The sequence below is a fragment of the Protopterus annectens genome, chromosome 1.part1 (assembly GCF_019279795.1).
Source record: "Protopterus annectens isolate FY-2018-M chromosome 1.part1, PAN1.0, whole genome shotgun sequence".
NCBI lineage: Eukaryota > Metazoa > Chordata > Ceratodontiformes > Protopteridae > Protopterus > Protopterus annectens.
Window position 1 is genome coordinate 1,628,817,767 of NC_056726.1, and position 72,089 is coordinate 1,628,889,855.

The window sequence follows — 72,089 nt, forward strand, 5'->3', positions numbered from 1 at the left end:
TGGACAGGCACCAATAACTCCAATGAATCCCCATATCATACTGTCTATGTAGGTGCAATCACTACCTCATTTGCATAACCAGGTCTCAACAAATGAGGTCAGGAATGTTACTTCTGAAGTACCAATCTGTCCATGCAACATGGCCCAGAGATCTCAAGCACACTTCCACACTTCAAAGAACATGCATGTGGGCCATGTGCACAACCCAGACACTATCCATGTTATAGAATATAAATCCCATACGTGTGCAGCAGTGCACATCACTAGCCACCCACAATAAAAATCTGGATAAGTGGATGGGGAATGCAAACCGCACCCCTGGGGACCGCTCCAGTGACTATACTCCTGAGCTACTCTAAGGATCTAAGGATTATTTTAATGTGGCCTGATGCCAGGGTATTCCTTGGGGCTAGCCTTGTACAGCCTTCAGACCCATTCACCAACTACACACCTATGATGCAATAAACGTATGGATCTCAGTACTGAGAAGTGTGTGTGTGTGTGTGTGTGTGTGTGTGTGTGTGTGTGTGTGTGTGTGTGTGTGTGTGTGTGTGTGTGTGTGTGTGTGTGTGAATAGTAATCCCAGTGTGTTTTTGTGATGAATATCCCCTGTGGCTGGGGTTATTAGCAATTGGAGGTGTGTCCAAACCACAAAACATACCGTTCTCCATTCTACAACAGATGCAAATCAACATATACCTATGTTCAACCCTCAGCCCTATAATCTGTAAGTCATATGCAATGACTGTGTTACAGACCGAGGATTTCTGTGCACATACTGTACTCTGCCTGTGACATGGTGGATGTGTCACTATACTGCCATACTCCATGGACATGCTGCAGGGCTACATGCTGGTGACACACAGACACCTAGAATGGAAATGGGATACAGCATGTGAGAACACATTCACTCAGCACTTCACCTGTGGGGGGAGAGAGGGGGGTAAAGTTGGCACTAAATGTGTTGCCAAGACTGTAGCCAATATCTGCCTCAGGATAGGTATTAGCATTGTGCAGTAACTCGTAGCACTTGTGTTTAATGCTGTGGAAGTTGTTGATGTAACTATCAAAGGCTGTTGTGACTTATGTCATCGTCTGCTGCGTCTCTGCCGTCATAGATGCCCATAGGGGATTCCATGTGGGATCCAAAGTTGTATTTGAGGCTAATAAGGGAGTTCAACACTCATGGGACACCACCTTTCTCTGCAACAGTGTTCTTCTAATGTACACTTTAGTAATGGCAGGGGGCCATCACATTGTCTCCCAGTGTTTGGAGGACAGTGTCTGTGTTTGGTTGGCTCTGGCTAGTACCATGCATTCATGTATCTGTTTGTAAAGTGCATATGTGTATGATTCCACAGTCATGCAGCCATTTCCTGTTGCCATGGGTGCATTGAATACATCCACCCCTGTTTTCATGGCTGCAAAGCCAGCTTTGGAGAGGTTTAGCGAGATGGTTACCTTTGTGGGGGATGTGGCTGACATGTTGAATTCCATGTTGATTACAGCCTGCATGAATCTCACCATGCAGGGATTGACATCTGTGGATGAGCAACAGTCCCATATCTAAGTAGGCAACAATGGTCAAGGTTGTTACATCCTCTACCAGGGGTAAGTATGAGCTGGTCCAGGGCAATGGAAATGATGACTCCCAGAAGTGTTGAGCCACTGTTCTGGTGCTTGGCCACTTTCCCCAGGTGATGGAGGGGTAGTTAAAGACTCATACTATGTCAGTGTTGTGCTGGACCATCATAGATGGCAGGGTGTTGAGGAATGTGTATTGAGAGTCTAGGGACCTAGATGTGGACCCATACCAGGCTATGGTCTGGATTGCACTATTACTCCAAGGCAGTTTTATCAGAAGTATCTCCAATGCATTATGATGGGATACTAGTCTGGAGGTGTTCCTACCCATAATGAATATGGAGACAACACCACCTGTGGAGGTGTGGTGTGGTCCATATTTGGGGCCTAACAGATGTGGAATGTGTCATAGCCTGATACTGCAGGTCTGCTGCTGTGAACACCTCTCCATTACAGCAGACGTGTCCTCCACTTCAGCGACTGCTCTGAGTGACTGCATCCTGACAGTTAGATGCCTACTGTAGAGCAGCATGACCCTCAGATTGCATACATGTGTTATGATGGTAATAACCTCAGGAACACTGCCTAATGAGGCATCATAGCAGTGGCAAGACACTTGTCCAGTACCTGGAAATCCAGCGGTGACAGATGTAAAACATCTGTGGCAGGTCATTGGGTTTTGTCAATCATGTCATCCCAAGCAGAGAGGTACTGGATCCCCTGAGAATGACACATAACACATAAGCCAATGTTGCAGTCAATCTGTTGATAGTACCACAGCATCATTCTGGGTGACAGCGGTACACTACCCAGGGCTACTGTTACACCTGCCTGGACCACATAATCAGAGAGTTCAACCATGTATCTTGTCAAGTCATTCACACCCACATGGATACAGAGTGATACTCATAGTTGTTGTGGAGTGCCATGACTGGCTGTGTCATGTGTCGGATGCTGGCATGTGATAGATATTTGGCTGCTACCTGCTCAATATTCAACTTAGTGAGTGGGATATGTGTGTGCCTCAGTAATGAGTTGCCTATGATCACTGTATTGTGCAAGTTGGTTAGCCTTAGGAGCATAGGTTGAGGGGTACACTGTGTAGGTTCAGTATGTGTCCCTTGGCATGTGCCATGTCATGGTGTCTGAGTGGGTGTCTATCTTGCTGGTCTGTGCTGCTTGGGTAAATGTCCATTAAGTGCCTCTGGGAAGGTGGGTGTGTGGGTGTGTGGCTTTTCACTGTATGTCATGGCTGTCGGAGTGAGTGTCATGGTGAGCTACATGTTCCACATAGTGTAGTGCAGGTGTTGATCACATCCTCATGATATGCTAGCCCAGTCTTTGCTGGAAAGTGCATATGTCCACATTGGGTGATATATGGGTAAGCCTCACAGGTCTGGTGTATGGAGTTTAGAGGGGAGGGTTCTCTGTTTACATGAGGCAGTTGCAACAGTGACTCAGAATGAACAAGTACTCCAGGTTAATCGGTGAAAGCACAGATAACCACCCTACAGACATGCCAAGAGGGGTGGACATGACTACCAAGTATTGGGGCTACTTCTGTGATGAATGAGTACTGCTGATGGCTTCCAGGTGTGCCACACTTCTTGATACAATAACCTGGTGAAGTGCCAAGCCATAATGCTAGTTGAAGTGCAAGACAGGAAGAACTAGCATGATGTACAGGTGGAACAGAAGGCAGACTGTCGGCCACCTATAACAGTTTACCACAGCTGTGCAGTTACCAGTGGCTTTGGCCATGTGAAAGTTCCATAAGTTCTGTAGTGCATACAGTAAATGTGTAGCTCTATAGTAGACATACCTAGATAGGCAGGAGTTCTATTACTTATGCTGGCAACTGTGTGTGCGTGAGGATCATATCTTCCGTGGCTTATACCATTTTGATGTGTATACCATACATGGCTGGTGACTACCTACGGCTGCCATTACTTTATATAGTGTGGTAACAGCATCTGCCTCACATGCACTAGGTTAAACCATTGTACAGTCCTCTGTACGGATGTGTCTGGCATATCCATATGTTTGCAACCTATACGTGGTCGGAAGTGGTCTGTGTGCCTTAACAATGCCCATGGATGTGATATTATAGACAAATAGGCCACAGTGAGTGCATTGACACATATGGCAGCATGAGGTATCATACCTGACTGAAACATCATGCTTATACAATGTCTGCCACCCTGCAAGGGAAATGGTGGTGTGTGATGTTTTTTTCATGTGTGTCTGTGTACTGCAACCTTGGAGTTAGAATATTTAAGTAGGGGGGTGAGGGGGGTGCAGCTCCCCTGCTTGTCTGTAGTGCAGGTTTATTTGTGTTCTGGGGAAGATGTGTGAATGTTTATGTGTGTGCTGTATGTTTGATATACTTTATGCAATTTTGAATTACGTGGTTTTGGTTTTTCAGTGTTTTGGTGTTTCAGGTCTTTGGTCTCTGTATTTTGGGCGTCGGGAATGTGCGCGTTCAGGATTTCTTAGGGGATCCATATATATATATATATATATATATATATATATATATATATATATATATATATATATATATATATATATATCTATATATACATATGCACATGTATATCATACTAGTACTCACAATTAACATGTGGATATATGTGACATACCATTAGCTGGCCTAGGAGTGTCACAGTCAGTATTGTTCAAACCACACTCCAGTAGTAATATATGACTGACTCAGGGGCAGAGCTGTGTTCTATGTCACAACAGACAGACACAGATGCTATGGCCATAGGTTCTTATCAGCAGTAAATCAGTACAGCAAGTGTTGTTGGGAAATATTTGTTGAACTTCCTATTTACCTCTTTTGCATACACCCTACTACATTCCATTACATGATTACTTGTTTCACATACCTTTTTAATTTGCCTGTTTCAGTTGCTGTATTTCACAGGTAGACAGATGTGTTCATAGGTAAGTACTAGGCTATTGGCCCTAGGGTCTATATAAGCCTAGCCAAATGGTACCCTGGCTTTTGCCACCCAAGAAAATTATTTTCCTCTGCCCCTGTCGAGCAGAGCCACAGAAGTGATACCCAGGGTGAATTTCCTATCTGCCATCCAATCATCAAGATTTTTCTTGAAGAGTGCTAATGAGGAGCTTTGTTTGATATAGATAGGTAGTTTGTTACAGAGTATGGGAAGTCTCTGGGACAGGAATCTATCCCTCCAGCATGTTCTGTTTATTGTGATGACAAGGTTTAGATTCCTAGAGCATGAAGCTCAGAGGGATTGGGATTTCTTTAAGTGGACAACAGCTCTGGGTTTGACATAGCTTTGTATGTTAGGCAGAGATCGCCTCTGAGTAGGCAATATGCGACGGAGTAAAGCTGGAGTTTTTTGAGACGGTCTGCATAGGGCATCTGTTTGAGGCCAGTAATCATCTTTGTGAGGTATTTCTGTGGCCTTTCCAGTTTTGTAGATGTCTTGTGAGGTGCATACCAAAAGGGGCGTTGTACTCTATAATGGGTCTAATGAGTGACGAGTAGAGGGGAACAATGACCTCTTTTTTCCTGGATGAGAAACCTTTTGTGATGAGGTGTGCCACATAGAAGGATTTTCTGACTACTGTAGTGATGTGATTATTAAAGCAGAGACTACTGTCCACCTATGTCCCAAGGTCTCTTATCACACTTTCAGTGTTAAGTAGACTACTGCCTATGTGGTAGTTCATGGGTACTGCGTTTTTACCAAAAAGGATGACAATGCACTTTATGGCATTGAGCTTGAGGCCATGGCTTTGACACCAGGCATCTGTCTCAGTGAGGCCCTTTTGTAGGATGTCTACATTGTTAGGAGTTTTGATTATGGCTCCTAGTTCGCAGTCATCTGCAAACTTTGTTAGCCAAAGACCTTCTGTGTTAGCCTGTACTTCAGAGAAGTAGATACCAAACAGGAGAGGACCCAGGACTGAACCCTGTGGTGCTCCACTTGTCACTGGTCTGAAGTTGGATTCAGAGTCTGCTACTTTCACAGTGTAGGTTCTATCAGTGAGCCAGTTGGCAACCCATCTTGTGACATAGGGATTTATACCTAGTTTAGTGAGTTTATCTATAATTCCAGAGTGGAGGATGTTGTCAAAAGCCTTGGCGAGATCTAGATAGACTGTGTGAACCATCTTACCCTCATCTACTGCTTTGGTGACCGCTTCAAAGAAGTCTATCAGGTTTAGGAGACATGGTCTGTCTTTTACAAACATGAACTGGGTAGGGTACAGAGTTTGGAGATTACCAATGTCATTGTTTATAAGTTCCATGATGATACGTTCCATAGCCTTGCAGACCAGGCTCATCAGGCTAATGGGTCGGTAGTTCCCGGGGTCTGTGGTGGCTCCCCCTTTGTGGAGGAGGATAACCGTTGCTGTGCTCCATTCAGTGGGCACAAAGCCTGTGGTAAGGCTATGATTGAACATGGTACTAAGGTGGGGTGCCAGTTCGTTCTGTAGTTCATGTAGAACGCAGCCTGGGATGTTGTCAGGTCCCATGGATGCTGTGTTCTTGGCTTTGGAGAGTGTGTTTTTACCTGTGCAGCCGTGATTACAGGAACTTTGCATTCTTCCGGTATAGAGATGGGCCCTTTAGGGGGTGAGAGAGGGGTAAAGTTAGCACTGAACCTATCTGCCAGGATGTCAGCAATATCAGTTGGTTCTGTATATTTAGTGCCATTGTGCTGTATCTCAGAGGGGATCTGAGTGTTGTCATTGAGATTCTTGACATAGCTATAGAATGCTTTGTGGTTGTCTTTAGAATCAGTGGCAATTTTGTTTTCATAACTAGCTTTGGAGGATTTTATGAGGGATCTCAGCTTCCTACTGAGGCTGACCAGGGAGTTCCTCCAATCATGGGGTTTTACTCTTTTTTGCAACAGTTTCTTTCTTTTGTTGTAGATTTTGTTTATGGCAGGGGACAACCAGATTGGCTTCCTTTTTTGGAGGATAGCATCTTGGTTCTGTTAGGGATTGCATGATCCATGCACTTGTGTAAGTGCTTATACAGTGCCTTTGTATAGAATTCAGCAGTTGTACCTCTATTGTCCGTCAACATCGGTGTCATAAAATTTGCCACTTCTGTCTTAAGAAGCGTGAAGTTGGCTTTGGAGAAATTTTTTAGGTGGTTTCCCTAATGGGGGGGGTGGGGTGGGATGTGGATGTCTAGGGTGATTAGCTTGTGTTCAGATCTGACCAACAAGGAATTGACCTCTGGTGTGAAACACCAGTTGCCCATGTTGGTAATGACCAGGTCTAGGATATTGCTACCCCTGGTGGGGGTGTGGATAAGTTGATCCAAGGTGCTGGAATGTATGAATTCCAGAAAACGTTGAGCACTAGAGTTGGTACATGAGTAGTTTTCTCAGTTAATGGTGGGGTAGTTGAAATCGACCATTATTAGGGTGTTAGGTTGTACCCTAATATTTTCCAATGTATCAAGAAATGAGGAGTGGGAATCATGGGGCATGGTGGGGGATCTGTAGCAAGCTTCAATGTGGATTGCGGTCTTGCCCATAGTTAGTTGCACTTGGATAATCTCAGATGCATTATGCTCAGCAACTAGCCTGGAGGTGTGGATATCCTTAATGAATATGGACATGCCTCCTCCTTTAGTGTTTCATTCTAGGTTAGGTGGCCGAAAGGTGTGGTATGAATTATAGCCTGGTAATGCAGGGGTGCTCTATGGAGCCTTGAACCAGGTCTCTGTCACTGCACAGATGTCGATGTTCTCCATTTTAAGGAGTGCCTCGAGTGAGTGCATTTTGAGGTTTGGACTTCTAGCACTAAGTAGCATTACCCTCAGATTTTACTTGCTTGTACCTGTTATGGTGGTGAATTTGTCATTTGAACCTTGACTAAAAAAGGCACTATAGGGGTGGCAAGAGCCTTAGCCAGTATCCTGAATCCCAAGGGTGACAGGTGCAGGCCATCTCTGGCAAAGCATCTCGGTTTGTCGATCATGTCATCCCAGGCAGAAAGATACTGGATCCCCTTAGAATGACACCAGAAGCTTAGCCAATTGTTGAAGTCAATCATTTTGTCCTTGTACTGTGGTGACCCCTAACCGGGAAAAGCTGAAAGACACAACAACTGTGGTATCATTCTGGGTGATGGCAGGATGCTACTCAGGGCTAGGGTCATACATGCCTGGGCTACAAGATTAGACAGCTCCTCCATGTCTCTTTTCATGTAGTCCAGGGAGGCATGTCTCAGGTCATTCACACCAACATGGGCAATGACAGAGTCATATTAGTACTTGTTGTGGAGTGACCTGAGTGCATGTGTTATGTGGCGGATCCTGGCACCCGACAGGCAGCTCACACTAACTTTCTCCTTGTTTAGCCTGGTGAGTGGAATATCAGTGTGCCTGACTATAGAGTCACCTATGACTAGAGTGTTGGGTATGTTGTTATGCCTTATGGGCTGTGGTTGAGTGGCACACTGAGTTCATGGGCTGTGTGTCATTTGGGTTGTGTTGGGGGGTAGAGGTTGCTTGCATTTCTGCTTTGGAGGTCCCTGTTGCTTGGGTAGATTTTTATTGAGAGCCTCCGCAAATGTAGGTGTGTGTTTTGTGTTTCTATGTGTGTGTTTTGGTGATGTAGGTTTTGAGGGACTATGTGATGAGTGTGGTGTGGTGCAAGTGTTTCCCTTCTCCTCTTGACTGTCTAGTCCAGTCTTGGGTAAAGAGAGCTTTGCTTCCAGTTTGGTTATATAAGTGCATCTCTCACAGGTTGTAGTGTTGGGTGGTAGGAGGAGATGGTTGTCTGTGTACATGAGGCAAATGCTGCATTGCCCCAAGATGCCCAGATTCATCAGGTAGACAGGAGAAAACACCAGGAGCTGATCCTTAGACATGCCTGGATAGGTGTTTATTTATTAAGTACTAAAACTGTTTTCCTCTAGACAGGTGAGGAAAGTTGAATGCTGCAGTAATTTGCAGCTTATTTAGTATTTACAATGAGTTCTGAACAAGTGCTGGTCTCAAAGAAACAGATTTGAGTGCTGAAACTAAAAAACTGGCTAGTTCCAAGAAACAAAATTAGGCTAGACTTCCCTCCAACACAGAAAGGCTTGGGGGTTCAGAAGCTTACAAACAGTCCTGGATACAGCAAATCTGTATCTGGACTAGACGACTTACAGGAAAGGCAAGAAACAAGCTTAGAAATGTTTTTTATTTTTTATTTATTTTTTTTTTTTGTAAAGTGGAAAGGGGAAAAGAGGAGCAGAAACTAAGTGGGTTGGCCTTCTCAAATGTTCTCCCTGGATTAGGTAGAATGAGGTAATGACACTAGATGTCTTTTAGTAGACTGGTTGTAATAGTCTTTCTTTCTTTCTTTCTTTCTTTCTTTCTTTCTTTCTTTCTTTCTCTCTGTCTTTCTCTCTCTCTCTCTCTCTCTGGTAGATGTAGAGAAATATATCTGGTTTGCATAGGCAGCAGCTTGACTTTTGTAGGTAATGCTCATTATCAGCTGATGGCCTGGGCACGAGTTGGAGTCCCCCACTTGCTAATTGCATGTGAAACAGCTGTGGTATCATTCCTATAGCCAATTGCATGAAAACACACTCCTATAACTAAGCACTTCATGTGGACGTTGGCCCTTTTCCTTCACTGTGAGCAGGACTTCATGTTGGTGTCTGACAAACAGCATCACAGAGGGTAGTTGGAAATACCTCTTACAACAAACACTGTGGAGACAGGCCAACAAACTGGAGGGGGATGTACCAGACATGGGGACAGAATGTAAGTATTGCTATTCTACATTTGAAGTAATGTTAGTTTAACATGGTTTGTGCGAATATAGCTGTTCTGCATGATTTAAAGTCTGACATGACAGTGTTATGTGGTTGAGAAAACTCTCACCTGTAGGGCTATCTGCAGACTGGCCAGAGTTTGGAGTCCTAGATTTGGTGTGTTACTCACACATTTTCTGTCTGTTTAAATGCAGTAGCATACTCTGATGATTGCAGTCAGTAAATGGTAACATCCATGTGTGTTACTGACTTCATATCCCTCAGAAGAGATATGTTACAACAAACCCTGTTACACCAGCAATTTTCCTCTGTTTATAACAGCAATATGTCAATAATGGCCCTGTGTTTTTGCCTCTGTCCCCCAAGTCTGTCACCCTTTGTCCATATGTCATGCAGTAAGAGGTGGATAGGTACAGTATATTATTAAACAGTTGATTTGCTGTGGCGACCCCTAACGGGAGCAGCCGAAAGAACAAGAAGATTCCTGATATCAAGCCAGTGATATATCAGACTGCCAGACATGTTATGTATAGTAGGCCTTATATTTGAGGACAAAACCTGGACATTCTGTTGTAGTCTCTACAGTAGTGATGTCTGTGTACATATGGTGATAGTTGACAGAGTGTCAGTATTGTGTAGCAGTGAATTGTGAAAATGTTATTTGGCCTGTGTACAGACTGGGGTAGATGTCAGTGTTCTTGGTCCTGTTCTATCTGATGTTGCATGCTGCTCCAGTTTCTGATACCCTATCAGCTTATATGTTTGTAGGGCCAGACTGAGACATGTCTCATACCACAGTCAGGCATCAGACTACACTGTGAATTGGGCCAGTATATGTAGGATTAGTGTGTGAGTGGCAAACATGATGATGGGTTTTGTTCACACAGTCCATATACTGTACTATTAATTAGGCTTACTATTATGTGACTGTGTTGAGAGTGGTTGTGGCTATGCACTTTCTCAGTGGTGTCTGTTACTCCATGTTGTTACATGCCTGTAGTGCCTGCTATATTTAAAATTACATGTGTATTCCCCATAGGAAAATTGAGTTTGTATTGTGGCAGTCTGCCTTTAATTTAGACAGTGCTTGGTTACATGCCTAGCAGCTCATTGTATTTACCCTATTGTGATGTTATGTCCAGATATTTGTCAGATGTACTGTTGCCTGGCCACCATACGTGTTGTGTATTTCTGACAAAGCAGTGGGATGCTATGAAGATGTATGTCACTAGCTAGTAGGAAGTATGTGGTCTTGGGACCTCTGCTCCTCCAGTTAATATATGTTAGGACAGACAGGAGGATGTGAATGCATCAGCTGTGTGAGCTTATCTACTGCAGTATTTGTGATATATCCCCATTTTTATGTCTTTAAACATCCCCTTTGTCAGGCTTGGTCCACATTTCTTGTACTAAGGAGTTTTGTGTATATCTCTCAACTGACCAGATTGTTTCAGACTGTCCACACTCATATTTCTGCTGTATTCCACAAAATCATTACTGTGATTTGTGTGGTACTTTACTATGATGATTTTATGATGTGTCAGTAACTGATGGCGTACACTTTAGTTTCAGAAGAGCCTTCCTTCAGAACATGTATGTTGACACAATCCCTGTTACTGTAGCAACATTCTACATTTATAACTGCAATACTTGCATTCGGGTCCCTTGCACTAAGAGGTTGAGAGTTATGGTGCTGAGGTATGACTCCACTACATGTTATGGGCATATTTTATATATAAATATATATGTGTGTATGTATATGTATATATATCTACATATGTATGTATATATATATATATATATATATATATATATATATATATATATATATATATATATTTTTTATTTTTATTTTATTTTTATTTAACATTTGTTGACCGGGAAAGTCCGACTAGGTTCCACAGATCCTGTTTTCAGCGGAGGCCCGGGGAGAAATGCTCCAGAAGCATGTCTTTAGAATGTGGGAGGAAACCGAGTACCGGAGGAAACCCATGCAGGGAGAACATGCAAACTCCTCACAGAAGGCACCCCAGCCGAGAATCGAACCAGAGAACCTCTTGCTGTGAGGCGACAGCATTAACCGCTGCACCACTGCGCCGCCCATATATATATATATCCTTTTATATGTAAACGAGTGTTGTATATTCCTTCTCAGATGTATCTCACCATATTTATCTGATATGTGTATAATTCGATATAGAAACATGACTGATTCCACACTGTTTTCACTAACAAGTAGTAAACAATTGTAGTACTCAAAGCAGTTGTTCACTACTATTCAGAACATGTACTGAATGATATATTTGAAAAAGCAACAGACATTCGTACAATTCACAGGCCTTAGTGGTTAAATGCTGTGAGTATAGTGTTTAGGGTCCTGGGTTCAAGCCCTACATGAGCTATTTATTTTGTTGCTGGGCAGAATAAGAGCTGATGGAGACAGGGTGATTAAGGCACTTTAAACAGGTTTTCATGGGTGTGCACGATGCTAAGCACAGCTAAAACATGGTTAAATGTATAGGCACTTACACTGTGTATGCTTTGCTTAGTGAAGCTTACCAATGCACAAACACACTTAGCATCTATATTTAAGCAAGTCATACACCAGATAACCACAGCTGTGGATTGTAACAATTACTCACATTTCCTTTTTAGTAGAGATCACACTAATGATAACCTTAGTTTCTACAGCTCAGGTGGCGTATTGGTAATTTGCTGTACTCTGGTGTACAGGGTCCTGAATTCAAGACTTGACAGAGCTGATTATTTTGTTGCTGGGAAGAACAAGGGCTGTAGGATATATATATATATATATATATATATATATATATATATATATACATTTATATATATATATATATATATATATATATATATATATTTATATATATATATATATATATATATATATATATATATATATATATATATATACATTTATATATATATATATATATATATATACACACACACACACACACACACACACACACACACACACACACACACACACACACACACACACACACACACACATTTTCCCTACTGTTTAATGACTGTGCTGCATGATATGTTTGAATACAGCTCAGATGGCTTAATGATAACTTGCTGTGGCTATGGCATGCAGGGTCCTGGGTTCAAGACTTGCTAGGATTGATTATTTTGTTGCTGTGCAAAACAAGGGCTGTTGGATATGGTGTAATTAAGGCACTTTTAAGTAGTTGTAAGTGGGTTTGTGTGGGTTTGCGTGGCTCTCAGCAATACTAACTTCCGTTTAACTATTTCTACACACAGTCTTAAAAAGTGCTTAATCTGTGTAGGCATCGCTTAGCACCACGCAAACAGGTTTAGTCCTGCTTTCTACTGCTTACTCCCGCTTGCCCCCGTGCTAATTTCTTTAAAAGAAAAGAAAAAAGGGGTGATAGTAAAGTGGTGGAAAAGGGGGCACAAAGAGGGTAAAACAATATGAAAGACAGCTAGGGATGTGCATGATGGATGTAGGGAAGGTTCATAGCTGTCCATTTCTTCTACAGCAACAGCTGTGCATATATACCTAATTTGGAGGTATACTTGGACACTCAAACCCCTGAGAGAGAGAGGTCAGGACAACAGTAATGTGTTGTGAAGCCAATTAGACAAGATTACATGTGTAAAGTGGGCACGTGTGCAAAATGGGCAGCTATGTATGGGGTGACATTTTTTTTTGAGAACAGATTGCCCTTTTTTTCTCTTAAGGTGAGAGTGGGATGTTGGGAAAGGATAGTAGGTAATTTGGGTAGGAAGACAGACAAGACAGCATACATGGGTGGTATATGACACACGTGGGGGGGTAAACACCTTGGATGGGGAGGGGTGTTTGGTAATCAGAAACTCATGAGCCCCCAAATGGATGCAGTGGGATTGAGGTCCCCACCCATGGGCAGTCACCACTGCACCTTCACGGCCCCAAAGGTGGCTGTGCTGGGGGCTGAGCAGGAGGGGCAGGCCCTCAAGCTGGTGTAGCAGATCTCCCAATTCCTTCCAGATCTCGCTATGCACCAGACCCCAGACCTGGCTTCAGGTAACAGGATCCTGTCCATGCCCATGCCCAAGGGGGCGAGCCCCATACCCTGAGGCAATTCCACCTGAAGGTGGTGCAGGACCAGCAGACAAGGAGGTCCTGGGGTGGGTCTCAGACATGCTGGGGCTTGGTGCCATGGCCAAATGAGGCAGGAGAGGCAGATCCGCTGAGATTGGCCTTCCTTGACGTGCTATGGTGTTTCAGTTTTAGAACATATGTTGGTTAGTAATGGTAAATACATTCCAGTATTAGTTATAACAGCATGCATGAGGATTCCCATTAACCCAAAATAAGAGATTTGGAACATTTATATATGGAACCACAGTAGGCATTACATCGTCATGCAGGTTACATTGATACCAACAGCCCACCAATGATAGTATTTGAACAGGAAACATTAATTGGAATAAATTTCAACATTTGTAGAACAACAGGACACATGTCCCAGCAGTAGGTTTGGTGGAAAATATACTCATTCATTTATGTGTTTAGATTATTGGTGAAGATAAGGTGGGGGAGAGAGATAGATGTCAGTTAACAAATGTAGATTCTTGCAGTGGTCACAGCTTTAATGATCATTGCTCTACTCCTTAACTCTACAGGTATTATTACAACAACTATGGCATTGGGTTGGGCAGTGGTATGTTTGCACACAGTATAATTACAGCCTTCTTATAGCAACTTTATACTCTCTCTTAACTAGAAGACCTGTGGAGGGAATGTTTGTTAATACTACATGACTGTTTCTATACATTTTCACAAAATTCTAGTTGAAATTATGCATACAGCTTACTAACACTCCCGGGATTCGAACCGTGGCTGTATCTGCTAAAAATATAACAAATGTGTATTTCTTCAGAGGGAGCTATTGAGAAACTACTGTATTGTTCTTGAATGATTTCTTTCTCATTCTCTCTTTGGTGTATGCTCTGACCTTGTAATTACAACATTCTTATGCATACATTCCTATACATACCTTTTCACATAGAACAGTGTGGAAAGCAGTGGTTAACACAACATTACTATTCAAATATCAGATCTTGGTGCATGACATTTGTGATATCAGTTAATCTCGTGTGTTATAGAGGCACTAACTTTGCCAGATGGAACTTGATTGTTTAATGCTTTCAGAGCTATAGTTGCTATGCATAACCTGTACACATTTCAAATCATACCATACCAGAGTAAACACAACCAGTCCATGATTTTGACTTTTATTGACAGGCACTTACATTTTTATTAATATATGACCTATATGAGACTATTACTGTAGTATTGTCTGCTTTATTCAGTACAAATCATACCCATTTGTAATAATGCCAGGTGATATTCTACTCCTTTATATTTATTTGGTATTAATACTACAAGCTAGATTGTTACTCACCAGCCTCTTGATGCAGCCTTTCCAACCTGCTGGCATAGGCTTCCTGGTTCACAACCCACTCAGCTGGAGCTGTAATGAAGACAGAGAAACATTTATGCATACCTATCCATCACATACACAGGCTGGACTTTGGTAAACAGTTATTGCTATGAATACTTACACACTGCTGGGACATCACCCCTCTGTCATGCTTCTTGGACCCACTGTTCCAAAAGCTCCTTCCTTCTCCACTTCAAGTTGGCATAGTGGTGCTGGACCTGTTCACCAGTCCGAGGGATACCAGTGGCACTGGTGAGATCATGGGTGAGACTTTCCCAGGCTTCTGCTTTGTATTGGGAGCCCTGGTACTGGTCCTGCAGCAGTCTCATGTCATTTTTTTTTGCAAGGAGTCTTACCATGCCTTGGACTCCTGTATTTATTTATTTAATTATTTATTTTATATTTGTTGACCGGGTTTGTCCGACTGGGCCAAAATTGCCCATTTTCAGCAGAGGCCCGAGGAGAAAAGCTCCAACAGAAAAATAGAAATTTTACATATTGAATACATATAGAATACATTCATCAGTACCACACATTACTGCATTACAGTGTCATACATTACACTGTGGCAAGTGAAATTCATATAGAAATGCATTCATCAGAGGGATACATTCATAATTACATATTATATACATAATATTGCAATAGTTACATAGCTGAAATATTTTACTAGTTATGTTTGTACAGTGTTGTAGCAAGAGGAGAAATAAAGTAGTATGTTTGTTTATTGAAGGGAAGGAAGAGAGAAGGGAAGTAGAAGGTTATAGGGGAGTGTTTACAAGGGATAATTACATTGGCCGGTCCATTTTTCATGAAGGTATTTTTTTGTAGTGGTTTTGAATTGATTGGGATGTTTAAGGGATCTTATATCTAGTGGTAGGCTATTCCAGGCCTTGGAAGGGTTAAAGCTATAGACTAGGTGACCCATTTTGGTCCTTGGTTTGTAGATTTTTAGTAGGCCTTGTTGAGAACTGTGGAGTAATTTAGTGGGTAGGTAATGAGAGATTAGAGATGAGATAGTTGGACAGAAAGAGGGTTTCTAGAGAATGTAATGAATAATCTAAAACTGATTATACTGAAGCAAGTTAGGTAATTCTAGACAATTTAGTCACCCAAAAGCACATGCCTTCTCCTTTCACCAAAAATACAAAGAAAATCCACAGTAGTCGACACAGGAACACCAGGTAGATGAACAAATAGTTAAACAGATTTATTGAAGCGCTTTTCGGCTCTCACTACGACAGCGTTCCTCAGAATAAAAAACATTGTACAACACTTCTCTTTTTATACAAGAAAAGGCGCAAAAATTAAACAATAATTCAATTAATTAAGATCAATAAAACTAAAACCTTCAACATCTTCTTAAAGACATACAAACCAAAAGGGTATACCTATCAACTAAAAAATACAGAAACTACAAAAACTGATGCACTATAACCTAAACCCAGTTGTATGATAAAATCTGTCAAAGAACTTCAACCTATATTTAAAACTCAATAATATCAATACAATATTATATATATGAATACAAATATAAAGGCTACTTTTTTTATATATATTTTAAAACCTAAATGCTGTAAGTTATGAATATTAAACTTCAATGTAATAGCTAAATGTATAAACACCTATCATGTATAATTAATTGTTTGCCAATCAAACTTCCTTTAACATGTATATATACTTAACCAAATTCAAGAGTTAAATATTAATGCCCAATGAGACTCAATAAATGTTGTATATGTATGTGAATAAAATAGATTCCAATAACTTCCAAAAGTTCAAAAATCAGAAAGCTCTGAATTTTAATATTGATTTATTCACCAATTCATTTATAATATAAATTCAAAAATGTTAATTTAAATTAAGTATTAAATCAGCCCTTATTATCTCACCAAATTCTTTAATTTTAATAAGACTCCTATTGATGAAGCTTCATTTAAGCCTGGGTAATTACCTGCGTTCAATTTAATTTGCCATTTTAATTCCAGTTCAAGCAACTTTAATGAATAAGGTCCTCCTCTAGGATTAATTTTTAATGCATCAATAATCATGAATTTAAAATGATAGTCGGGGAAGCTCAAGATATGTTTTGCTAGTGCATTCTCAGTCTTTTGGTGGTTAACAGCATAGATGTGTTCATATATCCTGTCTCTGAGCCTACTCGGTTTTACCGACGTAGAAGGCAGTGCATAGTACACATTTAGCCAAATAAATAATCCCCTTAGAGTTACAATTAAATTTGCCATTTAATTTGTATAAAACATTATCCAAAGTGAATGTGCTACTAGTCATTACGTGTTTGCACATATTACATGCCTCACACTTGAACATCCCTATTGATTTTCTCAGTGAATCTGGCTGAAATTTCAAAGAGTCTTTTAAGTTCAATCCACGCTTAAAGGTGACATTCGGTTTGTGGCCGAGTTTTTTTATTAGAGAAGTATTATTTTTCAGTAAATTCCAATTTTTATTCAAAATATTAATACATTCTGAACTCAGTTTAGTATAAACAGTGGTGAATGACACAACACTGTTTAAAAATTGAGTTGAAGTATTAGGTTGAATTTCGGGGAGAGAGCACATATTTAAACCTCTATTTGACAGGTCACTTAGTTCAATGGCCTCAACAGTAGCAAACCTTGACTCCAAAAGAGAATTGTCAATTCCTCCACTCTCCAAGTTGTCTGAGTCTTCTATAGGACCAGTACGATGAATAGCCAATAAAGGCCTAAAATAGTTGATTTCTCTTTTTAAGTTGACCTCGGCTATGATCTCATCAATGAGCTCAACCGGGTAATCTCTCTTCAAAAAGGCTGATTTTAAATATAGACATTCATTGTCGAATTCATTTTTGAGAGTTACAATCCGGGCCGCTCTAACCAGTTGTCCTTTTAAAACAGCTTTCTTCTGATGGAATGGGTGACAACTTGAAAAGTGGAGGAAGGAGTTGGAGTATGTTTTCTTATGATAGATACTAGAAACATAACAATTTAAATCAAAATTTTTAGATAACATAATATCCAAATAAGGAATAGCTAAATGGTCATATATGTGTGTAAACTCAAGGAAATCAGTTGACTCATTGAAAAAACTCACCAAGTTAGATGCAGTTTGGTCGTCACCTTTGATTAACAAAAAAATGTCATCAAGGAACCGAGTATAAAAAATAACTGATTGCTGGTACAAGTCAGATTTAAATACTAAATCAGATTCCCAAAAGGCCATGACCAAATTGGCTACACTACCTCCACACGGTGATCCCATGGCTATTCCTCTTTTTTGTTTGTAGAATAAAGATTCAAACATAAAGAAATTGTAAGAGAGGACAAGATCTAACAATTCAGAAACTATATAAATTTCTTTTTTTGGGAGTTTATATTTGTACATCATCAAAGTAACCCATTCGATGGCAACATCGTGGGGTATACAGGTGTACAAATCCTTGACGTCCACAGTTAAAAAGTTATTATCACTGTCAAAATTCAATTTATTAATCTCACTCAGGAAGGCCCAGGAATCTTTGCAAATTTGCTTTTCTTGGATGACTATTTTCTGTAATAAAACATCTATTACTTTTGCACATACATATAATGGTGAGCCTCTACCATCCACCAGTGGTCTCATAGGTGGTTCATATAAGTCTTTGTGAATCTTCGGGATTCCAAAAAGACTAGGGTAAACAGGAAATGAAGTAGTTAGATAATTTAAGAGTTCACTGTCTATGTATCCCTCAATAAATAAATCATTAATGCAAGATTTTATTAAACCATAGGCGGAGTTTACCTCTGACCTGGAACTTATGCATAAGCATCACCTTCAAGTAAAGCTTGTATCTGTGATTATAGTCATCGATGTCAAAGATGACCATCCCACCCCCCTTATCAGGTTTACACAGTCTAATTTTTTGTGAGTGGACAAATTTAATCAACTCTAGTTCATCTTGATTGTTAAATAACTGTTTCTTTGTTTTAACTAGGAATCTCAAATCCAATTCACATACATTCTCAAAAGTCTGTATGATAGGGTGAAGTGGTGGGTTAAATGTACTAGGTAGTCTGTACTTATTAGTAGGACCTATGTTGTTGATATTGCCCATTAAATATTGAAAATTCAACTTTCTAGTGAATTTTTTTAAATCCATAATCACAGAAGTAACATTAAGTTTAGTATATGGGACATATGTAGTCCCCTTAGACAATAAATCAACAAGATTATTAGGCAATATACAAGAAGAAAAATTATAAACTTTAAAATCATTTTTATCATTGAGCATTATAATAGGTTTTATTTCCTCTTCCAAAGTCTCTAAATCAACCCTTAACAATTCAGGTTCAGCAACTACCACCGAGTCTATACTAACATCAAAAGTGTCTATAATCAAAAGTGTCTATAATGTCAGAGGAGGGGAAAACTGGGTGACTTGATAGTTCACTAAAACCAGTTGCCTCCTCTAATGAAAATTTTTATATCTAGTGTTAAATTTATGTGTGTTCCTTTGTTGTTTCGGTCTTGCCCCATTAAACCCAGAGTTAGAGGACGTACTAGAAGCCGCCCCAAAATTACAATTATGACCCTGATTAGTGTAATGGTTGTTGTTCCCAGTGTTTTGAAGTCTTTCACTTCTTTATTTTATATTTGTTGACTGGGTTTGTCCGACTGGGCCAAAATTGCCCATTTTCAGCAGAGGCCCGAGGAGAAAAGCTCCAACAGAAAAATAGAAATTTTACATATTGAATACATATAGAATACATTCATCAGTACCACACATTACTGCATTACAGTGTCATACATTACACTGTGGCAAGTGAAATTCATATAGAAATGCATTCATCAGAGGGATACATTCATAATTACATATTATATACATAATATTGCAATAGTTACATAGCTGAAATATTTTACTAGTTATGTTTGTACAGTGTTGTAGCAAGAGGAGAAATAAAGTAGTATGTTTGTTTATTGAAGGGAAGGAAGAGAGAAGGGAAGTAGAAGGTTATAGGGGAGTGTTTACAAGGGATAATTACATTGGCCGGTCCATTTTTCATGAAGGTATTTTTTTGTAGTGGTTTTGAATTGATTGGGATGTTTAAGGGATCTTATATCTAGTGGTAGGCTATTCCAGGCCTTGGATGGGTTAAAGCTATAGACTAGGTGACCCATTTTGGTCCTTGGTTTGTAGATTTTTAGTAGGCCTTGTTCAGAACTGTGGAGTAATTTAGTGGGTAGGTAATGACAGATTAGAGATGAGATAGTTGGACAGAAAGAGGGTTTCTAGAGAATGTAATGAATAATCTGAAACTGATTATACTGAAGCAAGTTAGGTAATTCTAGACAATTTAGTCACCCAAAAGCACATGCCTTCTCCTTTCACCAGCCATACTGCCTACAGTGGGGAGCTACAACTGATTATGGGGTGTATTCCCACCTGCGAGGTTTAAATATGGCTGATTTCCCACACTTTGCCATGATTGGGCAGTTTTGAATATGCTGAGCTAAACTAAGCTACAGGAAAACCTGCTTAGCTAAGGTTGGCAGTGCTTAAAGGGGCAGGTTCAGCACTGCTTTCCAATGGGCAAATCCACTTAGCTGGGCCACTCATTGTTTAGCATTCATATTTACACAATGCTTACACCCGGTCAGCATAGCTGTGCAATGCTTTGCATTGCTTATGTTTTATTTTATGGACTACTACCTGTATGTGATTGATTCATCATTCCTGACATATTATACATTTGTTTACCTTCCCTGACATCCCCCAATGTGCTTTCATTACCTGTATTCTTGTGTGACTATACTGTATGGGGCACTTGTGTTTATATAGCGGTTTCATAACTTTATTACACTGACACCTCACATCTGGGCCTAATACACTACTCTGGTTGAGAAATATAAGTTACTTCCTACATAAATATACAAATAAATTTAAATTGTAATGATTTCACATACAAAATGGAAATGGCTTTGGTGAGGCTTGAACTGTGAATGACTACATACAAGGCATATGCTCTAACCACCACACTACTGCACTACTAATTATGTTGGGGATCTATTGCTATTTAACTTCTCATGCCATTTAAGCTGGGCTAAGCATAGCTAAGCAATGGGCACACCCGTGCAGCTATGCTTAAACTTTATTGTAGATGTGAAAATAAAAAAGATTTATTTGTTGAGGGCTGTGCTTTGCAAACATTGATGACATATAACTTTTCACAGTATGTCCAGATTTTGCCTTAGGTTCATAGGTTCATATGTAGGTACTAGGCTATTGGCCCTAGGGCCTATATAAGCCTAGCCAAAAGTACCCTGGCTTTCGCCACCCAAGAAAATTATTTTCCTGTGCCACTGTCGAGCAGAGCCACAGAAGTGATCCCCAGGGTGAATTTCCTATCTCCCATCCAATCATCAAGATTTTTCTTGAACAGTGCTAATGAGCAGCTTTGTTTGCTATAGATAGGTAGTTTGTTCCAGAGTATGGGAAGTCTCTGGGACAGGAATCTATCCCTCCAGCATGTTCTGTTTATTGTGGTGATGAGGTTTAGGTCCCTAGAGCATGTAGCTCATAGGGATTGGGATTTCTTTAAGTGGAGCATGTCTAAAAGCTCTGGGTTTGACATAGCTTTGTGTGTTAGGCAGAGATCGCCACTGAGTAGGCGATATGCAACAGAGTAAAGCTGCAGTTTTTTGAGACGGTCTGCATAGGGCATCTCTTTGAGGCCGGTAATCCTCTTTGTGAGGTATTTCTGTGGTCTTTCCAGTTGTTGTAGATGTCTTGTGAGGTACATACCAAAAGGGGCATTGTACTCTATAATGGGTCTAATGAGTGACGAGTAGAGGGAAACAATGACCTCTTTTTTCCTGGATGAGAAACCTTTTGTGATGAGGTGTGCCACATAGAAGGATTTCCTGACTACTATGGTGATGTGATCAAAGGAGAGACTACTGTCCACCTGTGTCCCAAGGTCTCTTATCACACTTTCGGTGTTAAGTAGACTACCACCTATGTGGTAGTTCATAGGTACTGAGTTTTTACCAAAAGGAATGACAATACACTTTTTGGCATTGAGCTTGAGGCCATGGCTTTGACATCAGGCATCTGTCTCAGCAAGGCCCTTTTGTAGGATGTCCACATCTTTTGGAGTTTTGATTATGGCTCCTAGTTTGCAGTCATCTGCGAACTTCATTAGCCAAAGACCTTCTGTGTTGGCCTGTACTTCAGAGAAGTAGATACCAAACAGGAGAGGACCCAGGACTGAACTCTGTGGTACTCCACTTGTCACTGATCTGAAGCTGGATTTGGAGTCTACTACTTTCACAGTGTGGGTTCTGTCAGTGAGCCAGTTGGCAACCCATCTTGTGACATAGGGATTTATACCTAGTTTAGTGAGTTTATCTATAATTCCAGAGTGGGGGGATGGTGTCAAAATCCTTGGCAAGATCTAGATAGGCTATGTGAACCACCTTACCCTCATCTATGGCTTTAGTGACTGCTTCAAAGAAGTCTATCAGGTTTAGGAGACATGATCTGCCTATTACAAACCCGAACTGGGTGGGGTCCTGAGTCTGGAGATTACCAATGTCATTTTTTATAAGTTCCATGATGATACGCTCCATAGCCTTGTAGACTAGGCTCGTTAGGCTAATTGGGTGGTAGTTTCCGGGGTCTGTGGTGGCTCCCCCTTTGTGGAGTGGGTAACTGTCACTGTGCACCATTCAGTGGGCACATAGTCTGAGGTGAGGCTATGATTGAACATGGTACTTAGGTGGGGTGCCAGTTAATTCTGTAGTTCATGTAGAACACAGCCTGGGATGTCATCAGGTCCCATGGATGCTGTGTTCTTGGCTTTGGATAGTGTGTTTTTTACCTGTGCAGCTGTGATTACAGGAACTTTGCATTCTTCTGGTATAGAGATGGGCCCTTTATGGGATGACAGAGGGGTAAAGTTAGCACTGAACCTATCTGCCAGAATGTTGGCAATATCCGTTGGTTCTGTATATTTAGTGCCTTTGTGCTGTAACTCAGAGCAGATCTGAGTGTTGTCATTGAGATTCTTGACATAGCTATAGAATGCTATATTCTTGGTCCACTTTTCATAGACTTGTGGCTCTCTGGTACATCATTACAGATTGAAGTTTGACAATAATGACAGACCTTTGCGTTTTGTACTTCATACCCTTCAGAAAATTCATGCTAATGCAAAACCTGTTATTCTGTCAACTTTCTATAAGTTTGTAATAGCAATATTTCGCAGTTGTCCCTTATGGCTTTGTCCAGATTTCTTACTCTAACGGGTTGAGAGATGTGCATTTTAGACTTCATAACCTTCACAATATTCATGCTAATGCAAAACCTGTTATTCTATCAACTTTCTAAGTTTGCAATAGCAATGTTTAGCAGTTATCCCTTATGGCTTTGTCCAGATTTCTTACACTAACGGGTTGGGAGGTATAACGAGTGATCTCACTCTTTTTAATTTTCAGTACGGCAATTATGGTGTGCAGAGGGCATGTGTATTGTGAGTGCACTACTCTCAAACACACCCTCTGCACTCGTACACATCCCCATGTACGTATTACAGCACAGCAGCGCGCCTTCATACATATGCATGGCACGCTGCCATGCTGCACGGGAACAGTCCCTACCATGCAGGAACTGAATACGGCAAATTGTGTTTTCATGTTAACTAAAGTCAAAAATTATATTTTGCTCCTTGTCAATTTCTTTTTAATACCTTTACTAAATTCACAGCACATAAACAATGACATGGGTAAGCATTCAGTTATCAAAAAAAAAAAACACTGTACACATTTTTCATAAGTTTCATGCATTATACATATATGTTTTCTTTTTTTTAACAATTATCTTTCACTTCATCATTATATAATTTTTTTAAATATTGCCTTCCCTTAAATTTCACTCTTCCTTCTAAACATTGTTCTGTGTGTATTATTCCCACAAATTTTGTTTACTTCTATGCAATTTGTTCCTTCCCTTTTCTTAAGATACCACCTTCAGTTCTTTTATCTCCTTTACAATATCCAATACTGTGATTACTGTTGATTTAGATTTTGATTTCCATTTTCTAGCAATTACTTTTTTGCCTGCCATTAGCATTAAGCTTAGCATGGCCTTAGTAAGTTTAGGTAATTCAGATCTTGTATCCGAGCTCAAAATAATTATTTCCTTAATTATGATCATTTGCACTACGAGACAATAACTAATAAAAGAAAGATAATCAAATGAGATGAGTCCAAGCAAAAGTTTGGACTGCAGGTTAGAAACTATCTTCTTAACATGGGAATGATAACACAACATAGGCAAAGAAAAAGGAATAGGGGAATGTTAAGTGAAGAACCAGTTCTGGATGAGTTTTAAGTGAGTGTAAAACAGAAGCTACTGTTAAAAAATGAATAATTACTAGGGCATATAAAATATTGCATGATAGCTACAAAAATCAAACAGAAGATATTAGAAAAGATTGGGAAGAAGAAGAAAAAGACAATATACAAAGGAACACTGGGAGAGCATTGTGTGTTTCTCAAGTATACAACAAAGTACACAAGATATATCATTTTTGCATGGAAGTGTTTGCAGGGGCATTTTAATACCCTAAGCAGACCTTAGTGAATTTTTGTTTTTAAGTAGATAACAATTGCTGGAGCTGTGAGGGGAAAGAGAAGTAATTGGGAACGGGCTTTTGGGAATGTAACAAGTTGACAATTACACTACCAAATGTAGCATGCAAAAGCATATTTACTGTAGCTGGCAGGAGTTTGCAGATCATATTGCTGGATCCAGCACAAGGTGACATAGGCAGCTGTCTAGGACCCACTGGCCAAGGGACTGCAACAAAAACTTACAGTTCTTCTTTAAGAACACACTCTGCATGCATTGCATTTTTCTTTAAGGATGCATGCACATTTAAACTGAAATAGAGTGCACAATTTACAAGTGTGAATGTTGTTGCCATTCCATGCTCCTGACAAACGTCATTCCTGAAAGTATGTGTGAGCCAGTTAGGAATGACAAGTTAGTTAACTCATTCAGGCTCAAACCCTGTACCTTCAATACAGGACCCCAGAGTCTGAATCCTCTACACCAACTGCCAAGCTGTCATCAGCAAGAACTGTTGAGTTTTAGTGCATTTTCAAACACTGTTGAGCTTCTTTATATTTTCAAGGAATTTTCAGTTTCTGCACATTTTTTAAGGAATGCTGACTTTCTGAGAAATGGTTAGTTTTTCAAGGAATGTTGACTTTCTGAGAAATGGTGAGTTTGAAGGAAAGAGAACTTTATTGTTGCACATGCTAAGTCTGGTTTTAATGTGTAACTGTTTTGTTTAACAAATGTCCATCATCAGTGTTTGTGCTATAAGTTTTAGAAGCAGTGTTAGTAGCACAACAGGTAGCATACTTTCCTTTGGCACAGAAGGCTGTGACTTCTATCATGTACATGGAGTGTTGATATTTCAGTGCCTCTTTTAAAGGGGGATAGGGGTGCTGCACTCCTGAGTGAGTCCTCCTTTGGATGAGATGTCTGATAACTATGAACATGTTGCCAGTTTGGCAGCCATTTCCTATTGCAATATGACCAGCTTACCAATTTCTTTTTAATGTAACATGGACAGTTTGTTCTACAAGGGCAACAGGTACTGAATTTGTACAGGAAAAGCTGAAATGTAAAGTTGTTTGTTAGCAGCAACCTCTTCATTAGCTATACATCTCTTTAATGTGGAATTATTCAAATGGTTTTTACTTCTGCAGAGACTGTGTACATTGATTGATGTTGGTGGATTTTAATGACAGAAGTTTGTGGCCTTTTGTAGTTGAAATGCTTTGTAATGGGTAGTTTTGTCCTTATTGACTGATATGTTTTTTTTCGTTCCTTACTGGAAAAATGTTCAAACCTACAAATTTAAAACATACTCTAACAAGTGGTGCTGTATTATACAAGGGATATGATTTAATACAATCAGGATGGTGCATCAAAGAACACAAGCATGTATTCATAGCCCTAAAAGTGTGTGCAAGGGGTTTATGGTTTGAAAACAGTCCAAAAGTAAACAATCTGCCATCAGCCAGATGGCATTTCTTTAAATGTGGTTTTCAATGCCTTTTCAATGAATGTGAGTTTCAGGAGCTAGAGAAGCTTACTGTTCATGCTAAGCCTGTTTTCACTGTAAGACTGTATTGTTTTGTTTAGCAAATGACTATTGGTATTTATACTATAAAATTCAAAATAAAAGTTTTAAATATCTCTAATAATTGTAGAAGTAAAAAAGAAAATAGTATGCCCACTGTCAGGTCTGAACAGTGTTTATGGTAACTGAGGAGAAATAGCTAAGAATGTAACATTGGAATGGCTGGTGGGCTGCTGGGATGGATCTGCTGTGAAGGGGCCTGATCCATTACCCTGCTAGGGCCCCACTTGACCATAATCCAGCTCTGTCTCTGCCCTTAGAGTAACACAGTGAATTAACAAATAATGATCATAACCACTTTGGTAAGGACCAAAAAATCATACACAATCAGAAGAGGGATTTCATGTATCTTCCTCAAGCATGGATGAATTTGTCATAGATTCAGACAGCATTGTTATGTGCAAAATCAGGTTATAGGAGTTTATCAGGAACCAGCTGACTGACAACATAAAGGGCTATAAAGTTAATGGCAAATTGTATAAAATTGAATGAGCTTTTATTGTATGCAGTGTTGAATGAATGTTTATCCACAAACCTTTTTAACATTAATTTAGATAACTGTCCAAAAGACAGGGCATTTGGTTTCAACTTGTGATACATCTCCAGTGTTGAATATTTTTAATATTACACGATTGATTAGATTTTGGTACTCACAGACTCTAATGTCCAAGCATGCTTGATCTGCATTCTGGTGACAATTTTACTCTTTTCACATAGATGGATACAGACCAAATAGCAGTTTATATTTTTCATCAGGATCCCCACTCATTAAACAAAATGTATTCTTATTTTAACACTAGTTTAATTTTAATATCCGTACCATTCAGAATCATTTTTATCTAAGAAAAACAAGTCAGCATGAGTTGCCACAACAGTTCTTCACATTGAATATTGGATGTAAAAGTTGTATGCTTCTTAAAAATATTCATTGGGCTACTGGGTACTGCTTATTTTATTTATTTTTTGTTGACTAGGATAGTTCCACTAGACTAGTAGCCTCTTTTCAGGAAAGACCCAAGGATGTATTCATACTACTAGGGAATATATGGTCGAGGCATCAGGGAACTTCCCTTACTCTTGGTAGTCAGGAGAAGGATTTGTGTGTTACACATCCTGACTTCCTGTTTCCTGTCAAGGCACAGAGGCAGTCATGAGGAACAGGAAAATATGGCTGATTCACCTTTGGCTGAAAATGAAGTGAAGGTTGATGAAAATGTTGTTGAAATGGTAGAATCGCTACCAGAACTTTTTTTTTCTGATGCTGTGGGTGCAGAAAAAACAGTGATATTGGAGGAAAAGATATTGTAGCTGTAAGAGAGATGGATTCATAGGAAAACTTTCAAAGGAGATTGAAGGAGAAATAGTTACCTACCTCTGAGAAATGCATAATTACAACCCTCCAATTGGGAGGGTTGTGGGATGATTATTTGGAAAAAATGGTAAACCAAAGTGAATGAGAAAGTGGAGCAGCAATTTTATGGAGTGACATCATAGAGAAAATAGAAGAAAAGGGAAAAAAGAGACTGTGCCAGAAAAAGTTCAAGAGACAAAAACTTATGCACAAACTGTGGGAGAAAAAGCAAAGAAGAAACAAAAAAGAAGCATATAGTACATGTGAGCTGTAAAACGAAAGAAAGTCTGGACAGGTATAAGGTCTGGGACTCTGTCATAGCACCTCTGGGTGTCACAGCAAAAGAGGTAAGAGTATTCATTTTAATTAATAAAGATAATTTTGTGATTTGATATTTGAGACTGGGCAGGCCATGGAAATTTCTTTGGATATATATGAACAAAATAAAAATATTTATCCATGGTCAGAATATGCCATGCAAGCTTTTTACAGACAAACAAAAAAAAAGAAAAATGATCCAGTTTAGAACTGAAGTTGAAGCAAAATAACTGAAAGAACTGGCTCTGTTAGAAATGCTACATCTAAAGCAATCCCAATCTCTCCACACCACACACTCCAGAGACCTCAACCTCATTACCACAATTAACAGAACATGCTGGAGGGACAGGTTCTTAACCCTGAGACAGCCCATGCTATGTAATAGACTTCCCATACATGTCAAGCAGAGCACCTCGATGACCCTCTTCAAGAGAAATCTTGATGAGTGGATGGGAAATAGAAAATTCACCCTGGGGATAACTCTAGTGGCTCTACTCGACAGAGGCACTGGGAACTAAGGTCGGGTGGCACTATGCCAGGGTAATCCTATGGCTAGGTTTGTAAAGACCCCAGGGCCATTAGCCGAGTATACACATATGAACCAATGGGGTCTATATTATAACACTGAAGTTCGTAAACATCGAATGTTATAATTATCGAACCCTAAACACCGAAATCTGAAAACATCGAATAGTCAGAATAGCAAATTTTTTCCCAGGGGAAAAAAAAATCGCTATTCTGAGAAACATACACACAACACAAACACTCACAAAAAAACAGCAATCCACACACATATACTTAAAATCCTACACCCAAACCTAAACTAAACTTTACATACACTACTAGATATCCACTTACCTTAACCCAGCCCTAACCCTAAGGTACATCACTATCGCACACTCACCTCACCCACACCCTAAGCCTAACTCACCTAACTCGCCCCCAACCCTAACCTACGCACAACCGCACACTTACTTGACCTGTGCCCTAACTCTAACTCACCTAACTCGCCCCTAACCCTAACCTGCACACAATCATTCACTTACCTGACCCGCACCTAACCCTAACTCACCTAACCCGCCCCCAACCGTAACCTACACACAATCGCACACTTACCTGAACCAAACCCGTAACGTTCCAACATATCGAATGCTGAAAACAGAGAGGCCACAACAACGGCCCACCGAATTCCTTCCCTGGGAAAGAATTCAGTGTCCTGCGCCTTCGCTGTTTTCAGCATTTGACATTACGGGTTCGATATTATAACAGAACTTTATAAAATTTTATGGTATAATATAGACCTGAACCTATGAACCTATATGTAAAGAAGTAATGGACACTATAAAAATATATGATTTAAGAGGACTATGGACTGAGGGATGGGAATGTGGAGCAATACTGAAAATGGAAAATGATAATGTTATGCATGTACCGAGTATTATTGATGTTCATGGTAATAGGGGTTTTGTGAAATACAGGGGTCAACCAAAAACTTATTAGTGTGTAAAATGATCATTTAATCAATGGATATAATACAATGAATAATGACAATGATAACAATGAATAAATGTGATTTAAAGTGCAAAAAATGTGGCAATACTGGCCATATATGGCTAGAATGTGAAAGAAAATATAAATGAAAATAAAAATGAAGTTATACAGGATAGAAAGATAGTAGAATATGTTATACAAGACAATGTACAAAAAGATGTAACTGATAAAGAGGTTTTATATGAAATTAAAGAAATTAACAGTGAAAAAGAAACAGAGGAGACAAGTGAGGAAGAAGCTGATTGGTGCACAGTAAGAAATAAAAAGAATTTGATAGGGAAGAGAGTTAAATAAAGGAAAAGGAAATTCAAAAACATAATGCTTAAAGAAAATAAGAAAGGAAAGGGATAATTTTTTTTATACTAACTGTTCTTCAAAGCTGAAAATATTAGCTTTAAATGTGAACAGTATGAAAAATGTTAAGAGGAAAATAGGTATATTACAATGGTGTGCTGCAGTAGAGAATAGGTATATTACAACGGTGTGCTGCAGTAGAGAATAGGTATATTACAATGGTGTGCTGCAGTAGAGAATAGGTATATTACAATGGTGTGCTGCAGTAGAGAATAGGTATATTATAACGGTGTGCTGCAGTAGAGAATAGGTATATTACAATGGTGTGCTGCTGTAGAGAATAGGTATATTACAATGGTGTGCTGCAGTAGAGAATAGGTATATTACAATGGTGTGCTGCAGTAGAGAATAGGTATATTACAACGGTGTGCTGCAGTAGAGAATAGGTATATTACAACAGTGTGCTGCAGTAGAGAATAGGTATATTACAACGGTGTGCTGCAGTAGAGAATAGGTATATTACAATGGTGTGCTGCAATAGAGATTAGGTATATTACAATGGTGTGTTGCAGTAGAGAATAGGTATATTACAATGGTGTGCTGCAGTAGAGAATAGGTATATTATAACGGTGTGCTGCAGTAGAGAATAGGTATATTACAATGGTGTGCTGCAGTAGAGAATAGGCATATCACAATGGTGTGCTGCAGTAGAGAATAGGTATATTACAATGGTGTGCTGCAGTAGAGAATAGGTATATTACAATGGTGTGCTGCAGTAGAGAATAGGTATATTACAATGGTGTGCTGCAGTAGAGAATAGGTATATTACAATGGTATGCTGCTGTAGAGAATAGGTATATTACAATGGTGTGCTGCAGTAGAGAATAGGTATATTACAATGGTGTGCTGCAGTAGAGAATAGGTATATTACAATGGTGTACTGCAGTAGAGAATAGGCATATTATAACGATGTGCTGCAGTAGAGAATAGGTATATTACAATGGTGTGCTGCAGTAGAGAATAGGTATATTACAATGATATGCTGCTGTAGAGAATAGGTATATTACAATGGTTTGCTGCAATAGAGAATAGGTATATTATAACGGTGTGCTGCAGTAGAGAATAGGTATATTACAAAGGTGTGCTGCAGTAGAGAATAGGTATATTACAACGGTGTGCTGCAGTAGAGAATAGGTATATTACAATGGTGTGCTGCAGTAGAGAATAGGTATATTACAATGGTGTGCTGCAGTAGAGAATAGGTATATTACAATGGTGTGCTGCAGTAGAGAATAGGTATATTATAACGGTGTGCTGCAGTAGAGAATAGGTATATTACAATGGTGTGCTGCAGTAGAGAATAGGTATATTACAATGGTGTGCTGCAGTAGAGAATAGGTATATTACAATGGTGTGCTGCAGTAGAGAATAGGTATATTACAATGGTGTGCTGCAGTAGAGAATAGGTATATTATAACGGTGTGCTGCAGTAGAGAATAGGTATATTACAAAGGTGTGCTGCAGTAGAGAATAGGTATATTACAATGGTGTGCTGCAGTACAGAATAGGTATATTACAACGGTGTGCTGCAGTAGAGAATAGGTATATTACAACGGTGTGCTGCAGTAGAGAATAGGTATATTACAACGGTGTGCTGCAGTAGAGAATAGGTATATCACAATGGTGTGCTGCAGTAGAGAATAGGTATATTACAAAGGTGTGCTGCAGTAGAGAATAGGTATATTACAGTGGTGTGCTGCAGTAGAGAATAGGTATATTACAATGGTGTTCTGCAGTAGAGAATAGGTATATTACAGTGGTGTGCTGCAGTAGAGAATAGGTATATTATAACGGTGTGCTGCAGTAGAGAATAGGTATATTACAATGGTGTGCTGCAGTAGAGAATAGGTATATTACAATGGTGTGCTGCAGTAGAGAATAGGTATTTTACAATGGTGTGCTGCAGTAGAGAATAGGTATATCACAATGGTGTGCTGCAGTAGAGAATAGGTATATTACAAAGGTGTGCTGCAGTAGAGAATAGGTATATTACAGTGGTGTGCTGCAGTAGAGAATAGGTATATTACAATGGTGTGCTGCAGTAGAGAATAGGTATATTACAATGGTGTGCTGCAGTAGAGAATAGGTATTTTACAATGGTGTGCTACAGTAGAGAATAGGTATATTACAATGGTGTGCTGCAGTAGATGCACATAGTATTGTTTTATAAGATATCACATTATTAACAGAGGAAGAAAGAACACAAACTGAAAATCTTTGGAATGGTGTGGTAGTTTGTAACATGGGGAAAGACACATGCTCAGACATATGCATATTATGTCAGAAAGCATTCAAATATTAGATGTAACCATAGTGGAAGTAGGACGAACTATGGTAATAGACGTGAGATGGAAAAATATGTGTATAGAATTATAGCTTTATATGCATATGTAACAAAAAAAAGAGAAATGATGCTTAAAAATATTCTTGAATATGTATGCGTAAATATGGACATTATAGTGGTGGGTGATTTTAATTGTAATTTAAGGAAAAATAAGAGCGATTGTGATGTTAAAAATGGCTAAAGAAATTATGAGAATAGAAAGATAAGTGTATGGGAGAATAAAAATTGGACCTATAAAAGGAAAGAAATGAGGACAGAAATTGATTATTTTTTAATATTTGATAGATTAAAAGTTATGAAAAAGGAATTAAGTATACTGGATTTTGGGGGCAGAGCCTAGATGACAAACAAATAAGCAGCATTTTTAGAGGTCCATAAAACAGTACTAGAAAACAGGGAAAAATTATTTTTATTAACCAGAAATAGAAAAAAAAATATTTAGGAACTTAAGAACAACTCTACCAAATTTCAAGAATATTATTGAGTATTGCCTGTCAAAATATTCTGGAGAACAACACAACTGTTTGGTAATGGCCAGTTTAAATAATTCTCACTCAGAAACTACTCTAAAGAAGGAGATACAACCGATGTCTTCCACATTACATAAACTGTCATTAAAAATGTATGGATTCACTGATAATTTGGAAAGTCTCAAGGAAAACTGCCAAAAGCAAACAGATGTACTAAAATAAATGATGCAGCAACAACAAAGTAAATTACTTGATATTGAGACATCACTAAATGACACAGATGGAATCTCAAAGAAGAGGAAAATCAGACAGAATTCTTACTTCACCAAAATAATCTGCTACTTAATAACTTAATAAAGTGGATGATTTAGAGAATAGGGAGAGGAGAACGAATATAAGAATAGTTGGCCTTCCAGAAAAAAACTGAGGGAGAAGACATCATCACTTTTTTTTTTGAATTCCTGGCTTCTTGAAGTGTTTGATTTAAAAGAGGGATTATCAAATGGAATAGAAAGAGCTCACAGAGCCATAGGAAAATCTATACCCTCTTCACCTAATGCACCACCAAGATCAATTGTGGTAAAGTTCCTGTCCTTCTTGGATAAAGAGCTCATTTTAAAAACAGCCTGGAGAAAAAGTCCCATAACATATAAACAGAGTCAGATCAGACTTAACAATGATTATTCTGCAAAAAGTGTTAGAAACAAGGAAAAAAACTTGGCCATTAGTGAAACTTCTCAAACAAAATAAAATAAAAGTGCAGATGGTATATCCTGCTAGAATCAGAATTTTCTATTCAAATGACTTGAGAACCTTTAACAACATTAAAGAAGCTTCTACCTTCATCAAGAATAATAATATCATCACAGTTCCTGAAGAAATGGACTGGACTGTTTCCACCAAGTTAAAAAGATCTCCAGAAAAAAATATTTGGTCTGATGTAAGGGAAAAAGGGTACTTACGTATTATTGCAACCACATCTACCTTTACTTACGTATTATTGCAACCACTTTTTCAACAGAAGAAATGTCTGTTTTTGAAAGCCGTACTCCTGCCAATAAGTTAGAGCTTGTCGTGCAACATGTAGGATTTCCATAAAGAAGTGCCGCTTTCGACATGTCAAAAGTAGGAGTACATCTGTGGCCATGTGTAAAAATGAGAAGCTTATATGCTTCTTTGGGGATATACAGCTGTCAGCGTCATTGTGGTGTATTCAGAGTTTTTCTTTTCCAAAATGACAACGTACATGTGTTACAGCCAGTGAAGCTTTTCGACAATCTTGCCTTGTGTCAGGAAACCACACATTTTATGCGGAGAACAGCACCCACACAAACAAAATAAGATATGACACAAAAATTTGGCCACTGTGGGAAAAGCTGGAGAGCTGACAGGAGTAGCAGCACTCCTGTCTTACTTGTAATGCGGTAGTACTTAACAGTTCTGAAACATACTGTGTACCTCCACTGATTTTGACATAGTTTTGGACCACTTGCGTATATTAAAAGCAACGTTTTCTGTCCCTACATGTTTCTGCCAGTCTTGTCACTATTTATATATATTTTGAGTGTTTTTTCAGAACATTTTCGTACAACTATGGCTTGGAAATCAGCCGTTTCTCTTCCTTCACATGTGGCTGCGATAATACGCAAGTACCGGAAAAAGAAACAAAGAACTGATTATAAAACTTCACAGTCTTCCAAATCTCTTAAAGAATCAACAAAGATACAGACTTCTGGACTTTACCTCAAAATGTATGTATTTTATCTATTATATTGCCTATTATTCTCTGAGACATTTATACTTTTTCCTTAAACTTATACTTTATGCAACATACTCATCACAAGTCTAGTGGTTGGTCTGATAGTGTTAAATGGTTTTATAACTTAGAGTGACTTCTAAAAATATAGTTACATCTCATTCGTAGGCAGTCAGGAAAACCAGATTCAAATATTATCTTTCACTTTAGTATAATTAGCTATATGTAAAGGAAGAACAGAGACAGCATATACACAAATGTTTTTATCATCTCCCTTTTTATTAATAGTATATTTAGTTCACCGCATTGTTGCATAATAGAAATTGAAAAATTTTAATCGTAGTTTCTGTGGCTTACTGACTTCACTACACTTCAAATTCCCATTTTAAAAGTAACATAGATATCCATATTTTTAAATGTGGAAAAACAGAGTCACTACAAACAGAGTTCCGTTACTGGGTTCTGACAATGCTGTTATTTGAAACATTCTCCTGCACTAGTTAGAGCTTCCCTTGACTGCTATGAAAGATTTAAGGTGGAAATAGTCAGTTAAGGAGTCCCCTGCTTGTCTATTGTTAAGGTAGCGCTTGTAGTGTGATATCAATTGCACAAGCAGTATATTTTAAGCACATTTAACATGGTCTTTGGATTATTAAAATCTACAAATCCTGACTTCTTTTAAAAAAATAAAAAGGATAGGTGTGAAATTAGTGACAGAGTAGCTGTTTTTCATGTAGGTAACACAAAAAAGAATTTACAGTAACATTGAATAACATCCAATTGAAAAAGTAACAGAAGCATGACAGACTACATTGTTACGCTTGAAGTAAACACAGTCCTTTCTTACTTCTGAATTATTCCTGCCTAGGCTATAAGATACACTATGCTATGGTGATCCAGTAAAATGATGTCTGATAGTTTTGTAAGCATCTGTTACAGTGTTGCAATTGTAAATAGGAAAATATGTGTGTGACATGCACACATCAGCTGCAGTTGTGACATACTTCTGTGCACATAATAAGTAAAATTAAGACAGGTTTTAGACATATTATACTGAATACTTCGGTGGTGGTGCTGCGGTAGCATTGTCGCCTCACAGTTAGACGTTGCCCGTTCGATTCTCAGTTAGAGCGTCTTCTGTGTGACGACATGCGTGAATGGGTGTTCCTTCATTGAAGGTTGTGCGTTAGGCCCGGCAAGCCAGCACGTAAAACTCTACTGCCAATCATTAGCAGACCGGAGTTCCGCTGTGGTGACCCCTAACTGGGAAAAGCTGAAAGACACAAATCATACTGAATACTTCATTAACCTGGTAACAGAAAGCATCTAATTTCAGAAGCCACAAAGGGACTTATTACCTTGTACTTATAACTCCTGCTTATTTGAATATAATGTGCACATTGCTTTACTAGATAACATAGTAAACCCTGTACTGTGCAGTGTTGTTATTTTCCTCTGCTCACACTGCCTAGACATGTTCAATTGAATTGATTAAGTAGTAACCAAATAAATACTGAATACAGTAGATAGTAAAGTACTGATTACTCTCCTCACCCTTTAGTGCTTTCTAATCTTTGGTAAGTGGGGTTCAACTTTCAGTAAAGTGGCAAAGATGTTGGCAATTAGCCAGAATTCTTACACCAACATGCAAGTAGTTGTTTAAATGCACTACTAAATTGTGTGGGCATGTGTACTTATTTTCTATGATGAACAGTTGATTTATTCCCAGCAAAACTTTAAGCCATGGTTCTATAACTCATAAAACTGGCATTTCAGACAGTCTTGCGAGTGCCTGTTGATGTATTGTGGGAGTTGCCTTGATGACGGGGAACTACTGGGAAACCTATAGTAAAATTGCACATAAATTAGCATAATAAAGTAGTTTAGATGTCATTCATTCTACCAAGAATTGTTTGAATTACACATTTACAGACATAGGTTCCTAAGAAATGCAAATCCTAAATGATATTCTGTATGCTACATATCAGGTTAAGGCAGGGATTTATAACATAAACTACCTTTAATCCTTCAGACATTAGTTGTATAGCTGACTATTATGCAGCTGATATTTTTACTGAATATTGACAACTGTTGAAATAATAAGGTTATCAGTTTCTTAGTGAGATGGTTGGTAAAATGAGTTCACCTTGGAATTTCATCTTATTTCTTTAAAGTAAAGGGCCCATGAGAAAACATCTTCATGGTCTGCTTTTGCTACTGCTTCAAGTAGTAAAATAAGACAGATTTGTAAATTGTAATTCTTGATGAGAAATTCAAGTAGAATACTAATTAAATAGATATGAGATAGAGATTTCTTAAGGCACTGTTCAGTTTAATAGGTTTTGTATTTTTTAGAGTGTCATTACTTTTAACAATTTAATAACAAAGAAGGGAGTCTGCCTACTCTTTTATCTTGCTGCATGACACAGTCTTTGATAAACACTCTGTTATAAAGGTTCTAAGGAACTGTGGCTGCACAGAACAGCTTCAGTAATGCTCTGTGTTAACTAGCATTTTGTTCAATACTCTGTGATGATATTCACATAATATGAATTGATATTATAACTATGCATTAGTATTAAGAAGTTTATAAATTGCTCACCCACACGGCCACTTATCAGGGCAAATTGCTTCTGTTTCATCATCAATGAGTGATCACTATGCTCTAATGTTCTTTCTTCATTTTTTCTTTTAATTTGTCACAACTACATTTATGGGTGGACATAAAACAAACTGAATCTGGCTATGTTTTCATTTGTCTCTAATTGAAAGCATGTGAGTGATACGTAGAGTTTTACAACATGTATTGTTCACTCAAACATATTTACATTATCATCTCTAGTGAACACAACTCTAAGGGTTCATTCTATGGACTACATAGTTTTTGTAGTATGATTTAAATATTCTGAGTAGACTTGTCCGTATTTATCTTCACTTATTGATACATTTCTAAATCTACTTCACTCAGTTACAATATATTTTTAGTATGTAGGAGAGTGTTTATCTGACATAATCATTAGTATATTGGTCATATCAGAATATTGGAGACTATTAATATGTATATATACTACTCTCAGGCTAAAGAGAACTAATGTTAAGCAACATTTACTGTGTTATAAATGAGATTTTACTTTATGAATGTTTAAGTAGTGCATGATAGGATGATTATATTCTGAAAAGGAAGTCTAATCTAATCTAAAATTAAATTGTATTACCAAATCAGTACTCATTTCCATACATTATGTTAATTCATTATTAATAGTTATATAGGGAAAATAATAGCTAATATTGTTAAATCTCCAAGATAAGAGAAAATGTGTACTGGAGCTCGAAAGGGGTTAGTTTTGTCTTTCTTTCTTTTTTCATGAGGGAAGTTATGGTAGGCAATCTGTTAGATTTCTTCTCATCTAGCAGATTGGAAGTGTATTTCACTTCATGTACATTAGAGGGTTTACAAAAATATTTATATACTTGTTGTTATACAAATAATTTTGGCGTTTTTATTTTTTCTTTTTTTATTGGCCTGAACTAAACTCTATTTTAAGTTATTTGACAAAAATTAAAATATTGACTACAATGAGAATTATTAACACAGTAGTTATACATTTTACATGTGGTATGGTATTACAAAATATAATACAAAACATATATGATGTAAAGTTAAATACTGAGAATGGACTTGACTATTTTATCCTTAAACACTAATGGTTTAAACAATCCAAGGAAAATATCTAATTTATTAAGATATATGAAATTAAATAAAGTACAAGTAGTATTTCTTCAAGATATTCACTTCAAAACAAATGATACCTTTAGCCGGAATCCTAATGAATATATGATCTTATCTCACTCTTCATATAAGAAAAAGACTAGGGAAACTTTAATTTTATGGAAAAAAATGTCACTATGCCTCAAATCATTTACAAATATGAAGATGAAGGACTCCTAGCCATAGTAATAGCAAAATATAACAATAGACTCTGGACATTAGTATTCCCAGTAATACCTGTCCTGCCGCATTGTAGGCTGCTAGCGTCACCCGTTGCCTGCCCGGTCTTGCATCTCCCACCTCCCAAGGTGTTCCTTCACAGTATTGGCCAGACTTACCATCTCTGACTATCAAGCCAACTGGAATCCTACTCAAGTGTCCTACAGATGTTATGCGCCACTGCCCAAAGACCTTAAAGTCCTGCCCAGTCTTGCATCTCCCACCTCCCAAGGTGTTCCTCCACAGTATTGGCCAGACTTACCACCTCTGACTATTAAGTCAACTGGAATCCTACTCAAGTGTTCTACAGACGTAACGTGCCACTGCCCAAAGACCTTAAAGTGTATGTGTCTTACCTACTGTGTTTGTGCAATATTTCTACTTAGTGTGGTGCCCCTCCATGCGTAGCTAGCAGCCTGCAGCATTCTCCTTCCCCCTGTAACCCCTACTCTTCTCCTCAATAATGCAACCAGATTGCAATTATTTCTTTGGTCACTAAGTGGCAGTATCACCCTTCCTCTTATTGTGACCATATATACTTATACACCAGACTGTGTTTGCAACTATAACATATCTAGTGACTCTCCTCACTATTTTGGCCCTTGGTTTTAAAATAAGCCCATTGTTACATCCCAGTACACCCATACCTGACCTGACACAGATTCTTTTGCCTATTTCTTAAATCCACTGATTGTCTGTTGAGGCAGTCCTCCTCTCCTTGGCTTTCTCTCCCTTTCTCTCCTGACTTGCATCCCCCCCCCCTATCTAAGTAGCCTTCCCTCCTTCCCTGTCTGTATTTCTTGCCCCTCCCCTGTCCCCTTATCTCATTGCTCTAGTGTCCCTGTTCCCTCCCCCTTCTTCTCTAGCCTCCCATCTACTTCTCCCCACCCCCCCCATATCTATATAGTGATCCCACTACCTGTGGTGCCATATTTAAAAAGAAAAAGTATTCCCAGCAATACCTGTCCTGCCCCATTGTAGGCTGCTAGCATTGCCCGTTGGTAAGTGCCTCGGAATACCTGGTTTTATTTGTATTTATTTAACTATGCTGAGAATTATCCACATGTGTCTGTACAGAGGCTTGCTCTAAATCAAGTGGCTCCTGCTTTTATTTGTATTATTTTAAACTAAACAGTGAATAAACCAAATGTGTCTATACAGGGGCTTGCGCTAAAGCAAGCGGCTTTCTGCCCCTGCACTAGCATAGCATGAGTACAAACGGAACTCATATTGTGATAGTGTCTGTACAGGGGTTTGTGCTAAAGCAAGCTGCTCCTACTTTTATTTGTATTTTTTTAAACTAAACAGAGAATAAATCAAATGTGTTTAGACAGGGGCTTGCGCTAAAGCAAGCAGCTTTCTGCCCCTACACTAGCATAGCATGAGTACAAATGGAACTCATATTGTGATAGTGTCTGTACAGGGGCTTGTGCTAAAGCAAGCAGCTCCTGCTTTTATTTGTATTATTTTAAACTAAACAAAGAATAAACAGAATGTGTCTATACAGGGGCTTGCGCTAAAGCAAGCGGCTGTCTGCCACCTACACTAGCGTAGTAAGAGTACAAACGGAACTCCGAGGCTACTGATAAGTGAATGTCTAGTCTATTTCATCAGTTTATTGCTATCCTTGCCTAGATACTGTGAGTTAGAACAAATAACTATATTGCTGCTCATTATTCCTGCTGTATTTTGTTACTGAACCTTGGGTCGCTCTGTGATTTGTATTTATGGTAGTGAGAGTGTACTCTTGTAATTATACTTTTGTTAACAAAACTAAAAGCTTTATTGATGTAACAAACTATTCATTACTGCGTATTAGTCCTGCTGTGTATTTTACTGAACCTCCATGACTTGCACAGTGAGTCTGTGCAGTTAGAGTGTACTCATGTTATTAGACTTGTATGAGTCTAAAGAAGCGTGCGAGCTCAGACTACCGCAAACTACTCCCCTGGCTTTACATGCTTCAAACTACTCTGGTGATAGCAATTAAGTCCAGATACCCAGTAGCTAGTTGTATATTGTGTGCCTCTATTTCTATGGTTACAGACACAGGAATTTACCAGATAATATAGTCGCAGCACTCAGGCACCTTATTATATTGAGCCTTTGGTGCATTTTCTTTATACTGCAACTAAGTGTAACTGCTACTGTGTCTTGTTGGGATGATATGTGCTGTTGGCTTACACATTTGTGTTACGTTGTACTGTTGAAATGCATTTTTAACTGCTGCATACACTTGTAATGACAATGCTCCTGCTTCACGTTGTGCTACCTGTTTATAGCTGTTCATTGCTGTGAATTCTACCTGCTTAAACTGATCCTGTGTCTTTTTTCTTTCTCATTAACTTCCCTGCTGCTGCCCTATATTGTTTACTGAGCTTGTTAATGAATATCTCCTGCTGCTCTCTCCTTCTTCTTACAGGCCTCTCTCTTCCTGCTCACCTCTACTCTTATGCTAACCCTTCCCTCTGGCCTCTCCCACTATCTCCCCTACACTTCCTAGCTACTTTCTGATTTTTTCCTTTCCCCTCTCTCAAGCAATGAAAATACTAATAGGAGACCTCTTTCTCCCTTACAGCCTGCCCGGTCTTGCGTCTCCCACCTCCCAAGGTGTTCCTCCACAGTATTGGCCAGACTTACCACCTCTGACTATCAAGCCAACTGGAATCCTACTCAAGTGCTCTACAAACGTAACTCACCACTGCCCAAAGACCTTAAAGTGTATGTGTCTTACCTACTGTGTTTGTACAATATTTCTGCTTAGTGTGGTGCCCCTCTGCATGTAGCTAGCAGCCTGCAGCAGTCTCCTCCCCCCTTTAACCCCTACTCTTCTCTTCAATTGCACAACCCGGTTGCAATTATTTCTTTGGTCGCTAGGTGGCAGTATCACCTTTCCTCTTATTGTGACCATATATAGGTTCATAGGTTCATAGGTTCATACTAGGCTATCTACCCTGGGGCAATTATAAGCCTAGCCCGATTCTGTATGGCTTACGCCACCCCTTGATTTGAGTATACTGTGCCCTTTTTAAGGTTTAGTTTACTGTGCCTCTATCTAATAGTGACACAGGAGTAATCCCTGGGACAAACCTACGATCCCCCATCCACCTATCGAGATTCTTCTTGAAGAGATTCAGTGAGGTGCTCCGCCTCACATGAACTGGAATTCTATTCCAGAGTGAAGGGAGCCTCTGGGTTATGAACCTGTCCCTCCAGCAAGTTCTATTTATTTCTGTGCTGAGGTTCAAGTCCCTTGAGCATGTGGCTCTAAGGGATTTAGATTTACTGAGGTGGAGCATGTCCATTAATTCTGGATTTGACATAGCTTTGTATGTCAGGCATAGATCACCTCGAAGTAGGCGGTATGCAACTGAGTAGAGCTGGAGTTTTTTTAACCGAGCAGCATATGGCATCTGTTTAAAACCCTTGATCCTCTTGGTGAGATACTTTTGGGGTCTTTCTAATTGATGCAGGTGTCGGGTAAGGTACATCCCAAAAGGGGCATTGTATTCTATGATGGGCCTGATGAGGGATGAATACAGGGGCACGATTACCTTTCTTGATCTAGATGTGAAACCCTTTGTGATGAGGTGGGCTATGTAGAAGGTCTTTCTAACCACTTTGGCAATGTGGTTTTCAAAGGAGAGATTGCTATCAACTTGGGTCCCCAGGTCCCTAATAACTTTCTCTGTACTTAATGGGTTTCCACCTATGTGGTAATTTGTGGGCACATTGTTTTTGCCAAAGGGTATGACTATACATTTTTTGGCATTTAGCTTTAAACCATGGCGCTGGCACCAGTTATCTGTCTCTGTGACACCTTTTTGAAGGATGTTTGTGTCAACTGGAGAGTTGATTATGGCGCCCAGTTTGCAATTGTCTGCGAGCTTGGTGAGCCATAGTCCTCCCACATTTGCCTGTACCTCGGAAAAGTATATACCGAACAAGAGTGGTCCCAGGACAGAACCCTGTGGGATGCCACTTGTGACCGGTTTCGAGTCTGACATGGGTCCAGCAACTCTCATTCTGTGGGTTCTGTCTTTGAGCCAGTTTGCGACCCATCTTGTGACATAGGGGTTTATATTTAAGCTGGATAGCTTATCTATGATGCCCGAGTGGGGTATTGTGTCAAATGCCTTTGCAAGGTCCAGATAGGCTGTGTGAACTACCTTCCCTTCATCTATGGCTTTGGTGACTGTTTCGAAGAAGTCAACCAGGTTCAAAAGGCAGGATCTGCCCTTGACAAAGCCAAACTGGGTAGGATCTAGTGTCTGTAGGTCCCCAATGTCTTTGTTTATGAGCTCCATGATGATCCTCTCCATAGCCTTGCAGACTAAGCTAGTCAGGCTTATGGGGCGATAGTTTCCAAGGTCCGTAGAGGCTCCACCTTTGTGGAGTGGGACCACTGTTGCTGTACGCCATTCTGTGGGCACATATCCTGTAGTGAGGCTGAGATTGTATAGCTGTTTATTTGAGGGATTAGTTCCTCTTGGAGTTCATGTAGGACGCAACCTGGGATGCCATCTGGTCCCATGGAAGCAGTGTTTTTTGCTTTGGAGAGGGCAGCCTTCACCTGAGCATCAGAGATGTTTGGGAGGCAGCCCTCTGCCGGGATAGATACTTGCTCTTTTGGGGGAGGGGTGGAGAAGTTTGCACTGAACCTGTCTGCCAGGATATTGGCGATGTCTGTGGGTTCAGTGTATTTTTTGTCATTTAGAATCAACTCAGAACAAGTCTGGGAGTTGCATCCCAGGTTCCTAACATAACTGAAAAAAGCCTTATGATTGTCTTTGGTGTCCTGTGCAATTTTTCTCTCGAAGCTGGCCTTGGAGGATTTTATGAGGGATCGTAATTTTTGCTAGTACTGATCAGAGATGCCTTCCCTATTAGGGATTTTGCTCTATCATGTAGTAGCTTCCTCCTTCTGTTGTACAGTTTATTTATGGCAGGGGTCCACCAGACTGGACACCTGCCTTTGGATGATTGGGTCTTGGTTTTGTTTGGGATAGCATGATCCATGCATTCCTGGAGATGTCCATAGAATGCGTTTATATAGGATTCTGCAGTTTGGGCCGTAGTTTCCACTGGCCCTGGGGCCTTGAAGGATTCCACTTCGGTTTTGAGAAGTGAGAAGTTCGCTTTTGAGAAGTTTTTCACTGTGGTTTTCTGGGCTGGGGTGGGGTCGGGATGTGGACATCCAGTGAAATTAATTTATGGTCTGATCTTACCAATGAGGCATATACTTCTGGTGTGGAGCATAGAGTCCCCATGTTGGTAATGATCAGGTCTAGTATGTTGTCCCCTCTTGTGAGAGTGGTGACTAGTTGTTCCATAGCATTTGAGTTTATAATTTCCAGGAACCTTTGGGCTAAGGTGCTGGGGCTTGTGTAGTGCTCCCAGTCAATGTTTGGGTAGTTGACGTTGCCCAATATAATGGTGTTCAGAGAGATCTTCATGTTCTCCAATGTTTTCAGGAAAGCCGAGTGGGATTCCTGACTTTGAGAGGTTGGTCTGTAGGATGCTATAAACTGAAAAGCAGTCTTGCCCACTGTTAGTTGCACATGGATGGTCTCCGATACTTCGTGCAATGCCACTAACCTGGAGGTGTGGATATCCTTGATAAATATGGAAACTCCCCCTCCTTTTGTGGTTCTGTCCGGGTTTTGGGGCCGAAAAGCATGATATGAGGTATAGCCTGGTAGTGCTGGGGTGCTCTCTGGAGCCTTGAACCAGGTTTCTGTCACTGCACAGATATCGATGTTCTCCATACTGAGGAGAGCTTTGAGTGCGTGCATCTTGAGGTTAAGACTTCTGGTGTTAAGCAGCATTACCCTTAGTTTCTTGTTCCTTGTGCTGTCTATGGGGGTGGGTTTGACTTTTGAGCCTTGCCTAAAAAAGGCACTATGGGGGTGGCAAGAGCCTTTGCCAATATCCAAAAGCCCAGTGGTGACAGGTGCAAGCCGTCCCTAGCGAAGCAACGTGGCTTGTCGAGCATGTCATCCCAGGCTGATAGACACTGGATCCCCTTTGAATGACACCAAAATTTTAGCCAATTGTTAAAATCGATCATTTTGTCTTTGTATTGTGGCATCATTCTAGGTGAGGGTAAGATGCTGCTCAAGGTCAGGGTCATACCAGCCTGGGCTACATGATCAGAGAGCTCCTCTATGTCTCTTTTCATGTAGTCCAGGGAGGTACGTCTCAGGTCATTCACACCAGCATGTACAATGACTGAGTCATATTTGTATTTGCTTTGGAGTGACCTGAGTGCTTGCGTTATGTGGCGAATCCTAGCACCCGACAGGCAGCTCACCATGACCTTCTCTTTATTCAGCATGGTGAGCAGGACGTCAGTGTGTCTGACAATAGAGTCACCTATTACAAGAGTATCAGGTGTGTTATTCAGCCTTAAGGACTGTGGCTGCTTGGCACACTGACTTTGTGGGCTATGTGTTGTGCGTGTTTTGTTTTGAGGTAGCGTTTGCTTGGATGTCTGCTTTGGAGGTCTCTGTTGCTTAGGTAGATTTTTATTTAGAGCCTCCAAGTATGTTTTTGTGTATTTATGTGTTTGGTTCGCTGATGTGGTGGGACTATGTGATACTGGAATTGTGTTGTGTGAGGTTACCTTCTCCTCCTGACTGGTTACACCAGTTTTGAGATGAGAGAGCACAGCCTCCAGTTTGGCTAAATAGTTGCATCTCTCACATATATTTGAACCTGTTTGGAGGAGGAGAGGGTTGTCCGTGTACATGAGACAGTTGTAACATTGCCTCATAATTCCCAGATTCACCAGCTGGACTGGAGAGGAAACCATTGACTGACCTTTGGACATGCTAGAGTAATATAGGGAAACTGAATTTAAGACGGACCAATAGAGGACAGGGTAATCGTAGAGAGTATAAGAGTAAGTAGTGCTTATGGTTTAATAGTGCTAACTTGTAGGATTACTTAATTGGACCAGTGAAGGGCCTTAGAATGAGAATATGGTGTTTAAATTGAGAGATAGAGCAGTTCTAAGGGAAAAAGTGAAGAGCAGACTTTGTGGAGCCAGGAATAGTTTAAACCCTATTAGGCGGCGCTGCCCGCTGTTGCGCTATGCACAAAAACATGCAAAACCGCACAAAAGAGGGTTTTAAGAGAGGAAGATGAAGGAGTTTGGAATTGACCCAAAATGGCCAATAAAACTACAGTTTCAAGTCAGTAACCACTCCCACAGGGGCAGGCAGGCTGTTCAATGTTTTTCACTGCCACTGATCAACAGAGAGACTTCCCTTTAGCCCAAGCAAAAAATGGCCTCCAAGAAACTTACAAACAGTTCAAGAACAGCAAGCCTGTAACTGAACTTTTTTAAATCTCAGAAAAGTGGGAAAAAAGCAAGATTTTTTTTTGTTTTTTTGTTTTTTTCAGAGATAGCAGAGGTTCACAAGTATCAACAATCCTTATAGACCAGACCGTGTATGTAACTATAACATATCTAGTGACTCTCCTCACTATTTTGGCCCTTGGTTTTAAAATAAGCCCATAGTTACATCCCAGTACACCCATACCTGACCTGACAAAGGCTCTTTTGCCTATTTCTTAAATCCACTGGTTGTCTGTTGAGGCAATCCTCTTCTCCTTGGCTCTAACCACTCCATTCACCCTACGGGCTCACTCCACTTCCCTACCCTGCCCCCAAATTCCACCCGCTCCCAGCACCTCTACACTTATGCTCCACATAACGACACCCACTCCCTAAACATCCAATCCAATCATCCCAACACGAGCCAATCAGCCTTTCTGACAAACCACCCTATACCTATCACTACTCTTCTCCGCCACCTCTCTCACATTACTCCACCCAACCTACCTCTCCATCTACTCTGTATCATATCCACTTACCAACTTCTGCTAACCTCACCATGCCTCATCAACCTTCCTCCTTCTCATTTCAAATACTCCTTCTTCTCACCTTATCATATTTGTACTATCTCACCCAGCCTCTTTCCATCAAGCATTCACCAACCTTTTATACTACTTACCCACTTCCCAATCCACCCTCACACCCATCAATCATTATATCCCCCACCTATATCTCATCAAAAACCATCTACTATTCCCCTACAAGCTCATTCCTCCATATAAGCACTCCGCTCCCCCAAACTATCATACCCTTACATATCCCACAACACTCCACTCTGACAATAAGCTCTCCAAGCACCTCCTCAGCCTAATACACCAGGTAACCACCATCCTTCTCTCTGGAGACATACACCCTAACCCAGACCCCCTTACCACCTCCTCTACATCCATACCCATCCTATTCACCTCTATAAATGCCCAAAGCATAACCAAAAAAATTCCCCACCTCCACTCCTGGCTTCTCTACAATCAACCTGACATCCTGTCTATTTCTGAAACCTGGTTAAAACCTCACATAAAGGACTCAGAAATAACACCCCCAACTACTCTATCATCAGAAAAGATAGAACCCAGAGAAAAGGTGGAGGAGTAGCTCTCCTATACTCATCCTCCCTGTTACCCCCTATACTAAACCCATTCCCCACTTCAACAATGCTGAATTAATCTTGGCCCTACTTCAACTAAACAAACATAAATACATGTGCATAGTGTCTATATACATCCCCCCCTGGGGATAACATCTCTGCACTTGAAGATATTCTGTCCTGGCTTTCCACCAATATTAATAATGAAACAATAATCATGCAGGGGTCCAGGAAAGTAAATAATGTGGGAAGAAATAGCCAGGGAATTGTTATGGCTAGGCTTGTATAGGCCCTAGGGCTGATAGCCTACTACCAACCTATGAACCTATGAACCTATGAATAATCGTAGGTGACATAAACATAAATTGGTCCTCCATTCAATCCGCCACAAACTCCATAAACATTAATCTTTATAATTTCTCTCAGCTAATCAATTCTATCACTAGACTTTCTAAAAACCTCTCCACAGGTAGTATCCTCGACTGGGTCTTAGTTACTCATCCTCATTATTTCTCCAGTAGTGGCACACTTCCCAGCTGTCTCAGTGGCCACCTCCCCACATTTGCCCACCGCCTTCCCTCCTCCTTACAAATATCTCATAACTACATTTACACTCGTCCCCTAAAGAACTTTAATCCCAATACCTTCTCAACCTCACTAAAATCAATAAACTGGAGCCCAATGAAAACTCTCCCATTGGATAATGCCATATCCTACTTCAACTCTACATTCTTAAACCTCCTAGATTCACATGCCCCTCTAAAAACTAAAAGAATAAAAAGCAAAACTGCCCCATGGCTAACCAAAGACACACTAACTGCCATGCACCTTAGAGACAAAGTTTGGTTACACCACTAAAAATATAAAACTCCCTCCACCCTTAACAAATACAAAGCACTCCCCAACAAAGTCAAAAAGCTTATCACAGCAGACCGCAAAGCTTATTTCTCCATACTGCAAACTAGCCATAAAACAAATCCTAGAAAATTCTGGAATGGAAGCTCCACCTTCCTCAATCCTGGCAGACAAGAAAACCCTTGTCCTGTCCCCAATGCTCTAGACATAGACCTGGCCACTCATTTCAATTCTTTCTTCATCAACTCCGTTAGCAAACTTACCTCATCCTTCACTAACACTACTGCTATTACAACCCCTCCCCTATCCTCCTCTTCCTCTTCACTCTCAAATATAGCCACCCCTCAAACTCCACCTTTCTCCATAAAACCCATTCCCACATCTACCATAAAAAACTTCTCCAAAAACTGAAACCCTGTTCCAATGCCCCTGACAACATCCCCCCTCATACTTTCTTAGTATAGCCACTGAATCCATTGTCTTTCCCATCTCTATCTTAATCAACCACTCTATCCTAGAAGGCTATGTACCCCAACTTTGGAAAATGGCCTTCGTCTTACCCCTTCACAAAGAGGGCAACAACAATAATATCACAAATTTCTGCCCCATCGCAATCTTATCTCCCATCTCCAAAGTTCTTGAGAAATGCATCCATTTACAACTCCTACCCTATCTGATACACAATCACTTACTAATTCCCACACAGCATGGTTTCAGACCAGGCCACAGCACTACCATGGCTCTTCTGTCCTTCCTCAAAACTGTCAACAAAGCCCATGACTCTGGACATATTGTATCTACACTCTTACTGGACCTCTCTAAGGCCTTTGACACCATTTCTTACAACCTTTTCCTAGCTAAACTCTCTAACCTAAACCTATCTCTGTCATCTCTCAATTGGTTCTCTAGTTACCTCTCAAATAGGCAACAAGCAGTTAAATGAAAAAAAGCCACCTCCCCATTCCTCAGCATACCCACTGGTGTCCCACAAGGCTCCATACTGGGTCCCCTCCTATTTAATATTTTCATAAATGATTTTCACCACTCAATCCCTAACACAAACCTTATCCAATATGCAGATGATTCAACTATAATCTGTTCTGCCACCTCCATCCGCACTCTCCTAAAACTAACCCAAGATGCTTTTTCTACCACTGAACAGTGGATGAGAGATAACCACTTAGTACTCATTGCCTCAAAAAACAAACTTATGTTATTTACTCCTTCTAAAACAACCACTATAAACAAGAACACATTCTGCATCACTAGCCACAATAATACAACACTCAAAGTTGTACCTGAGGCCAAACTACTAGGTGTCCTCATTGATGATCAGCTTAAATTCTCCTCCCACATACAAATAAACATAAAAAAAAACCACCAGAAACTTGGTATGCTCTACCGCAATTGTTGCTACCTCACTCCCACTACAAAGTTCACATTCTCTACCACAGTCCTCATCCCATCTCTCCTATATGGGGCCCCACTCCTAACTAACCTACAGTCCACACTTAAGTCAAAACTTTCCTCCTGCTACAATAAGATTACCAAGTTTGCCACTAGCCACAATTTTTCTACCCATCACTGTGTCACCCTTCACAAACTAAATTGGTTAGCGCTACCCAAGTAACTCACCTACATTCAACTCACTCATGCTCACAAACTCATTTTCAGTCCCTCCCTCTGTCCGTCCCTATCCTCATCCCTTAAAATGCACCTTCCAAAAAGATCCTTAAGATCCAGCAATCAAAACTTGATAGAATTGTATAAACCCACCCGCCCTCCTGGCAAAAATCTCCTATGCTTGCCCTTGCACATCAGTGGAACTCCCTTCCACCATCCATCCGCACCATCTCTAGTCACTCTTCCTTCAAAACCTCACTGCACTCACATCTAACTTCTCTCTGGGAATGCTCCTGTACCCATCCCACATAACCTCTTCTCCTCTCCATACCTCAGACATCTCAGGTATTCCAGTCCTACTCCTTTCCTCATAAAGTACTAGCAAGAAATTACAACAATTCCTATTTTTCTTATTTTTCTTATCCTTGATTGTTTGCTTCATATTGTATCTGTAAATGCTATGATTTTAGTTGTACTTCTGCATTTATTGTTATATAATTACTTGTTTATAACTGTTGTTATTATGTAGCTTTCTACAATTACTTGTTTATAACTTTTGTTGTTATGGAGCTTTTCTCTCCAGGACTCCATTGAAAACGGGATCTTCTTGGCCCAAATGGACCATCCTGGTAAGCAAACTGCAAATAAATAAATAAATAATAAAATAGTAAATATATATTGGTTTCCAGGTATTGGGGTTGGGACAATAAGAAAACACATGGATCTAATAACTAGAGTATATAAAGGAAATTTGATTTTGGGAGGTCACTTTAATTGTATAGTACATAAATCAGAGACCACAAGCAAAATAAATGTATGTGTAAGTTCTATAGGGAAGCTACTTAAGAAATGGGAAGAAAGTTTAAATCTAATTGATACATTTATTTATAAGGAGATCAATTCATTATTATTTTCACACCAAGACGACAGATTTGGGACACATACAAGAATTGATAAAATCTTCATATCTCAAGAGCTAAATTCAAAAATAATAAAAATTTCCATAATCCCTTGTCATTTTTTCAGACCATAATTCATTAATTCTCAAAAGACATACATATTATAAGAAATTAATTTTTATGTCAAGAATTCCAGCTTACATTACAAAATTAAAACAATTTAAACCTTGGTTAGATTCAGAAGTACAATTCTTTTTAGATATAAACTATACTACTGAAATAAATGTAATTAATCTTTGGGATACCTTAGCATTGTCGCTGCGGTAGCGTTGTCGCCTCACAGTAAGACATTGTCCTGTTCAATTCTCAGCTAGAGTGTCTTCTGTGTGGAGACATGCATGAATGAGCGTACCTTCGTTGAAGGTTGTGCGTCAGGGCCGGCAACTTGGCATGTAAAAATCTACTGCCAATCATTAGCGGACCGGAGTTCTGCTGTGGCGACCCCTAACCGGGAAAAGCCGAAAGACACAACAATCTTTGGGATACCTTGAAAGCCTATCTAAATGGAAAAAAAAATATTTCATGGTATAAAAACAAGCTAAAAGAGTGGGAATCAGAATTATGTAACATCCAAAAACAAATTACAGATCTCACTATTAATTCATCTACTTACACACAAAATAATCATAAAAAAGCATTGGAAGAGTTAAACAAAAAATATAAAGAAATCCTAACTCACAAAAGTAATATAGCTGTAGAAAGGTTAAAACTTAGTTCCTATGCAGTATCACCCAAACATATACATAATTTAGCAATAAGATTAAAGAAAATTTGATTCAAAATAATATTACAAGTATTATACATGAAGGAAGGAAAAAGAACAAAAAGGTTTCGAATATAAATGATATACTAGATGCATTTAAACATTATTTCTCTGACCATTATAATGATATTTCACATATAACTAATACATCAAACTTAGACCTGAAATTAGTAAAGGTAAAGGCAATACCAGAAAAGTTAAAGTTAGACATTCAAAAACAAATATCTCTAAAAGAAATTACTCAAAAAAATCAAGGAAAGTAAAAGTAATAAAACACCAGGAATTGATAGAATAATTAATGAATTGTATAAGCTATTTCCATCTTCGGTAATATCATTGTTTCACAAAACTTTGAATGAAATTCTAGCACAAAACACAACTCCAATTTCATGGAGATACTCCTTAATTACACCCATTATAAAAGAAAACAAAGACCCTTTACAGTGTAAATCTTATAGGCCAATATCTTTACTTAACAATGATTATAAAATCTTCATGTCAATATTAGTTAGTAGAATTAAAAAATCATTGACACATAATAAATGAGGATCAAACAGTATTCATTTATAAAAGACACACACATGACAATATATAAAGAATTCTAACACACATAGACTGTCTAAACAGAAACAACCAAGAAGCTCTAATAGTAGATTTGGATATAGAAAAAGCCTTTGATTCGTTGAGCTGGGATTTTCTTTTTAAGGCTTTAGAATTGTTTGAATTTCCTACTAATTTTATTACACTAATAAAGGATATTTAGAAAAACAATTTGGCTTATGTAAAACTTGGACCATTTACCTCTCTCCCATCCTGTTTATGATGTTTTGCTCACATTATCTGTCTTGGAGACATTAGTACAAAAACTAGATGAAATAGTGGAAAGGTTTTATCATATTTCCGTCCTTAGATTTATCAAGGGAAAATCTAATTATATACATTTGAATAAAAAGAGAAAAATTACCTTAACTACAAATTGTGTGATAGGAAAACAAGTTCCCATAATAAAATATTTAGGAATAACACTATGTGATCATTTGGGATCAACGTTAGCCACAAATTATAGAAACATAATTAATAAAATAAAAATATTAATTGTAAGCTGGAATAAAATGTTCTTGAGAGTTGAAGACAGATTACAAATAATAAAAATGACAATACTACCAAAAATTAATTACATTGCACAAGCTATTCCTATAATACCTAACAAGAAAATCTTGAAAGAAAGAAATAAAGTTCTATTAAACTTTTTTATCCAAAAAAAAAATAATAATATAATAGCAATCATATTAGATGATCTTGGGAAATAATTATCATTAATTGGATAGATCCTAATTATTCTTCAACATGGAAAACATTGCACACTATTATTTTTCTAAATGAAAATAAAATAATTAAAAATTTTATATTAAGTGAACAAAATAATAGGATGTGGCACATATTGACTGTTAATATTCAATATAATATAACAAAACCAACAAACTTAAATTATATAAATAATATTTACAATTTATTCAGAAGATTTATATATACTTAGCTCTACAAAGAATTTCTTCAATAACATTCATAATGTTATCATAACTAGATTGTATAGAGAATCAAGTAGTATTAGACATTCAACAAATTCAGAATAAATATGACATTCCATCAGCAGATTGGTCGATACTACAAAGCATATTATCATATGTTAAGGATCTTAATAGTAAAATTATTAATTCTCCTTATAAAACTAGTCCAAATTTGATAAGTCTAATATCTGAAGTTATTTATGACAATTATAATGGACGTATCTAATTTCAAAATTATACAAAATATTGATAACATATAAAACTAACCCTAATGAAAGATATTTGAATTTCATAGCAAAAGGATGTCACACTAATCTATCAATTGAGAGTAAAACAAAACTTTTATGTCCTGTTAACATTTAATTTACAAGTATGGAAAATATTTACATGGAAATATATTCACAGAGCCTTTATTACACCTGATAAACTAGCCAAATTCAATTCACTTGACAAATCCATTTGTTGGAGATGTTCTTTAAACTGTAAAGCTGATTGGCCTCATATATTTTTGATTGTATTAATATAAACAAATTCTGGGAAGAAATTACTATTTTTCTCCAAGCTATATTCACAGATACTTTTATTTTAACCAAATCTTTAGTCCTCTTAAATGTTAATGATACTATTGGAATGAATAAAAAAGATCTATACCTACTTTGGTCCATACTGAAATGTATAACTAGAAAGTGGAAGTCTTCACAAGAACCTACTCTGGAAGTATTCTTGAGATTGATGGAAGAAACAGCGACATTAGAAATCAAGGTGAAGGAATCGAGAATTTCACCTAAAACATGGACAAACAACCCTTGGGAAAAATTCTAACTGTTATTGAGACATTAAAAATGAACCCTAAATAATTAATGTGTAACTTTATACTTTATTAATTGAATATTATACATCTTTGTTACTAATTTCATATATTTTATTAATTTTTTCCCGCCTTGGTTCAGGTCAATTGTACATAGTGTATATAAAGGTTTATAATACTTGTTTATTGATGATTGAATTGTTAAACATTATATTATTTGGAAAATAAATTATTTGCAAAAGGTTAAAAAAAGCAAATAATATATATATATAGGTAATAAATAAAAAAGTATACTGGATTTTCAGATCATGTGGCAATATGGGTTAAAGTACAGGAAAATGAAGAATATATAAGAATAGGAAAAGGAATAAAGATAATTAATGAAAATTAATTAGATTGAGAAGAGGAAAAAAACTTGTGGAATTATGGAAAATCATACAACTATGAGGGAGTTTTATGAGAATGGGACTGTTTGGTGACTTCATTTTAAAGAGAAATATAAAAAAATTAGAATGTAAAAGGAAGAAATGAAGAAAAGAAAAGGAGAGATATAAGATATTAAGTCAAGAAACATTTAGAGACTTAGAGAAATTATGGTGCACGTAAACAGGAAAAAGTAAAGAAAAATGGACAGAGTAATATTTTATGCCTCATAGACTATATGGAAAGAGAAACTAAATAAAATAAAATACAATGGAAAATGGACTTTGACAAAGATTTTGGAAACAACAGTATTTTGGTTGTGGATAAATGTGTGGGGAGAATGCTTAAATTGAAGTTTATAATTTATAGAGATTTGTAAATGGATGTAAATAATGTAAATATGTAAATAATATGTAATGTATATATCAATAAAAAACCCTACTCATCATTGTTATGAGTGGGATCCATTTGGAGGAGCACTTCCTGTTTCTGTTCCTGGTGCAGAGGTGGTCCAGAGAAACAAGGAGAAGTGGATGATGGAGTAGTGAAAGAAATGAAGGAGAAAGCAAATACTGAGATTGGAGAATGTATGCAGGATTCTGAGAAAATGTTTCAAAGAAACCTGTTTGATGGAGATGAGTCAGCAAATGATGGATGTATAATAAAGTTGGTATAACTGGTTTTACATCCTGTGTGTTATCTGACTATCTCAAGGATTACTTGCATAGTAAAAGTCTGCATATCATTGCTGGAGCCTTCCTGTGTCCTAACAGAGTGCTCTTCAAACTATCTGGAGATATACAGAGCTGAGTATATTTTTCTGGCACTTCAGAGATGTGTACTGGTAATTGTTGTTTGACTAATTTTATATTATTGCTGGCTGACTTCACAGTTGTGCACTGTTATTTTTGCTTCACTGTATAGTTTTTCAGATATCTGCTGAAGGTGTTGGTTTTCCCATACCCACCCTCCATATTCCTGTGTTGTTGTTTAAATTTGGAGGCTTTTGCAGTTGCCCGCCCCCACTGTAGATTTGATCTGGGACACTCCCTAATAGACTCCTTCTGCACTTGTTTTTATTCATTTTTAATTTAATTGCATTTTTTAAACTGCTTGGTCTAACATTGCTACATACTCAAGTGTGCTAGCTTGCACTGCATTTGAATTGTTTTTACTGCTGTTTTAGCTACTTTTCTGTATATATATATATATATATATATATATATATATATATATATATATATATATACCTTTCCTGTAACTAGTGTAGTCCAGATTCAGATTTGCTGTATCCAGGACTGTATGTAAGCTTCTGAGTCTCCCCCCCCCCAAGCTTTCTGTGTTGGAGGGAAGCCTTCTAGCTTATCAGTGGGAGTGGTAAGCACTAAGTAACCTATCTACCACATAAGGAGTGGTTCTGGCCCAGAAATTGTAGTTATTGGTCATTTGGGCAGTTCTTCCATCACTCTCAACATTCTGATTTAAAAGCCTGCATTTGCACTTGTTTCCCCCCTTTCCTGTAACTAGTTTAGTCCAGATACAGATTCTTAGTTCTAGCACTCAAATTTGCTTATTCGTGATCAGCACTTGTTCAGAACTTGTAAGCACTAAATAACCTACTGATTACTACACTCAACCCTCCTCATTACCTAGAGGAAAACAGTTTTGGTACTTACTTTCCTCACTTGCTTAGAGAAAAATAGCTCTTGTACTCACTTTCCTCACTTATCTAGACGAAAATATTTTTTTATTCAGGCATGTCCAAGGGTCTGCTCCCAGTGTTCTCGCCTGTCTATCTGATGAATCTGGGCATCTTGGGGCAATGTAGAAATTGCCTCATGTATACAGACAACCCTCTCTTCCTACCATCCAACACTACAACCTGTGAGAGATGCACTTATCTAGCCAAACTGGAGGTAAAGCTCTCTCCAATCAAGACTGAACTTGACAGTCAAGAGGAGAAGGTAAACACTTGCACCACACAACACTCATCACATCGTCTCACTAAATCTACACCACCAAAATCCACACATAGAAACACAAAAACATTTGCGGAGGCTCTCAATAATAATCTGCTCAAGCAACAGAGAACTCCAAAGCAGAAATGCAAGCAACCTCCACCCCCCAACACAACCCAAATGACACATAGCCCACAGACTCAGTGTGCCACTCAACCACAGCCAGTAAGGCAAAACAACGTACCCAACACACTAGTCATAGGTGACTCTATAGTCAGGCACACTGATGTCCCATTCACCAGGCTAAACAAGGAGAAGGTTACTGTCAGCTGCCTGTCGGGTGCCAGTATCCACCACATAATGCACGCACTCAGGTCACTCCACAACAAGTACAAATATGACTCTGTCATTGTCCATGTTGGTGTGAATGACCTGAGATGTACCTCCCTGGACTACATGAAAAGAGACATGGAATAGCTCTCCAATCTTGTAGCCCAGGCAGGTATGACCCTAGCCCTGAGTAGCATTCTGCCATCACCTAGAATGATGCCACAGTACACAGACAAAATAATTGACTTCAACAATTGGCTAAGCTTCTGGTGTCATTCTAAAGGGATCCAGTATCTGTCTGCCTGGGATGACATGGTCGACAGACCATGATGGTTTGCCAGAGATGGCCTGCACCTGTCACCCCTGGGATTCCAGATACTGGCTAAGGTTCTTGCCACCCCTATAGTGCCTTTTTTAGGCAAGGTTCAAATGACAAATTCACCACTGTAACAGGAACAGGCAAGCAAAAACTGAGGGTGATGCTACTCAATGCTAGAAGCCAAAATCTCAAAATGCACTCACTCGAGGCACCCCTTAAAATGGAGAACATCGATATCTGTGCAGTGACTGAGACCTCGTTCAAGGCTCCAGAAAGCACCCCTGCACTACCAGGTTATAACTCATACCACACTTTTCAGCCATGTAACCTGGACCGGAACACCAAAGGCGGAGGTGTGTCCATATTCATTAAGGATATCCACACATCCAGGCTAGTTGCTCATGTGGAATATGAACAGCCAAAGCATGTGTTTGAGGGAATTGAGTATGTGACAGTCTGCATGTATTAAGGTGTACTGTGTACTGTGGACTTTGAATGAACTGTGAGTAGTGGAAAAATACTGAAAAACAAGAGTCTGCTTGAAAGCAGGAAATGTGCCTTTTATGGAAGTGTATCCGGTTTTCTTTCTCTGCCTAGAGATATGATGATGTGAATTGCCTTATGTTTACGGGTAAACCTTTGATTGGTTAATTGCCCTGTATAATGATCTAATTGGTTCATTTTATATTTTTGTACTGTCAGCAGTATTAACAGTATATAAGCTTGTGTATTCCTTTGTTCTGGGAGTCTCCCTGGTGCTTTCCATGAGGCTCCCACATGTGTGTACTGTAGTTAATAAATACCACTGAAAGAGAGAAAGAACTGTATGTGTCTTCGTTCTCAAGGTAATGTGTAACTTAACAATTGGTGCCATTTACTCGGATCTGAATTGAGAACAAGCTGCAGCAGTCATGAATTGAATGAAATACTGCTAATAAAAGGGCCCATAACAGATTTTTCTGTTTCTGCGGTGTTTCTTTCATTTTTCTGCATCTGTCTGCCTTAAAGATTTGGTATTTTTAACTATGCAGAAATGACATGATTTCTCTCATTCAGTCATTTTAAGGTAAGTGGCATGTATTTCTTTTCTGCTATTGAGTGTGCAGTATGAGCGTGGGTTAATACGAAGATACTGGCGACATACATGTCAAAGGAGATATGAGAGTGGGGTAACAAAATATAACGCATTAGCTAAACCTGTGTTAAACAAATGTAGCTCTATTTGTGTGAAAATGGGAGCGAATGAGGGAAAAATAAGTGAGCCAGAAAGAGGTACACCAGCTGGTTATATGTTTTATCGCGTGTCCCAGGACAGTTGCATGTTTTTAAATCAGTGGATTGCCCTTGCTAAGAATGACGGTGACCTTGCTTTCCCCGACAACGGTAGTTTTAATAGAGATATTTTGACTAATTTGCGCAAGAGATTAAAAAAGAAAGGAAAAATACCAGGGTTGTGCTGGGCAGCTTTTAATGATTGAATGTGTGAGGCTAAAGAGAGGGAAAAGGGCTCAGTAGTCAGTAGTTCTAAGGACAATCAGCAAAAACTAAAAGAGCAGATAAAGGACCTGCAGCATACTGCGAGTAATCTAGATGTGGCAGATGGTAAACGCTTAAGGGAACCGCCCTTTAAGGGATTATATCCTGTACAGGAATTAAGTAAATCGCAAATAACTGAATCATCTGAGGATGACAATCTATGGTTCCCCCTACCCCCTATAGCTCCTCCACCACAATACCAGCCCCCACAGGTCCAAGACAGAGCAGTGAGCTCCACAACAGGGGGTGAAGGCCGATGGGGAGAAGGGCAGACTGCTCCCAATTCTGGAAGCAGAGATCAAGCAATGGGAGGGCAACCTAGCAGACTGATCATAGAACAACCAAGCCAAACAGACAAGGGAAAGCCTTCACCTAGAGCAACCCGTTCCAAGAAAAAACAAAAAAGAAAAACGAAAACGTATTTTGACCCTAGGTCTCGCAATCCGAGAATCTACCAAAATAAAGAAGCCATATACTTACACAAGGGTAAATATTACAAGCAATGCCCAATTGTGATCGATGACAATGATGGCTACGTTGGTCCGGACAAATTTAACCCAGATTCTGATCCTGAGTCGCATACCGGCTCATCAGATGAAGAAGGAATATTCCCACTGAGGGAAGTTCCGAACCCTGCACATGCCAGGAATGCTGGACAACCGGCTATTGTGGTAGTGCCTAGAGCGTGGTCAGCAGTTGACTTTCAGGCTATTATTAAGTCTCTTCTGCCCATTTTCACAAATCCGGCTACATTTCAGTGCGTATTGGCAGGGCATATCTGTTTGCAAAACCCTACTATAGAAGAGGTTAGGGCAGTCCTCCAGTATGCCGTCCCTGCTGATTTAATGAAGCGAGTTTCGGATCACGCTAATGTCCCCACCCCCATACCAAAGCACAACGCATGAGGGGGAAATGGATTTGAGGCAGTTAGACAATGTATAGTCGATGCTATCACTGTAATAGTGCTGCCTACCCCCAATTGGTCAAAAATTAAATCAGTCATACAGAAAGAAGATGAGCCTGTAGACGAATATTTAAATCATCTCACTGAAGCCTTCGAGGCATATTCCGGGTACCTAGAGCCCACCTAAGGACTGGCACAGAGCGGGTTGCCAGCTGCTTTTGTACATGGGTTACGCCCTCAGGTGAGGGACAAGTTGAAGGAAGTGTGCTTAAATTGGCCTAGTTTAGGCTTACATGAGTTAGTCCAGCAGGTACAATACCTATATGACCACTTGGCTAAAGAAAAAAAGGATTTACAGGAGAAATTAGTGAAAGCACAAATTCAAATGTGTAATGCTTTTGGCCAGCCGCCTGGTCAGCGAAGTAGAGGACGAGGACAAGGAAGAGGGAGGGGTGGATGCCAAGGGGCAGGAAATCAGAATAGACAAAACTGGCAGGGAACACAGTCGGCCCCACCCCAGAGTTCCAGTAATCAGTGTTTCAACTGTGGCCAAATAGGCCATTGGAGAAATGAGTGTCCATATTTAGCTGAACAACCTGCCCCACCCACTGATACGTCACATCAGTGGAATTCTAATTGGACTCCATCCAATCGGCAGCAACCACAATGAATGTTCTCTGAATAGAAACAGCAGCAGTTGTGCCCTTTTATTCCTGTGGATCAGGATGGACCACATGTTATGTTACTAGTTAAAAATAAACCACATCCATTTTGATTGATACCGAAGCAACTAAATCCATGCTAGCTGGCAAGGCAGCAATGAATGTCCCCCTCTCCGACAAGATAACTAGAGGAGTAGGTGTCTCTGGTATACCTATTGAGTATTCCGAAACTGTTCCAGTCCCAGTAACTTTGGGACCTCTACAAGATAACCATGCATTTTTAGTTGGACCCTCAGCACCTTTAAATCTATTAGGGAGAGATTTGCTTTGCAAAATGGGGGCCACTATTTTTTGCACAGCTGATGGAGTTTATCTCCAAGTACCTTCAAATCAACAGGATAGTACCCTGGCAGCCTTAGATGAAACTATCACTTTACAGACCATGTGTATCAGTCAGATTTTGACAGAAACAGGTGTTTACATTCCTTACCCTCTCACCTGTGGACTACTCATGACAATGATGTAGGATTTTTGACCTCTGCTACTCCTGTAAAAATAACTCTAAAACCAGGAGCAAGGTTGCCGCGAGTGCCACAGTACTCTTTGACAGCCAAGGCTATATCTGGTATTGCCCCTGTTATTTCTGCATTAGAGCAGCAAGGGATCATAGTACCCATCACAAGCCCATGTAATACCCCAATATTACTGGTAAAAAAACCTGGCAAACAAGCTTACATATTTGTGCAGGATTTGTGTGAAGTCAACAAAGCTGTTTAACCTGTCTTCCCAATTGTACCGAACCCAGCTACTATTTTGAGCTGTATCCCACCTACTGCACAATGTTTTACAGTCATAGATATTTCATCAGCCTTTTTCTCTATTCCAGTACAACCTGACAGTCAGCATTCGTTTGCATTTACCTACAAAGATCAGCAGTATACTTGGACTCGATTGCCCCAGGGATATGTAGAGTCCCCAAATTTATTTTCTAGAGAGATGCATAGACAGCTACAGGATCTGCAACTACCATCACATTCAGTTCTTGTCCAATATGTGGACGATATTCTTATAGCTTCACCAGACAGTAACTCATGTATGGAGGATTCCCTTTTAGTGTTAATTTTTTTAGCTACACGAGGGTTTAAAGTAAATAGATCAAAATTACAATTCTGTCAGGAAAAGGTGCAGTATTTGGGACATATAATTGCAATGGGTTCTTGTCAAATACTCCCAAATTGCATAACTTCTATTCAAAGTGCCCCTTGCCCTGTAACCCAGAGGCAGCTTCAAGGATTCCTTGGCCTAGCAGGATACTGCAGACAGTGGGTGCCTAATTTTTTGGAGATTTCGGCCCCCCTGTTACAACACCTCAAAAAAGATGTTACGGAACCTTTACCCTGGACGTCAAAACATGAAGAGGCTTTTCAGGCTATCAAAGCAGCCTTGGTAAGTCCTCCTGCCTTAGGGTTGCCAGATTATTCCAAACCTTTTGTTTTCTTTTGCTGTGAGTGAAACAAGACTGCCTTGGGTCTCTTAGCCCAGCAACGCACTGGAGACTACCGGCCTATTGCTTACTACAGCACTCAGCTAGATCCGGTTGCCTCTGGTTACTTGGCCTGTTTACAGGCTGTGGCAGCTGCCACTGTCTTGGTTGATATGGCAGCCCCACTAACCCTGGGACATGATACTATACTAGCAGTCCCACATGCAGTTCAAGTGCTACTTTTAAAAACAAAAACACTGTATCTTTCAAATGCATGCCTTACTAAGTATGAACTAAGTTTAATAAATAATCCTGCCCTGCAAGTCATACGCTGCCCACCACTGAACCCTGCCTCTTTAATACCAACTTCGGATTAGGGTGAACCAAATGATTGTGTGCTTGTAGTTAACTCTGTTCTTTCTCTTAGGTTACATTTATATGACACTTCTTTGCAAAATCCTGATTTAGTTCTTTTTGTTGATGGATCCTGCTTACGAACAAACTCTGGTGAATTCCAAGCTGTTTGGTCAGTTTGTACTCGGACTGAAGTTTTAAGATCAGCACAATTACCCCCAGGCACGTCCGCGCAGGCTGCAGAACTAGTGGCATTATCGAATGCATGCAAAATAGCTGACAAGTCTGTTACTATATATACTGACTGCCGTTATGCCCATGGTGTTGTTCATGATTTTGGTATATTGTGGAAGGAAAGAGGGTTTTTAACATCTTCTGGGGCACCTGTTAAAAACCATTTCTATATCAATAATTTGCTACAAGACTTATTATTACCTTCTGAACTTGCTGTTGTTAAATGTGCAGCCCATCAATCCAATGACTCCTTTGAAACTAAGGGCAATAATTTAACTGACTGGGCTGCTAAACAGGCTGCTCTCTCACAAACTGTTCAGGGACATTTTCTGCAGCCTCGGCAACAAATGGTTACTTTTGATACCACAGTGTTAAAAGCTTTACCGGATGAAGTACCAGAATCAGAAAGAAAAACATGGCTGGCTCAAGGTTGTTTTAAATGCTCTGATATCATTTGGCAACATCCCAATGGCAGATTGGTTTGCCCAATATCCATGTTAAATTCTCTTATTAAAGCGTATCATTTGCCAGCCCATGTAGGGGTACAAGCATTAATAAAACAAATCCAAAAGGATTGGTTTGCCCCAGGACTTTCTGCTTCTGTACAGCATTTTTTGAGCATGTGCTCCATTTGTTTACAGTATAACATTGCAAAAGGCACTATGGCTCCCGCACAACCACTGCCAAAACCATTGGGACCATTCTGTGCTTTGCAATGGGATTTTATTGAACTCCCACCTTGTACTCATTTCAAATATGTTTTAACTGTTGTTGATGTTTTCTCTGGGTGGTTAGAAGCCTACCCATGTGTTAAGAATGATGCTATTTCAGTTGCTAAGAAACTTTGTTATGAATTGATACCTCATTTTGGTGTTCCCTGTCAAATATATTCGGACCGTGGAACACATTTTACTGCTCAGTTGATTGATTCATTGTGTAAAATGTTAGGCATCACCTTAAAATTTCATTGTCCTTATAGACCACAGGCATCAGGTATTATTGAATGCATGAATCAGACACTAAAAACTAGATTGGCTAAAATTACTACTGAAACAGGCCTCACTCGGGTACAGGCCTTACCCCTAGCCCTACTATCTATGAGAGCACAAGTACATCCTACTAAGGGACTTTCTCCTCATGAAATCCTCATGGGCTGCCCTATGCACATGCCCATGACACCACCTCCACCTTTCTCTGTGTACGATGCATTTGATCATGATATTCTTGTATATTGCACTTCTCTTGTCTATTTTTTACAGTTTCATCACCGCCAGATAGCAGCGGCTCAACATATCCCTGATCCTTTCCTGTCTTCCGCACTACAACCAGGAGACCGGGTGTATGTCAAGTCTTTCTCTCAAAAAACAGCGCTTCAACCACGCTGGAAGGGACCCTTCCTGGATCTACTGACATCATCAGCAGTGCGACGACAAGGCTCGCCCACCTGGATTCACATATCGCACGTCAAAAAGGTTGTGCCATCCAAAAATCAATAGCCTTTACCTTTTTCCATTCCAGACTCTCTACCTATTGCTACTCGTACCCGAAGCCATACTCTGCCAGCACCCAATGATGCCTAACATATATCCATTTGGAAAACCTGTCCCTCCTGAACCAGCAGAAGCGCAACCACCATTTCCTGAAAAATACTGGACAGCTATTTTGGTGGTTATTCTTATTGTACTGTTATTTTTAATGTGGCCATTTTTATTTCCTGCCCCAGTGATGCATCACAGCAAACGAGCTACTTGGCAACTACCTTTTAACACCTACCAGGCCATCAAGTATGTTTATGCTTCTACTTTCAATGCTTCAAACTGCTGGATCTATACTGCCATTCCCTCTGTCCATGGGGGATTGTCATTGGCTGCGGCTCCATTAAGTATCATTGACACATGGACTAGCTTACTCAACAATACTGCTAATATAACATCCAGCAAATCTATCGCATTACAACTTTCCCTTCGTCATAATGGTATTTTGTGTTTTCAACTTAACTATTCAAGAGAACGTCACTGGACTCGTAAGATGGGTTGGAGTAAGTGTAATCATTCAATTCAAGGGTATCAATGTACAAATAACAGCTGTTTAATGTCATTTTGTCCTATCTATCAAATCCTCAAGAACACTACCCTCTCCAATGACAACATCAGAAGAGTGTTTTGGGCTGTCTTCCATGGTTTTACTCCTGGAAACCCAACTCTATCAAATATCACTATCCTAGTGCAGGACTGCTATTTCATCTGTGGTAAAAGGACCTAGAAGTGGCTGCCAGTAGACTAGTCTGGTAGCTGTTTTTTAGGCTATTTAGCCCCAGCCATCCGACAGACTTCTGTTTTACCTCAAGGAAAAATCCGAAACTTTCGAAAAGTGAAAAAGCCTAACAATCCGGTAGGTCAAGTTGATGCTTCATGGATCTATCATCATGATTTAGCTCATGCTGGCACTAAAGGACTATCCCATATGGACTTGGGTGATGACGTCATATCATGGGCTGGTATAATTCCAGAATACAGAGCAGTGAAATCAATTTGGGAACTGAGAAAGCTATCCAAATTGCTTGCAGTATTAAGCAACGCTACATTTTCTGCCTTGGAACTAGTGACTGATGAACTGACTGCTATGAGAGCTGTAGTACTCCAAAACCGTATGCTCTCGACTTCACCCTAACGGCAAAAGGAAGAACTTGTGCTTTAATCCAGGAGGAGTGCTGTACATTTATTCCTGACAATCAGCATGAGATTGAGAGCCATCTTGAATTAATTCAAAGGGTTTCCAAACTCTCTGAAGCCAAAGAGGCTGATAGCTCAACATGGGCATGGTTAACCAACCTGTTCTCAGGTTGGGGAGGTGGGCAGTTGAAGTTGATTTTATTAATTGCAGTATTAGCAATTGTTGCTTTTCTTGTCTTATTTTAAATCAAAGCACTGATCTTGAAATTGATGTCTTCAAAAACTGTGAAAAAGGTGCCTAAGTTTTATATGCCTGCAACTATGAATGTAGACAATGACATGACAATGTTTACCAATGATAAAAAGACTAGTAACATGGTTATGTTAGATTTGGGGCAAATGTATGATAGATTAAATGGTGATGCTTACACAGCATCAAATGGGGGATTGTAGAATATGAACAGCCAAAGCATGTGTTTGAGGGAATTGAGTACGTGATAGTCTGCATGTATTACGATGTACTGTGTACTGTGAACTTTGAATGAACTGTGAGTACTGGAAAAATACTGAAAAACAAGAGTCTGCTTGAAAGCAGGAAATGTGCCTTTTATGGAAGTGTATCCGATTTTCTTTATCTGCCTAGAGATATGATGATGTGAATTGCCTTATGTTTACGGGTAAACCTTTGATTGGTTAATTGTCCTGTATAATGATCTAATTGGTTCATTTTATATTTTTGTACTGTCAGCAGTATTAACAGTATATAAGCTTGTGTATTCCTTTGTTCTGGGAGTCTCCCTGGTGCTTTCCATGAGGCTCCCACACGTGTGTACTGTAGTTAATAAATACCACTGAAAGAGAGGAAGAACTGTATTTGTCTTCATTCTCAAGGTAATGTGTAACTTAACACTCAGCATAATGCAGCCGAGGTTATCCAAGTGCAACTAACTCTGGGCAAAACTGCAATCCAAATTGTAGCTTGCTGCAGATCACCCACCATGCCCCAGGATTCCCACTCCTCTTTTCTTGATGTACTGGAAAATATTAGGTTTCAACCAAACACTCTAATAATGGGCGATTTCAACTACCCCACCATTAACTGGGAAAACTATTCATGTACCAACTCCTTTGCTCAACGCTTTCTGGAATTCATAAACTCCAATGCCCTTGATCAACTTATCCACATGCTCACCAGGGGCAGCAATATCCTAGATCTAGTCATTACCAACATGAGTGACCGGTGTTCCACACCTAAAGTCAATGCCTCATTGGTCTGATCTGACCATAAGTTAATTACCCTAGATATCCACATCCTGCCCCCACCCCCCATTAAGGAAACCATGGTAAAAAATTTATCCAAAGCCAACTTCATGCTTCTTAAGACAGAAGTGGTGAACTTCATGACACCCATGCAGATGGACAATACATTTACGACTATTGAATCCTACACAATTGCACTTTATAAGCACTTACATGAGTGCATGGATCATGCTATCCCAAACAGAACCAAGATGCTATCCTCCAAAAAAGGAAGCCAATCTGGTGGTCCCCTGCCATAAACAAACTGTACAACAGAAGGAAGAAATTGTTGCAAAAGAGAGTAAAATCCCATGAGTAGAGGAGCTCCCTGGTCAGCCTCAGTAAGAAGCTGTGATCCCAGATAAAATCCTCCAAAGCTAGTTACGAAAACAAAATCACCACTGATCCTAAAGAGAACCACAAAGCATTCTATAGCTATGTCAAGAATCTCAATGGCAACACTCAGATCTGCTCTGAGGTACAGCACAATGACACTAAATATACAGACCCAACTGATATTGCCAACATCCTGACAGATAGGTTCAGTGCTAACTTTACCCCCCTCTCACCCCCTAAAGAGCCCATCCCTATACTGGAATAATGCAAAGTTCCTGTAATCATGGCTGCACAGGTAAAAACCACACTCTCCAAAGCCAAGAACACAGCATTCATATGACCAGACAACATCCCAGGCTGCATTCTACATGAACTACAGAACTAACTGGCACCCCACCTAAGTACTATGTTCAATCATAGCCTCACCTCAGGCTTTGTGCCTGCTGAATGGCACACAGCGACAGTTATCCCACTCCACAAGGGGGGAGCAACCACTGACCCCTGGAACTACCACCCTATTAGCCTCATGAGCCTGGTCTGCAAGGCCATGGAACATATCATCATGGAACTTATAAACAAAGACATTGGTAATCTTCAAACTCTGGACCCCACCCAGTTCAGGTTTGTAAAAGGCAGATCATGTCTCCTAAACCTGATAGACTTCTTTGAAGCAGTCACCAAAGCCATAGACAAGGGTAAGGTGGTTCACACAGCCTATCTAGATCTTGCCAAGGCTTTCAACACCACCCCCACTCTAGAATTATAGATAAACTCACTAAACTAGGTATAAATCCCTATGTCACAAGATGGGTTGCCAACTGGCTCACTGACAGAACCCACACTGTGAAAGTAGCAGACTCCAAATCCGACTTCAGACCAGTGACAAGTGGAGTACCACAGGGTTCAGTCCTGGGTCCTCTCCTGTTTGGTATCTACTTCTCTGAAGTACAGGCTAACACAGAATGCCTTTGACTAATGAAGTTTGCAGATGACTGCAAACTAAGAGCCATAATCAAAACTCCTAACGATGTGGACATCCTACAAAAGGGCCTCACTGAGACAGATGGCTGGTGTCAAAGCCATGGCCTCAAGCTCAATGCCAAAAAGTGTATTGTCATCCCCTTTGGTAAAAACTCTGTACCCATGAACTACAACATAGGTGGTAGTATACTTAACAGCGAAAATGTGATAAGAGACCTTGGGACACAGGTGGACAGTAGTCTCTCCTTTGATAATCACATTGCCACAGTAGTCAGGAAAACCTTCTACGTGGCACACCTCATCACAAAAGGTTTCTCATCCAGAATAAAAGAGGTCATTGTTCCCCTCTACTCATCACTCATTAGACCCATTATAGAGTACAACGCCCCTTTTGTTATGTACCTCACAAGATATCTACAACAACTGGAAATGTCACAGAAATACCTCACAAAGAGAATTACCGGCCTCAAACAGATACCCTACACAGACTGTCTCAAAAAACTCCAGTTTTACTCTGTCGCATATCACCTACCAAGAGGGGATCTCTGCCTAACATACAAAGCTATGTCAAACACAGAGCTGTTGGACATGCTCCACTTAAATAAATCCCAATCCCTCTGAGCTACATGCTCTAGGGACCTAAACCTTGTCACCACAGTAAACAGAACATACCGGAGGGATAGATTCCTGTCCCAGAGACTTCCCATACTCTGGAATAAACTACCTATCTATATCAAACAAAGCTCCTCATTAGCACTCTTCAAGAAAAATCTTGATGATTGGATGGGAAATAGGAAATTCACCCCGGGGATCACATCTGTGGCTCTGTTCAACAGTGGCACAGGAAAATAATTTTCTTGGGTGGCAAAAGCCAGGGTACCTTTTTGGCTGGGCTTGCATAGGCCCCAGGGCCAATAGCCTAGTACCTACCTATGAACCTATGAACAACCCTCCAGTCAGGAGAATTGTTGGATGATTTACTTAAAGAAATGGCGGTTCAGAGTGAGACAGAAAATGAACATGTTTCCTGAGGGGATATTGTAGAAAAAATACAAAAGGAGGATGCAGAGGCAATCCTGAAGAATAGTGGTGAAACGGAAAAGAAAACATATGCAGAGAAAGTAAAAAAATGCAAGTATGTGGTAAGGATTCAAAGTAAAGAAGACAAAGAAATGGACAAGTATAGGTTCATAGGGTCATAGGTGTTTACTAGGCTAATGACCACCAGGGCCTTTTTAAGCCTAGCCATGCATCCCAAATTTCTGGCAAGTTCTGATACCCTTGATAAATGTAAGCACAGGTTTGGGAGATGAAACATTACAACCAGGGGCCTGGGAGATGAAACACCTACAGGTTCCCTGTGTCCATTAGAGACATAGGTGCCAAACCAGAGATGAATTTCCTGTTCCTCATCCAATTATCCAAGTTGCACATTAATTGGATTAGGGAGAAACTCTGCTTTGCAGGGATGAGGAGCCTCTTCCAGAGATGGGGAGGTCTCTGGGATACATACCTGTCTCTCCAGCAGGTCCTATTTATATCACAGGCAAGGTTTAAGTCTTTAGAACTGGTAATTTTGATGCTTTCTGTTTTGTGGATATGCAGCAGGAGGTCCAGCACAGTGGGGTCTGACAATGCCCTGTATGCCAGGCACAGATCTTCCCTCAAAAGCCTGTAGGAAACAGAATACAGGGATAGAGCCTTGAGGCAGTCTGCATAGGATACTTTACTTACGCACTGTATTCTTTTAGTAAGCAACCTCTGTGGATGTTCCAGTTGTTGGATATGCTTGGTTAGGTAAATACCAAAGGGGGCATTGTACTCAATAATAGGTCTGATGAATGCCAAATACAGTGGGAAAATGACTTCCTCAGACTTAGATGCCATACATTTGTTTATAAGTTTAGCAACATAGAATGATTTCCTCACTACTATAAAAGTAGAATGTGTTGGATTTGTACCCAGCCTCACTTGTTTTCTGACCATGAACCCACTGCATTTACACCTCAAGCCAGCAATTTAATAGCTCTTTTGGGTATAGAAGCACTTGGGGTAATAGCATTTGTTCCTAACAAAGAGATGTGTTGCAACATTATATTTCAGACTTTTTGTTTTTCAATGGAACATTTTCTTGGAGAAGATGAAAAAAAGAAAGATTGTAATCCATGGAATCTTTATGTGATAAAACAATTTAACAGGGAAACAAAAAAGAAGATTAATTTACAATTTCGACCAGAGGTAAAAAGGAGACTTTGAAAGAAGATTTGAAAACTTGTAAAGAGGTACTGGACATTTTAAAAGTTTATGATAAAAGAGATTTTGAGAGAAGGTTTGAAACTTGTAATGATGTACTGAACATTGGAAAAGTTTATGACAAAAGGGGTTTATGGACTGCTGGCTGGGACTGTAATATTTTGTTAAAAATAAAAACAGAATAAAGTATACATGTGCCAATCATGATATATGTGGAGGGGAATAGGGGTGTTTTAAAATACTGGGATAACACAAAACTTTTTTTTTTGGTGGAGAAAATGGCATTTGGTAAGTAACTGTGACAAAAGAAAATGTTATATTTGTAGGGAAATGGGACATGATGTAAAAAAATGTGAACTGAAATGTTGCAAATGTAACAAAACTGGACACTTAGGGATGGGTTACAAAAATGAAAATAACAGCAACAAAAAAGAAAGAATAAAATGAAACATAAAGAAATTTTAGAAGTAGTAGAAATAGAAGAAAAATTAGATGAGAAAAAATAATAAAGAGGATATAGAGGAAGGTTCTGAAATAAGTGATGAAGAAGACAAACTGGGAGGTAGTAAAAGGAAAAAAGAGAACTCTAATGGTAAAAGGGTAAAATACAGAAAAAGAAAGTTTAAAGGGATAAGTACAAAAGAAAAAGAAAGGAAATGGATGAAAAAGAATATATGCAGCTAAAGATTGGGTTTGGTATAATGATTGAGGTGTTTGACTCACAGACATAAGGTACTGTTTGATTCTCACTTTTGGGAAGGAAATTGGTTAGGTTTAGAATGGCCTATTAGGAAATATAGCCTAGTAATTAGCAAAGAACTTATGAAACCATGAATTTACGGAAAAGGGAAATAAACATTTTTGGAGTGCTTTCTGTTAATATGAATAGTATTAAAAATACAGTAAGAATAATAGGAATGTTGGAGTGGTTTAATATATGTGATGTAGATTTAACTACATTAAAAGACACAATATTTTTTACAAACAGAGAAACTATGGGGAGGAAAGATAATCTGGAATTTGGGAAATGAAAGATGTTCTGGAATAGCTATAGTCTGTAGAAATGCAATAAAGATATCAGATCTAACCTTAGCAAAATGGGAAGATTAACCATTGTAGATTTAAAATGGAAAGAACAAGATTACAGAATTATAAAATTATATACGTATACTAACTGTAAAAAACGTCAAAGCTTATTTCATCAGATTTTAGACTATGTAGTAAGAAATGTGAGTATTATAATAATAGAAGACTTTAATTGTGATTTAAGATGCAAGTGTAAAAAGAAAGGAAATGATATAAGAAAAATGTTAGCAGTTATAAGATGTGATACGTTACAACTTTGGGACAAAAATTCATGGACTTACAAAAGGGGTATGTATAGAACTGAAATGGATTATTTTATAGTATCAGAAGGTTTGGTTATAGGAGAAGGGGAGATAGTTGAAACAGGATTTTCTGATCTTCTCGCAATATGGTTAGAGATACTGTAAAAGAAAATGAGGAATATATAAAAATATGTAAAATGATAAAAAGGATAAATGAGAAAGCAATGAATGAAGAAGGAAAGAGATTAGTAATACAATTATAGAAAGATCATATTACTTTGAGAACATTTTATAAAAATTGGTCTGAATGGTGGATATTTAAGGAAAAATACAAAAATGTTTTTTTTTTACAGTGGTGATGTGATTTGAGAAAAGTAGAGAAAGAAAAATATTTTAAAAATAACATAATTATAGCTAGCACTTTGACAAAGAAAAATAATTATATAAAACAAATCAATAAAAAATACAATAAATGTTATATAAGCAAATATATTTTTATGAGGAAAAAGAGAAGAAGTATCAAGTTACTTAAGCAGATTAGTAAAGACAGATAGTAGTATAATGAAAAAAATAAAATGTAAAAGGAGAACAGGAATAAGAAGAACTCAATAAAAGATTATGAATAGTGTAATACAACATGTAGAAGAAATGTATAAAGAAAAAAATAAGGTAGTGAAAAAATGGAAAGTAAAAAAGTTAACAGAAAAAGAGTGAAGAGTTGGAAAGAAGTTTTCTTTAAATTAGCTAGATAAAGTGTTAGGACAGATAAATACAGATCCAGCTTCACAACCAGGTTGAATGGGTATTAAATGTATACAAATTTAAGGACTGACAAAAATATATATTTTTAAGATTTTTAATGAATGGTTAAATGAAGGTTTTATGTATAAAGAATTATGTAGTGGAATACAATTCATATGGAAGAAAAAAGATAGAAGAGAATTAAAAAAATGGAAATAATAATCTTTGAATAAGATCTTTATGAAAGCAATACGAAAACAATTTGAAACTAAAATATAAAATATTATGGACAATAGCATATATAGCTTAAAGGAAAATGGCTTTCAAGAGTTATTAATGATAGAGAAATTGTGGGTGATATCATGAACAGAAAATAAGAAGCAAAAATCCTGATGGGAGACCCTAATAAGGCTTGACACAACTGGACATGAAATACTATGAATAATAATGAAAGAATATAATATAAGTGAAAAAGTTAGGAAATCATGTATGTCAGAGTATAGTAATAATAAAGTAAGAATACTTGTAAATGGCCAGTTAAGCCAAGAGGTACATATGAAGAGTGGTGTAAGTCAGGGATGTCCAATGAGTTCTTTATTCTTTGCACCAGTTATGAATGTGATAGTATATGAAATAAATTGCAAAATGAAAGAGGTGGGGTCTATAACACTTAAATTGTTAAGAATTTCAGTTCTGTTAACATATGCAGATGACATAATAATTGAAAAAAAACAATATTTGGATAAAAGAAGTAATAATTTGCACAAATGACTATCTACACATGATAGGGATCACTTTAAATAAAGAGAAAAGTAAAGGTTTAGGTGATGCAAAGATCACAGGTATATATTTTACAATGAATGATATTTCTGGAATAAAGATCTTAGTAGAATTCAATGGGAAAAACAATAGAAGAAATAAAGCAAACATCTTTTCTGGAGCACATATAAATTATTCAGAAAAAAGGCTTATTTGATAAATTCAGTACTGATGGAAAAAAATATCATACTTAGCAAGTGTATTTATGTTGTCAATAGTATTTGA